Genomic DNA, 60,948 nt, shown 5'->3' on the forward strand with positions numbered 1-60,948 from the left:
GAAAATGTTTTGCAGGTTATAAGCCCCATAAGGTGCTGTAAACCTCTGGGTAACCATAAGCATCATTACCATTGTTGATATTAAAAACCAGTTACCCCCCATTATACCATCAGTGTAGATAACAATGACACATTTCCACTCTTCACAGGTGAGTTTTCAGTTGACATTTCCTTTTTCTTTTTAATTTTTTGAAGTGTTTTATTATTTATTTTTTGAGAGAGAAGGAGACACAGCGTGAGCAGGGGAGGGGCAGAGAGAGAGGGAGACACAGAATCCAAAGCAGGCTCCGGGCTCTGAGCTGTCAGCACAGAACCCGACGCAGGGCTTGAATTCACAAACTGCGAGATAATGACCTGAGCCGAAGTCGGATGCTTAACTGACTGAGCCACCCAGGCGCCCTGACATTTCCTTTTGAAGCCTGTACAATTCCTGTACATTTTCCTTACAAGCTCCAAGCTCTTTTTCTCATTATACAAATATATACTTGTTACAGATAATTTTCAAAATACCAAAGGACATAAGGAAAAAATTGTCACCCATAGTCCCCAAACCCAAAGATAATAACCATTAATCTTTTGACAGATTTCCTTCCAGTTTTTCCCCCTTGCATATTTTAACAAAGTTAAATCATATTGAATGGAATATTCTATTTTTTGATTTTTATTTTCATTTAAAATATATTTTCCCAGGGGCGCCTGGGTGGCTCAGTCGGTTAAGTGTCCGACTTCAGCTCAGGTCACGATCTCACAGTCTGTGAGTTCGAGCCCCGCGTCGGGCTCTGGGCTGACGGCTCAGAGCCTGGAGCCTGCTTCCGATTCTGTGTCTCCCTCTCTCTCTGCCCCTCTCCCGTTCATGCTCTGTCCCTCTCTGTCTCAAAAATAAATAAACTTTAATTTAAAAAATAAAATAAAAATAAAATAAAATAAAATAAAATAAAATAAAATAAAATAAAATATATTTTCCCATATCACTAAAATCTGTTTTTAAAATGTCTTGGGGTATCTGGGTGGCTCAGTCGGTTAAGTGTCTGACTTTGGCTCTGGTCCTGATCCTTGTGGTTCTTGAGTTCGTGCCCCGTGTCAGGCTCTATGCTGACAGCTCAGAGCCGGGAGCCTGCTTTGGATTCTGTGTCTCCCTCTCTCTCTGCCCCTCCCCTGCTTGTTCTCTCTCTCTCTCTCTCTCAAGGATAAATTCTAAAAAACATTTAAAAAATTGAAGAAAATTTTAATGTATAAATAAATAAAATGTGTTAATGGTTGTATAACATCTTATCCTATGAACATACCATGGTCTCCTCAAGCATTCCTTCTTATTAGCTACTAGGTTGTTTCCTTCGGAAAAATATACAGAATGCAACAACAAATTATAAATAAAGCTTTTCTGCATCTCCATCTATAAACAACATTTTAGGATAGATTGTTAGGGATCCTGAGAATATAAATTTTCAAGGCTTTGATACATTTGGTGAGTTGCTTTCAAGAAGATTTTATCAATTCGCCTCTGCCCGTCAGGGATGCGGTAAGATGACGATGAACTCGGTGCCTTAAAAACAACAGAAATATATTCTCTCACAGCACAGGAGGCAAGAAGTCCCAAATCAGGGTGTCGGCAGGGCCGTGTTTCCTCCGACGTCTCCAGGGCAGAAACGCATCCTTGAGTCTTCCAGCTTCTGCTGGTTGCTGGCAATCCTTGGGGTTCCTTGGTTTTTGGAAGCATAAGTGCAATCTCAGCCCCCACTTCGCACAGCCTTCCTCTGTGTTCCCAACCCTCTCTGAAAAGGACAACAGTCTTTGGATTTGGGGCCTGCTCTAATTCATTGGCACCTCCTCTTAACTTGCCTGCATCTGCAAAAACCCCATTTCCAAACCAGATCACATTCTTGGAGGATGGGACCTCAACATATCTTCTGGGAGGACACAGTTCAACCCATAACCCACATCACGTGGTCCCCAGCAATATATCGCTTCATATTTTAATTGTTTTATGTCTACCCTGCAGACAGAGATAGAGTTCTAAACATATTTTCACCAATGTTGAGTATGGTGGAGTGATTACTTTTCAGGGATTTTTTAGGTTAGAGTCTTTAAATTTTTTTTTTAACGTTTTTATTTATTTTGAGACAGAGACAGAGCATGAACGGGGGAGGGGCAGAGAGAGAGGGAGACACAGAATCAGAAGCAGGCTCCGGGCTCTAAACCGTCAGCCCAGAGCCCAATGCGGGGCTCAAATTCACAGACCGCGAGATCGTGACCTGAGCCGAAGTCGGCCGCTTAACCGACTGAGCCACCCAGGCGCCCCAGATTAGAGTGTTTTTTCCATAAGCATTTGGGGATACTTAGGTTAATTTGGGGAGCAGCACTGATCTTCTTTTGCCGTCTACCTGTATGCCATCTCTGCTGTGGGCCCAGGCCGTCACAGAACCTCAGGGAGGGAGCTTCTACGAGGAGCCATCCTGAAGACGGAGAGGCTCATGAGCTCAGGAGTGAGGCGAACCTGAGTTCAAATCCCAGCTCTGCCACTTGGTCCTGTGTCACCTTGACCATACACTTTGTCCCTCTAGGCCTCCGTAAGGCCTAGAGGAAGGGTCGAGCAGTTCCCCAGTACATGGTTACGACTCAGTACATGTTAGCTGTGGTTATTCGCGTTGTCGCTATTGGTCCTATTGTCAACTTGCCGCTGAGACTTCTCACTTCTTGTGTCATGGGTTCCGCCCCCGACCTGGGCATGCCACGTCTGCACGCTGTTCCTGGAGTGCAGGTACTTCCTGTCTTCCTGTCCTGACTGTGACTCTCTGGTACCCAGTCATTCATTGTCTGGGTTCCCAACGCACCTTGCATGCCTGGCTTCTCACCCAAGTGTCTTTTGGTCCCTTGCAGGGCCTTGCTCTTCCTCACCAGACCTTCCCCTCGAGTTGTCGGCTGTCCTGCACCACGGAAACAAGTCGAGGAGGTTTGGTTTCCCCTTGTGCCCAGTCATATCTCATTACACCAAACCTGACCGGAACATCCTGAACTGGCTTTGCATACGAGCCCTCCGGAGGCCCAGACATCAGATACTGCACAGCGTTTCCCTTTAGCCAACCCTTCTCTTCCAACCACTGTGGTATCCTGTGATTTTCCAAAACTCGACGACCTTTCTGGACAACACCAGGCCCAGCTTTTTTTCTCTTAGCCTGTCTGATCTCTTCTCTGTTCAAGTCGTGCTTTCAAGAATTGACTTGGCTGGGGGCGCCTGGGTGGCTCAGTCGGTTGGGTGTCCGACTTCGGCTCAGGTCATGATCTCACGGTCCATGAGTTCGAGCCCCGCGTCGGGCTCTGTGCTGACGGCTCAGAGCCTGGAGCCTGTTTCAGATTCTGTGTCTCCCTCTCTCTCTGACTTTCCCCCGTTCATGCTCTGTCTCTGTCTCAAAAATGAATACATGTTAAAAAAAAAATTAAAAAAAGAAAAAAAAGAATTAACTTGGCTGGAATCATCCACCTTCCCGGCCTTGAAAGGAGTCCTCAGTACCATATACAATAATTCCTAGATTAAAAAACCAAATGACATTTCCCCCAAATTCAGCAGTTTTCAGCTCCTCGACTACTTTGTACTCAATAGATCAATCATGGGGAATGGAATGGGAAGAGAGGGAACAGTCAGTGCTTGGGTGGTCTGGGGCCATGCGATAATGCACACATTCTCTCCCACTTCTGATCAAGAAGCAAATTACTTTTTCTGCTTAACAAGGTGAGGGAATCACAAAACCCATCTATACATATTTTATCCTGTGTATTTATGTTACTTTGGGGTGCCTGCTTACAGTAGCTATAGTCAAATCCATTAAAGATGACTTTTATTTCTTCTTAAATGTCAGACCCATCTGCTTGACCTCCCTTCATGCATATTCATGATGTCATTAACAGCTAGACCATGCCCCTCAAGATAGCAAGCATAGAACAATGGGTCCTCCATGACCCGGAAGTGCATGGTAAAATATCACACTTTACATGATGTTCCACACAAGCAAGACTTAGTCCTATGAGTCAGAAATAACTTCTTTGCCCTACAACACTATATGTTCTCCTCAGTGTTGCCAAACACCTTCAAGCTGGCAGATCCCAGCACCTTCCTTCTTGTCCTCTCCAGAACAAATCTCTCAATTCAACAAAACAGGCAGCGGTTCAATAAATGGTCAGATATGCCAAGACTTTGGTTCTGATCGAGGCAGATCTCTAGAGGTAAAATAAAAGGTGCCACCTTGGGTCTGATCCAGTTTCTCTAGTTGTGTAACTCATTCCTGTGATTTGTTATCAATGTTGTGTTCTATGCCTGTATGTACACATACATACACACGCATGCCTACTAAAAGCCCTTAGTATGACATTCCCATCCCCAAATACACAAACTGGCAGTGGTGCTGCTCAAGGACTTGACCTTCTCTTACTTGATCAGGAAGAATAGTGGCACAGGGATAGGGGTGGGAGAGCTTTCCTCCTGGGTCCTTGAAATCACTCAATCTTTTCAATCATAAGAGGACCTTCTCACGGTAGCAACCAACATTTAAGGGTTTGCATACAAGATGGCCCTGAGCTCAAGTTCGGTTTCAGAAGACAACTCCAGGGGTGCCTGGGTGTCTCAGTCGGTTAAGTGTCCGACTTGGGCTCAGGTCATGATCTCGCGGTTTGTGAGTTTGAGCCCCGCATCAGGCTCTGTGCTCAGAGCCTGGAGCCTGCTTCAGATTCTGTGTCTCCCTCTCTCTCTGCCCCTCCCCCGCTCTCAAAAATAAACATTAAAAATATATTTTAAAAAATAAGACAACTGTAGGTTGGAATTCTAGAAAACTGGGAACTTGACCATTGTTTCTATAGTTGCTTAGTTCTTAAAGGATAGCATCTCGTGGGAAATCAGATGCCGTGGGATATTCACATGACTGAAAACATGATAAGCTGATGAAGGAATGTGAGGCAGTTGGGAACCAAATCACGATCGCCCTAAATCTGACCGAGGTTAACAGCTAAGATTCGATCATTTAAAGAATATCTCTTTTTATGGCCCGAAAGGAAATCAGTTTGTGCTAAAATGTAAGCAGTCAAGAAAAGTCTTATTCACAGAACTTAACAGAACTATTTGAACAAGGTGGATGAAGCTGAGCACTTCACTCTTCACAGGATGTAGAACCTCAGAGCGGATCGACATGGCAAAACCCACCTACGCTTTGGCTTCAGGGGTCTAAGACTGGGTATGAGATCTCTGACTCAGGGCTTCAGTCACACATCAAAGGGCATTTTGTTCTCTCCCAACATGCTGATGGCCTCCTAAGTCAGTCACCTTTCACACCCCTTTCTTGGGACAGTCTGGCCCTTAATCCCAGGACTCTCAAAAGCTGGGGTGTTGCGGGGGCAACGTCATTCACTGTCAAGTGGGAAACATTATTTTCTCAAATTCCTGGGCCTCTCAGCAAGGGTGATAACATGAAACACGAGTTTCCCTCTGCTCTGGAATAAATAAAAGCCCATTAGTCTGCAATTCTTAATTAGATTTTTTTTTTCTACATCTTATCTCCCTACCAGGAATGGAGACTATTTTAATTGCCCCTTTCCTTGAAACCAGCATCCATTCCTTCATTCTCAAGAGTGTTCCTTATGTCAGAGGATGGTTGTAAGGGTGTATCTTCATATTGTTCAATAACTAGTGTGCATTGACTTAGCTACCCTGCGTGTAGGACTTTGAAAAATGTGTGGCCAGTCCTAACGGTCAGCCCTTATTTATTCATCTGTTCTTTCAGCCAACATTTCTACAGCTCTCTCTCACTGTTCTATGGCTTACAGATTCAGAGCTACAAATATACCATGGATATCTTCAAAGAGTTCAGACTCATACAGAAAGAGTGGGGGCAGAAAAGTTTAAAATAAGTCAGGAAGATTAGCTACAAGCTAGGCAATATAATTTCAGGAGCTGTAGAAACTTTATGAGAGCCTCGATGAAAGGCCTGAAGTGCCTAAATGTCCGTAAAAATATTTTATGCTACAAAAATAGAGAAAATTCCCTAAAGGTGTTCGGAAGGGGAAAAAAGGACAAGTTGACCAAATAAATACAAAAATCAGATTCTGCAGTGCCATTTAGAAAATAATGGTGCATTATTCTCAATTTTGAGAGGCAAAGCCTATAACCCAAGAATTCTATACTCAATTAGTAAATAAAAACATTGATATGACACTCAGTTACATTTGAATTTCAGATAAACAGTGTATATGTTTTTAGGATAAGTATGCTCTGTGTAATATTTGGTACTACTTTTCCTAAAAAATATATTCATTGTTTATCTGAAATTCAAATGTAACTGAGATCCTGTATTTTATCTGTCAACTGCAATATAAAAAACATTTGTATTTCAGACATGAAAGACCTATAAGATTTTACCACACCCCATGGTTTTCTAGAACAATCTTACCTAAGATAGTCACAAAGTAAGAAATTTAAAAATTTGAAAATGAAAGTCATGATTTAGGGGGCTAAGGATGAGCAGTGAGCAAACTGCATTTAAGAAATTAATGTAAATATGGTTAAAATTTCTAAACGTTGATTCTAAATTTCTCCTAGGAACCACATATTATTCAAACATAATCATTTAAAAGTAATAGAAATACTCACAAATTTGGAGTCTATAATCTTGCATTTTGGATGCAGCCAGTGGCTGGGGACAAATTTTCTGCATCTTCAAGAGCACATTTCACACAGCATCACAAGGTTAGAAAGATGAATGAGAACATACCTCCTTATTATGTAGAACGTTATTGCATGTACCATGCTATTTCATTCACCCCGAGCCCTGGGAGAGCTGAGAGAATTAATAAGGCAGACAAGCACACATGTCTCACCTACACAGTTGGAAAATGAGGCTGTGAGGGGCATGCGTAACTCAGTCAGTTACGTGTCTGACTCTTAATTTCGCTTTAGGTCGTGATCTCACAGTCTGTGGGATCAAGCCCTGTGTCAGGCTCTGTGATGACAGCACAGAGCTTGCTTCAGATTCTCTCTCTCTCCCTCTCTCTCTGCCCCTCCCCTGCTTGCACTCTCCCTCTCTCTCTGTCACTCTCAAAATAAATAAACAACAACAAAAAAGAAAACGAGGCCCAGAGAGCTTTAGTGGATCACCCCATGTTTAGTTACTACTGAGTAAGCAGCAAGCTCTTACCTCCAAGTTCAGAGGGTTATTCCAAGCTGAAATGAGATGCTCTGTTGGAGTTAGTCAAATCTCAAATCCAGCTTATTGTTAACCAAGAGGTATGAGAAGCCAATCCCACTTGATAAATATTTGTTGATTAATAAACATTGTTCTGGTCCATTCAGGTGTTTATTGAGTTAGTTCCATATATCCAGCCATATTCTCTGAGGTATGTAGACATAGTATGAAATATGACCTCTGTCTGCTAGGCTTAAAATCTACTTAGAGAAAAAAACCAACACATGTGTGGCAACCTCAAAACTTCAGGGAAGAACTGTATTTCTGAGCCAAAGCATTACAAAACAGTACTAACAGAATGATTCTAAATTTTAAAAAGATATATATATATATATATATATATATATATTTAATTTTTTTTAACATTTATTTTTGAGAGAGACAGAGACAGAGCATGAGTAGAGGAGGGGCAGAGAGAGAAGGAGACACAGAATCCAAAGCAGGCTCCAGGCTCTGAGCTGTCAGCACAGAGCCCCAAGTGGGGCTGGAACCCACAGACCACAGGATCATGACCTGAGCCTAAGTCAGATGCTTAACTGACTGAGCTACCCAGGCACCCCTAATTTATATATTTTTAGTTATGTTTAGAAATAAAACCCTGGAAGTAGAATACTATGAAGTTTTGTTTTATTTTTTGTGATTTTCTGCATTTTCCAAGGTTTTTACAGTGAATAGAAAATGCACATCAATAAAAGGTAAACCATAGGAGACTCTTAAATGCAGAGAACGAACTGAGGGTTGCTGGAGGGGAGGACTAGATGGGGGATGGGCATTAAGGAGGGCACCTGTTGGGATGAGCGCTGGGTGTCATAGGTCAGAGATGAATCACTGGGTTCTACTCCTGAAGCCAAGACTACACTGTATGTTAACTAACCTGAGAATTTGAAAAAAAAGAAAAGAAAAGAAAAGAAAAGATGCATGCATCTTGTTCTGTCTTTAAAGAAGCATTTTATAAAAGAACAGAACTTCGGAATATGGCATTCTAAAAAAAAAGTTTTAAGTAATTCTGGAACTGCATTCGCTGATATGTGGCTGTTGAACCCCTGAAATTCGGCTCATCCCAATTTCCATGGAGTGGAAGTATTTCACTCTGTATTTTGAAGACTTGACATAAGAAAAAAAAGTAAGATGTCTCAACAATTTTTATATTGATCCCATGTTGAAATGATTGTATTTTGGATTTACCGGATTAAATAACATTAATCTCACTTGTTTCTTTTTACTTTTTGAATGTGATCACTGGAAAAAAATTTTTAAGGCTTAAAATGTGTTTGAATAAGTTGATGCTGTATTATTGCTATGTTTCTCAGAGAACCTCCACAGATATCAGAGACAAACCCAACAAGGTAGACCAATAAAAAAAATGTATAGCATAACTACCTAACATAGTCAAGGCTAAGAGCTAGTGTCCAACCTTCATTACACAGCAACCCTGTCCCCAAGATTGTACGAGGCCTATCAAGAAAAGCTGTGAATAAACCATGTTGCCATGGTCCCGCCCTCCCCTACTCAGGTCCTCAACAATCACATGAAACTTCAGGAATACCCCACACAGAATCGATTAAACAATACACCACATGGAACTGATTTGTTAAATATCACCCTTCCCCTGAGCCACCCAGGCCTGGGTTTGTATTTTTGAAATCTTTCTCTACTTGGGGGTATCTGGGTGGCTCATTCGATTGAGCGTCTGACTCTTGATTTTGGCTCAGAGCATGATATCAGGGTTTGTGAGTTCGAGCCCCGAACTGGGCTCTGTGCTGACAGCATGGAACCCGCTAACAATTCTCTCTCTCCCTCTCTTTCTTCCCCACCCTCAAAATGAGTAAATAAACTTAAAATAAAATAAAATCTTTGTCTACATGGTATATTGTTTTACACAATGGTGTTTTGGCTTTTAAAAACTACAAAGCAGAATCTAATTTCCATAGTTTCTGAAAGAGACTCTACCTACAAGTTCCAGAGAGTTCAGAGCTGGGCAATGGATGGGTGTTTAAGAGAGGTCCCAGGACATGGTGGAACATACACTGAATCTGGAAGGATGGTGAGTATTTGACAAAGAAATGGGGGAACAAGAGTCTCAGCCCCACTAGTGTCCTGGGCAGGGGACATGGACAGAGCACTAGAGCAGGTGGCTGAGAACACAAATGTGCCTGTCTTACTGCCACTCACACAGAGAGACATTTAACTTCTTTGTGTCCTGGTTTCCTCGTCTATAAAGCAAAGGTGCTGTCGGAAGGAGGAAATGTAATACTTTCTGTAAAGTGCTCAGCACGCACAAAAAAGCACTCCACAGACTAGCATTACTATTTTTATTGCGAATGGAAACGAAAGCTGTTTCAATTAGAGAGGACCAAACTTTTATAGAAAGTTTCGAGGGGCGCCTGGGTGGCTCTGTCGGTCGAGCATCTGACTCTTGATTTCGACTCAGTTTGCAATTCTAGGGTCATGGGATCGAGCCCCACATCGGGCTCTGTGCTGAGCGTGGAGCCTGCTTAGGGGTCTCTCTCTTTCTCCCTCTCCCCCGCTCACACTTGTTCTCTCGCTCTCTCTCTAAAAAAAAAAAACAAAAAAAACAAAGCAAAAGCTTTCGAAAACCATGCAAGAACTAGACCCCGAGAAGTCAGTGCCAGGATGACACGAATCAGGTGAGAGGTGGTGTTTCCCCTTTCCTAAAGCTGCTGTAACAAATGACCGCAAACTGGGTGGCTTAAAACAAGAGTAACTTACTATCTCAAAGTTCTTGGGACTAGAGGTCTGAAATCAAGGTGCCAGGAGGACCACACACCATCCAGAGGCTTTAGGGGAAGATCCGTTCCTTGTCTCTCCACTTCCGGTGGCTTGGCTTGCTCTGGCTTGGGGCTACCTCAGACCAAATGTCGAGGCCAGCATCTTCAAATCTCTCCGTTGCCTTCTGATAGTCTCCTCCTGCGACGTCTGTCGAATCTCCTTCTGTCTCCCTTTGATAGGGGTAGATGTGATCGCTCTTAGCGCCCACCCAGATAATCCAACCAAATCTCCCGATCACAAAGGATTACGTCCTTTGCCAGTCACAGGTCTGCCTCTTAAAGTAAGCTATCTCCCTCTGGGGGATACTTTTCACCCCACCACAGGTAGTAAGGACCCAGATAGAGCAGTCCTAGAGCTCCCAACCACTGGGGTATTAACCCATGGTGTGCTGGGTCCCAGTGAGTGGCCAAGGGCTGGCACGGGCTGGGGGAAGTCACCAGTAGCTATTTGCCAGGTGGGATGGCTTTACCCACACAACCTAGTAGAATATTAAACCTGATGGTGAGATAGAAATGGAGAGAGAGGCAGCTATGGGGGACTTTTTACAGGCAAAATTGCTGGGCCTCTTTATGAAACATGAAGTTCAACAGACACTGTGTAAAGAGAGATATTGATGAGGGACAGAAGCAGAAACAATGTTCACCTTTAGCCCAGATGGTTGACCGATAGACTGCCTAGTTCCAATACGGATCAACCACATGCTGGTTTCGACATTCTTAAAGGGTCTCATGACTGCCTGTGTATCTCACTGATAGTTAATATCGAACTGAATGATAAACAACAGAGAAATCTCCTGAAAGTGGTTTTATGGGTAGAAATGTGAAGAAGACATTTATGACTTAATACTCCCTGCACGTCCCCTCCCCCTTGCATATAACCGCAAGCTTCATACAGCAAAAATGCAGCCACTTCTGCCAAAGGTCCTGTCCCTGTGCTACTTAAGTAAACTTACTAAGTTGCACCGCACAAGTCTCAAAAATTCTTTCTTGACCTTTGGGCTCCACGACCCCACAACAATATTCCTGTCAACGAGAAGAATAAGGGCTTGTTTTCCAAGCCATCCAACATTGAGGCTTCCAGGACGTGTTCCAGCATGTTCTAGGGGTCCCAGTTCCTGATATCTCTGGACCAGTGGAGGACCCTGCCTGACAGGCGTTAATGAATTCACTTCTCAGTCTGCAGACCTGGTGAGGATCCTGGTGTGAAGCTGCCAGCAGCTGAAGTGTGTCAAAATAGACTGTTTACCAAGCTCCCGCAAACATGCAAACATCCCTAAATCCAGAGGACAGCTCTGAACCGGGAGAAAACAGGTTCTTTCCAGAAAGTTAGTGCCCTTGCCAGAAACTACTAATAGAGGGTTGCTTTTCAGTACCTCACGAGCTGATTAGGAGGTCGATGGGTCCTAATTAGAATGTGAGGTTTATTCATCTGTAAACTTGCAAAAGGAATGCTCTGGAGGGAATCTGAATCAGAAAGAATTGTTTCCCGTTGGCTTGGCTTAACAAAAAACAAGACAATTTGCCTGTTTCTCCTGGCAGGCAGGTAGACCGGAAGAGAGATTCTTTCCTGATGATCCTTTTCAAATACTTATTAGACATCAGTACAGGCTTCAGTGATGTAGCAAATCAGCTTCTAGGATTTTCAATGAGACAATTATATGAATGCTCACTAAAGGTGCATAATTTGACCAAAGGGCCAGGATATTGAGAACTAAGGTCGGCAAAGCAACTTAGACTCCATTCTTTGCATGGAATGAGAAGTCATGATGGGACCGCATGCCTGGTCAGAAAAATCTCGCGTGAACATCACTGAATAAGCATGACATAGGTGCAATTTGCAGTCGGTCCAAAGGTGGAGTTCGTTTGCTTTAAACATGAGGTAGTAATAACAGGTTGTGGTAAGGCCAGGCCTCGTTCCATCCACCCCTGCCCCTAGTTGGTCAATGCGAATTTATTTACTTTTGCTGTTATGCAAATATGGGGAGGGGGTTCAAAATGTAATAGACTGACCGTCAAAGAGCAACCAACTCCTGTTCTGTACAGACACCCACTAAATGTCATGCAGATTCAGAAAAACAACCCTTGGCTTCTGGGAGTTAACAAGTTAACAATCAAGTTTTCATTGCCTAGGCAAAAATTATTTCCATTTCATTACATTCATTTGTTACAGATGCTTACATTTGATTTCTCAAGAGAATAGGAATAAGGCTGCAGAAAACGCTTCGACCTATATTTTCCGAATCCCTATCACTAGCTAATCCCAGACGTCCCCCTTCACAGCTGAACACTTCATCGGTTGTGGTTTTTCTTAAGAAATGTGTAATAAATCCCAAGAATCAGGACTATTTAATACTTAGCCAGACACTTTAATGAAATGCCATCAATTGTATCACCAATCCATCTCCCTGCATGTAGACACCCCAGAACTGCCTTCACCTCCGAACACCCCCAAAATCTGCTCCTGGCAAAGGTTGTCCTGACTGAATGGAAATCAGTCATTGGACAAAAGAGGTGCCAGCAAGAAGGCTCCTGGCCCTAATTTTACTTTTCACACCCCAAAAGAGGAAGGTGGGACTGAGTCTGAGTCTTGACCAGAGCAAGAAATGAGAATGAGGCCATGTAGCAGCCATGAGGAAGACCCCCCCCCCCCCCCAAATCTCCCACTGCCTGGAGTGCAGTTGCCCAAGGGCCCCAGGGCTGTGCTATGCAATCACTCACCACACTTCCCTGCAGGTCCCCCTCCCCTGGCTGCTTCTGTGGTCACTAGGCACAGCCGGGGTACTAAGCTGTCCCACTATTTCTGTGGGAAATGCAGGACTCTTCAGGTTCATCACCCAACCTTCCTTGGAAGTGCATTGCCGTGTGGGTCACTTCCTCCCAACCTCAGTTCTTCCTTCCCTGGGATCAGACTGCCATCAGGGTCTGATGGCTTTTCAAGCCTCTCCCGGCTTCCTCCCCCTTTCTTTCACAGGCATTTCCCCTAATAAATGTCTTGCACGTTTAACAGATCCTGGGAACTGCTTCTCAGGGGTCACGGACTAAGGTAATCGGGGATCTTCCAGGAGGAGCAGAAAGCAGCTGGGAGAGGAGGGAACAGGGAACATGGTATTGGTGTAAAGACCAAACTCACTTCCTGAAATATGGGCCACAGTCTGTTGCCTTAACAAAGCTCATTCAGTGCTCACAGGGATGTTTTTGTAAGCTCCCTACTTGGCCAGGCTGGACTACATTTCCCAGGATTCCTTTCCTCCTATGTTTCAGGTTAGGACGGGCTCCAAGGGACGTTCTCTCGCGAGAGTTGGAAGGAGGAAAAGCGGCGGCAACCATCTTGTAGCGTGAAAGCACATTCTGCTGAGCGACCGACTCGTGCTCTGGTGAGGCTGCTACGGGGCCCTGTCTTCGCCCTGGACCTGCTTCCTCCAGTTTCTCTGCGCCCTGGGGCTGGTGTATACTTGTGCAACAGTGTGACACAGGGCCTCAGCTTCTGCAGGGTCCCTTCATCAATCACTAAGGTCGAGGGGAAGGAAAAGGGCATGGGTTTCAGTGTGCCCACGTGGTGTTCCGGCTCCTGCTTGCGGGGTTCTAGCCCGCTTTCGTTAGCTTCCCTTCCTGACTGTCTTAGCGATTTCGGGCGCCAACGTTGGTCAGGACGGCCGTGTGGACAGTGCCTAACCAGCTCCCCTAATTGTGCAAGTCCGTTCCTAACAATTCGTATGTATTTTTCGATCGTAGATACGTGTATATACATGGGTGTATGTACTTGATCGTTAAACTCTGAGCGATGCACTCATTGTGTGCCCTCTGGCCAGTTTCCTTCAGGGCAGTGGTACTCGTTAGGGCCTGGAATAGGCACTGGGGCTTCAAAGAAAACAATGCCAACCCTCTGCGCTGCTGCTTAGACAGACCTGGCCGTCAGCAACGTCAAGGAAGGCGGAACTGTGTTAGGAAGACAAGTGCACCACAGCCCACCTGGCAGAGGGGCAACGTTCGTGATTTGGTTTTTGTGTTTTGAACGAAATGAGATCCAGCTTTTTGCCCTCCCCTCCCTGGCTGGGAGGACATCCCAAAGCCGTTTGGGGGACGCTGACCACCACCACCGTTACCACTCCTGCCTCCCCATTGTATAGATCGCGAATCCCGGAGCTTATAGCAATGGAGTGGGACCCGGCCCTTAGTTCAGGGTGTTTGCTCTCACTTCCCTTCCTCTTGTTTCCCAGGGCTGAGCCTGATCCTCCGTCATCTGTCAAGCGTAGCTGCCACCAAGAAGCCTCTCAACAGTCCAGGCTGCTTCAGCCTGGGTCACAAGGCTCCAAAGCCAAGAAGTCCAGTGATAAGTTCCAGACAGCCGTATACCACATCATCCGAGGTCGTGACACCTTGAGGCACGCGTGGGGCAGGTACTGTCTCCTCCACTCACAGAACCTTCCATCCTCCAAGTCTCAGAACCCAGTTCTCCTTGGGTCCATCTATGCCTCTGCCCACTCTTTACCTCCTATAACTTTCTGTTATCCAAAATGACAGCCTATATGTCCCCCCACCCCTGCCACCCTGGATTTAGAGAAACCCCCAGGCGGGGGGTGGGGGGGTGTTATCTTTTACTTCCCTCATGATAAATCTGTAAATATATTTCTTTTTAATCTATGAGATTAAGAATCAATACTTTTTATGCTAAGTGAAATAAATCTGACAGAGAAAGACAAATGCCGTATGATCTCATTTATATAGGGACTCTAAAAACAAACAAACAAAAAGAAACCCAGACTCTTAAATACAGAGAATAAAGTGAGGATTAGCAGAAAGAGGCAGGTTAGGGAGGGTGGGGTGGAGAATGGGTGAAAGGAGTGAAATAAGCAAAAGGGATTTAGCGGTACGCAAAAATTTAGGATAGGGGTGACTGGGTGGTTCAGTTGGTTAAGCATCCAACTCTTGATTTCGGCTCAGGTCATGACCTCACAGTCATGAGATCGAGCCCCACATCGGCCTCCATGCTGAGCATGGAGCCTGCTTGGGATTCATTCTCTCTCTCTCTCTCTCAAAATAAATAAATAAACATTAAAAATTTAGGATAACTTTGGTTGGAAGGATAGAAGTAGAAACTAGAGGGATCACAAGGTGAGCTTTTGGGATGCAGACAATGTTACCTCTTGATGTGGGTGATAATTATACAGATGAGTTCACTTAAAATTGATTGAGCTGTATATGATTTATGTGCTTATCACCATGTGTTATACTTCAGTCTTTGAAAGTTTAAAAAAACCCAAATGCTAAAAAGGCATACAGTAAAGGGGCACCTGGGTGGCTCAGTCGGTTAAGCAGCCGACTTCGGCTCAGGTCATGATCTCACGGTCCGTGAGTTCGAGCCCCGCGTCGGGCTGTGTGCTGACCGCTCAGAGCCTGGAGCCTGTTTCCGATTCTGTGTCTCCCTCTCTCTGACCCTCCCCTGTTCATGCTCTGTCTCTCCCTGTCTCAAAAATAAATAAAATGTTAAAAAAAAATTAAAAAAAAAAAAAAAAAAGGCATACAGTAAAAGAAAAAGAAAAATCCCTTTCCCACACTTGGTGTTCTATGGCCCATTTCCCCTCCCCAGGTGAATAACGTGTTTAGGAGCTACAGCACCGTGTAAGCATTGGTAGTATTTAGTGCTATTCCACTTCTCCTCCTTCCAGGCACATGGTCTCATTGCATTTCCCGGCCCTTCTGGAAACATAAGGAACTTAAACTGGTTGATTGGGGTTGTGTAACTAGTTGTAGCCAGTAAGTTGTAAGCAGAAATGAGGCGTGTGACTTCTGGGCCAGAGTGTTTGACTGCTGCAATGAGATCCTGTAGACTTCTCTTTTCCTCCTACCACAGTGACGTGCATGTTTTAGTTAGTGTTCTCCATCTGCTTTGGTCTCCGAGGGATTATGACAAGGAGCCCACTCACAACGGACACAGGCGAGAGGCATGAGCAAGAAATAAATGTTTGATGTTTTAAGCCACTGAGATTTAGGGATTGTTTGATACTGTACTGATTCAGAGTGATACCTCCTGGGAGGTGTGTGTGTGTGTGTGTGTGTGTGTGTGTGTGTGTGTGTGGTCTGTATTTCTCTGAAAAGTACACCAAGACAAGAAAGTTGAAGTAGACACAGAAATATGAGGGGAAATATGCATGTAGGTAATATATCTGTATCTGTTCAGGTATTTTCCACTTTATGGAAACCCAAACTGAAAATTGCTTGCACAGTAAGACTACTGCTAATATAAAAGAGGTATGGTGCTTCTAGGATTGCTTAGTTCAGCTGCTCAACTGTGTCCTCAAAGACCCACATTCTTTTCCCTCTGCCATTCTTGGTGTGCTGACGAACTCCTGTGTCGGCTACAGCAGATTCATGTAATTCGTTCCCTCCCTCTCCCTCTCTCTCCCGCACATACTCCTACCCACATACACACACACATCCAGAGACAAATAAGAGACTATCCAACAAAATGCTGAGAGTGACAAAAGAAGCAGATCGAGCTTATTGAGGAGAGTATCGTTTTAGCAATTCCGTGATGGTGAGCGGAAGTCTCTTTTAATGGTTGGTGTATCTGTTATTGGAGATTTTAACGCAAGGACACCAAAGTGTTCTTTTGGTGGACAACCCCCAGATCAAGGAAGACCTGTGACAACCAAGGAATGACATTTGCTATTTCCCGGTACCTTGATGTTGCCCAGTGCTAAGCTCTGTAGTTTCGAGCAAGTTACTGACATCTCTCAAGCTCACTCTTCTTCTCCTGCCCATAAAGGGATTCACAGTTGCACCTCCATCACTGCTCTGCCGTGAGGCTTAAGTGAATTAATACATATACAGTACTTAAACAGTTTCTGGCACGTAGTAAATGCTGTGGAGCCAGGAGCCATTATCATTATAATAGGGCTTTGGGGAGAATTAAATAAGTTAATGCATGTAAAGGACTTGAAATCATGTCTGACATGTAGTAAGTACTCAATAAATCTTTGCGGCTGCTACTACAGCTATTATTATCATAGCTTTAAATAAGAAGATTGTAGAAGTTAAGGAGGGTAAAATAGAGCTAATCCTTTAAAAATGAATTTGTCAGTACGAAGTATCATTGTCATGGTATTGGGTTTTTTGACTGTACAAGGTAATTTTAATAAATCAAGATCATTTTCCTTGGTAAAGGTGAAAATTCAATTTTGTTTCTTAGAAGCAATGTCTACCATATTGTTTCCATAAGAAATAAGAGCTGGAGAAGTTGCTATTCAGAGATCAGGATCAAGAGAGAGATTCTTCAGGATGTTGGAAGAATGTGAACACCAGTATCATTTCTGCTTGTGACATTGATTTGAGTCTTGGTGGGAACTTTTGGCTCCATTCATGCTGACTAGGTCAGCACATGTAAGTACAGTATGCGCTTTCTCAGATGAGTGGCTTTTATATATGCGTGTGTGTGTGTATATACACACACTTTGTAAGACAGTGTCTAAAGAATGCATCAATAGAAGCAGATGCACATTTCCTGTTTTTGAATATGATTCTGAGTGGGCATTAATAAACGCTAACTGGCAATGCTTAAGGGTGTAAAACTAATAATGGAGTTGGATCTGATTAGGAAAATGAAATCAGAGCTCGCAGTGTTCTTGTGTCCCACCCTGAGATAGGTAAAAAAAAAAAAAAAGGGGGGGGGTAGGGTGGGGGTCGTCTACCATCCAAGAATCATTCATTAACCAAATAATGTAACTTAAAATAGGACATGGCATCTAAGGAGTAAACTAGTACAACAAACAAATATACACAAAAACATTTTCTGAGCACTCTGATGTGTTAGCCACTCTCTAGTTTCCCCGGGCTGCTAAGGTTGAGAGTCAATGTCTCATGGAGCATCGTGGTGGAAAGCGGCAGTGAACTGGTAACAACTATGAAATGGTCCCTTAGAGGTAGGGAGGGCTGTGACTTTGCTTTTATTTTGTTGTTGTTATTTTGTTTTAATTTTTTACTTTGAAATAACTTGAGATTAAAAGTCTTTAAAAATTGGAGCACCTGGGTGGCTCAGTCAGTTGAGTGACTGACTTTTGTTCCCCGCTCGGGTCACGATCTCACAGTTCATGAGTTCCAGCCCCATGTTGGGCTGTTTGCTGACAGTGTAGAACCTGCTTGAGAGAGAGCCTCTCTCTTTCTCTCCCTCTCTCTCTCTCTCCCCCCCTCCCTTTTTCTCTGCTTCTCTCTCTTTCTCAAAATAAATACACATTTTAAAAAGTCTTTCAAAAATAGTATAGAAAGTTCACATGCTGCCATTGATCCAGAACTTTCTTTAATGTGAACAAATTATGAGACTGTAGCATAAAATTCTCCATCAAAACCAGGAGATTAACATTAGTACAATGCTATTCACTAAACCACAAACCTTATTCCAATTTCACATACTTTTACATAACAAGAAAAATTGCAAGGGCAAGAACTTGAAGAGCAGATCTAAAGATGAAGGCTGCATGTATTTGAAATTGTCAGTTTAATGCACTGTTTTCTCTTTCCTTGAAAAATTGTCTTTAATATATCTATTATATTGTCCAATTTAAAAAAAAAAAAACTTTAACTGCCAGTATTCTTCTCTTTTCTCTTCAGTAGGCTCTTTCCCAGGGAAATAGGGTTGTTAAATTTAGCAAAACTTAATGCAGGGTACATAGTTGAATTTGAATTTCAGATATGCAGTGAATATGGTTTTTTTGTTTGTTTGTTTGTTTTAGTATGACTGTGTCCCATGCAATAGCTGGGACATACTTATGTTTAAAAATTATTCTTATTTCTTGGAAGTTCAAATTTACTTAGGCTTCCTGTATTTTATCTGGCAATCCTACAGGAAAAGAACATAAACATGGAGAGTGGAGCTTAGTGTACTGCACCTGGGAAGGGTGATGATGGCAGGATGTCTTCAAGGTAAGGAGATGCAAAAATTATTTCTCCAACATTCTTGACCATGTTCTACTAAAGGGACAATTTCTCTATCAGAGGACAGAAAACAGGGGCATGGAAAGGAAACTCATTAAACTATGTCTTAAACTAGTTCGAGTTATTTCAGGAAACTGTTTACTGCAGCTGTTACCTGGGCCTGACCCACCTCACCCAGACCTAGTATGTGGGTAAAATAGGGGTGAGTGGGTGGGGCACGTGGACAATAAGCATGGAAGGGCCTGAAAACGCAAAGGGAGAAGCAAAAGCCCTCAGTACTAAAAGCAACATAAAGAGACTGGCCTTTTCCCCATATTGCCCTTAAAAGAAATAAAACTGTGGGCCTATTTCAGGTGGTAATAAAACTGAAAATATGCCAACCAGGCCAGTGTCAATTTCCTATAACTGCCTCTAGGACCAAGCTAGAATCTAAAACAGACTACTCAAGATCTATTTCCAATGAGCTTGCCTCATGCCTAGCTCCAACATAAAATTTCTAGAATCCAAAGCAGTAATTAAAGAAACACCATAAAAAGCATCCTGAGGCTTTCACCAATGGAAATCCCATAATCTGACAAGTCTCCTTGCCTGGGAAATGTTGGCTGCTGCCTTAGTTAAACTCTTTCACTAGCAATGTGCAGAGTCTCTAGCTCGGTGTCAGGGGCCTTTTCCCCTCCTGCTCCAGTCCCCTGCCCAGCCCTTGTACTGCACCATCTCTACCCTGGATGGGAGCAGCTGGCCAAGCTCAGAAATTGATCAGAGTGCCCTGAGAGGTCCTGTTAGTACCACGTGGAAGCTGCTGTTGTCACCTGAGAACTGCCCATCATGGGAGCACCATCCCCTTCAGCGTATTTTTAATTTCCAACAAGGACTTTCCTCAGTGTGCTGCTGTTTTTCATTTCTCTGTATAAATCCTCTCTGTTTTTCCAACTGCTTCTGCTAGTTCCCTTGGAAGGCCTAACTTTTAAGTGATCTGATCCCACCATATGTGTTGACATATGTCGATGATGCAGGCAGGTCGAGTCTAAGGACCCTGAGGGGGTCTCGCAGGACCAGCCAAGAAGGTCCTTGGCTACACGCAGGATAGAAATCAATCACAAACCAGTAGGAAGTGAGAGCAGAGCTTATCGAAGCTATAGAGACATCACAGATACAGACAGTGTCTGGGAGACAGAACAGAAAGAAGAGACAGTCTCATCTTTGTTTGGGGTCTCGGGTTTTTATTGAGGATTGTGGTCTGGCCTGTGCGTCCTCTTGGGCATCCAGGAACCAGTTAGAACAAGGACAGAGGTCCAGGTGTCCTCCATAAGTCACTTATTCCTTAGAGCCCAGGGGTCTTGGCATCCAGCTGTCTAGCACCGGTGGTCTGGAATATGCGCACGATGGCCTCATCCCATCATTCTTCCCAGTCTTTCCTTCAGTGTTCTCTCTCTTGTGCTGGAAGACTCCGAGGAAATCATCAACTTCTCGTCCCTTACAAGAAGGACGTACTCTCTCTGCACTCTGAGCCATGTGGAAAGTGGGGGTGCAGAGCCCAGCAAGAATAGAGGCAGGAAAAGGAGCAAAAAGCAGATTCTTCTGGAGTCTTTCAATCTTCTTGTCTCACCGACCTCTACCTTTGAGAAGAGTCCTTGAAAAGCATTCCTACTGCAGAGAGGTTCCCAAGGCATTGTGGGTGGTTGAAGGAACATAGGATCTTGAGGCAGAAAACCTGGACCCAAGCACTAGCTTTCTCCCTTACTCCCCACATGACTCTGGATGACTTACGTAACTAACCTCCTCAGATTTCCTATGTATCAAGATGGGTATGGTTCTTCTGGCTTCTCTCACAGCCTTGTTATACAGAAGAACTAGAAGGAAATGAGAGTGGTTTGTAAACTATAAACCTGCTGTGCTAATAATGGCAAACATTTCTCAGTATTCATCATGTGCTAGGCATTGAGTTTTAGGTGCTTATCTCGTTTAATTTTCACAGTAATCTCACACACTAAATACTGTTATGCCCATTTTACAGATGATTATACTGAGGCACAGAGAGGTTAAATATCTTGCCAAAGCATCATAGATAAATGGTGGCCTTGGAATTTGAACCCAAGCCATCTGGCAGCCATGCCTACTATGCTGAGAGACTTCCTGGTGTAATTAATGGGTTAAAGTCAATATTAGAAATTGAGGATAAAGGTACTCTCTTTCCCCGGCATCACTGGTGCCATCACCTTGGGCTCTCCTGTTACCCTTTGCTTCTGTACCTCTAATTGTAGGTCCCATGGTGAGGCTGACTTGGAGGAATCAGAACCACTCCCTGCCTAATAGGTTTTGTCTGTGTCTACCTGTCACATTTTAGGGGACATACCTGGCTAACAGCATATCCCAAATTGCACCCTAGTGGGATCTGCCATGGTAGTCCCGCTTTCCTAAGACTGACAACAGAACAGAAACAACTGAAAACATCTATGGCTCTGAACCTTCAGACATGCCACTGGTAGCTCAGTTCCGTGGGGGATTTCTCAAATGTCCAAACAGTAGAGACACGTTCTTGAGGAAAAGCATTCTCGTGGATTCTGAAGATCACTTCCTCAGAACCCTGGTTTGAAAAATGCCAGTGTGGCCTAGAGAAAACAACGCTGAACCCGCACTTAGGAAATCCAGGTTCCCATCCTGCCACCGCCGTGACCCAGCCAGGGCATTACTGTTGCCTCAACCATAAAATAAGGTAGGCCCAATCAGTGCTTCAGGGGCCACAAGCCCAGTGGGGTCAGGCAGCCACCTACAGGAGTGTCCAGACCTGGTGAAAGGCAGTAGTGAGTCACAACCACCTCAGTTCACTATGGCCTTGGGAGATTGCAGGCACCGTCTGTCCTCACCTTCTGAGTTTTTAAGAGGAGCCTGACATCCGTGACTTTATATACAAATTTATTGACTCTGGTGTTGGAAATGAGTACAGCAATGTTTAAAACATTGAAGAGCCAAACGAAAAACACCTCCGTGAGCCAGAGAGAGCCCTGGCTGGAAAACTGGGTCGAGATTCTAAACAAGATCAAGATTTTCAAGCTGCTTCCACTGAAGAGTTCCATAGAACTTTCCTAAAGGTTCTCTGGAGGTCGGGGGAGGCCAGTTCTTCCCCAATTTCGACCAGAACAGCTCAAACTGCTTTTTTTTTTTTTTTTAATTTTTTTTTAACGTTTTTATTTTATTTTTGAGACAGAGAGAGACAGAGCATGAACGGGGGAGGGGCAGAGAGAGAGGAAGACACAGAATCGGAAGCAGGCTCCAGGCTCTGAGCCATCAGCCCAGAGCCTGACGCGGGGTTCGAACTCACGGACCGTGAGATCGTGACCTGAGCTGAAGTCGGACGCTTAACTGACTGAGCCACCCAGGCGCCCCTCAAACTGCTTTTTTAAATAAATGTTTATTTATTTTTGAGAAAGAGAGCGTGCGCACGCGCGTGAGCAGGGAAGGGGCAGAGAGAGAGGGAGACACAGAGTCTGAAACAGGCTCCAGGCTCTGAGCTGTCAGTACAGAACCTGATGCGGGGCTCAAAGTCATAGACCACGAGATCTTGACCTGAGCCAAAGTCAGACGTTCAACCTACTGAGTCACAGGCGCCCCCCATCTGCTTTTCTAGTGATATTCCACAGGTTTAAGAATACTTCCACTGCTAACAACTAAAATAGTTAATATTTAATGGCACTTATCTGCCACTTGGTAAGTATAGATAGAAAAGTCTTGAGGCTGTGCTTTTTAAAACTCTTCAGTGGGTGCAGACGGCTGGAACAAGGAGATGTCATACCTCTTAGAGGCAGTAGCTCACTGGGTATGTGTCTGGACGCCCTGTTTTGGTGGGCTCAGCGTTACTATGCACCACTATATTTCATTACAACTGAAGCACGAAATACCAGTGTTAGACCGAAAAGCCTGGCTCTCGAAAAATACCGAGTTCAGCCAGCCAGCCTGTTTCAGTTCCAGTCAGGTTCTTTGAGCTTATTTAGCAGCAAATGGCGGTAGTGTTAACTGTCCTGAAAATGGCTCTCTACAAGGCGATTAGTCTTGAAGGCAATCTCCCCCTGCTTATAAAGCCCTTACTAGACCTTTAACTGCCCATGTGTTTATTCTGTGGAGAAAGAAGCCGGCACGTTCGGGAGAGCATGAGGCAGAGAAGCCAGAAGTGACATAGCGATCTTAGTGTCCGGGAGCCTCCCCTGCAAACATGGGAGGGAGGTTTCACCACGTGCATGCAGTGGAAAGAACGGAGGGTTGACAATAATGGCAGACCCAACAGATAAAAAGTGCTGTGTGGATGCAAGGAACCAGCGTGTGCCTGCGTGTGTGTATGTGAGTGTGTTAGTTACAGACTTAGCTACCTTTATTCTCTCAGTGATGATCCAAGTGGCTCTACAGTTATTCTACCGCATTATCAAACCCCTAAACTGAGGGTGGGGGATTATTTAGGATAGGTTCACTAAGTGAACCAAAGTGAATGGAGGAAAACGGAGGAAAGAAATACAAAGATAGGAGCAGAAGAGTCTCTTGAGCATTGCAATGTGATTAGCTTAGTAAGTTTCTCGAAGGGAAATCTGGAGGGTCCATCACAGAGGATCTAAAACTGAGATAAAACCATCTCATGGTACTCCATTTATAAAGGGCGTTATGTGGAGAATGGGAACAGGAAGCAAAGGACTGTGAGATAATTTCCCAAACCTGCACATGCCTCTAACCCTCATACCCACAAATCTGCAAACCTCACTCAGTGAGATTTCCAGGATTCACTGCACTTCCCATAATACTGCCTTCTTCTCTTGACAGGGAAGATGTGTGGGCTCCATAAATCTTTCGTTTGATCCAGTTTGTGCCATATGCGGCATAAGGTGGACCCTATTTCAGCCCTGGGCCAGGTCTCCATGCCTTAGCATCTTTCTGTCCGTTTGGCTAAGTAAAGTCTAAAACCTAGGGTGGCACCGATGTCACCAAGTTCCCTGGAGGTCTGGCTAGATCATGTTCTCTCTTTTTTTTTCCCTCCCCAGAAGAGTTCATATGGATTTGGGAATGGAGACATCACAATAGTGTTCCGTACGAAATTCTCTCCCACGCCGTAGCGCACTTTCCATTCTCAAAGGCTTTGAGACTCTGTTGTGCCTCTAAATGAGATCAGTGGCTTGGCCTTTCTTTGCTTTTGATGCAAACCCGTAATTCTGGGTGGGCTGCAAAGCAGGAGGTATGCTTCTCTTTTCTGTTTGGGATGACAAACAGGCATCTCTGTCTGTTTGGGATGACACGAAGGCAGCACCACTAGTGTGTCATGAACCGGAGCTCAAATGTGAGAAACACCAGTGGCAGTGCTAAGTCAACCCTCCTCTCTCCTGAGTTTCTAGATATGTGTATTTTAAGTGTAAACCTAAGCACGGAAGTTGCTGAGAAAAGCACTGTTACTGAGATGTTTGTTGACAGGCCCCGTATATCAGATGTTCTTCTGCCATTTCATGCAAATTTATGTTTTGACAGGTGCCAATTCATTTAGTTGGCAGGACTTACTCTATTGTTTTTCTCTTCAGTCCTCTTTGAATTTCCTCTACAAGGTACAGATACCAAGCTGATGTACTAGGTAGATTTGTTGGCCAGAAGTGATCATCAAAAGACAAAATTGACAAGTTCTAAAACAGATCCTGGCTGTCCTTGCACAAGCTAGTCTGTGGTATTTTCTTTTGTAAGGTGGCTTAAATTTAGCTTAATTGTTTAGTTAATTCTTTGTCTTTCCTCTGGTAAATTATTGATTTCTCAGCCTTGAAATGGAGATTCAGATAAATACTTGGCAAAGCAGATCTGATGAGCACATTTGTTTTACCAGAAGGGAAACTTCCATCCTCTCTAATGGCTCTGTGGGCCTCACTCGAGTGTTATTTAAGTAGCCTCTTTGGAGAATCCCAACACTCACTCTCTCCTTGGCTGTAATACCCTGAGGAGAATTCTGTTTCCTTCTTCATGTCAGTATAAGGAGATGAGTTTCGTAGAAGACGACAGTCATTGGGACAAGTCTTGGCCTCCTCACTTGATTTAAAACAAAGATAATGGCTATGTTTCATCAGTAATATCTCCAGAGACTAAAATTTTCTGAGTTTCCTTTCTAAGGGAGAATGTAGAGAACCCAGCACCTCCCTCCCCTACTTTTAAAAACTTTCCCTTTGTAAGAAGGTGCTGCCCTTTGCATTCTCCAACTTAATTAACTTCTGTGTGTGAAGCTGGACCCCGAAAGCCTAAGCTACATATGCCCTTCTTGGCTCTCATAATCTTAGGGATATTGGGACAAGGTCATTCCTGTGGAACTTTATGGACTTCACATCTCTCAGAACTTGTGCCTTTTATACATTTTACCCTATCGGTCGATCTCAACCTTTGCTCAAGTTCTTTTGACAGGGTTATGTGAAGCCTGCCTGCATTCTGTCCTTCCAAAAAGCTAGCAGAACTGATAAATGAATTCCGTAAAGCCACAGGATACAAAACCAATGTATATAAATCTATTGCATTTCTGTGTACTAATAATGAAGTAGCAGAACATTAAATTGAGAAAACAATCCCATTTACAATTACACCAAAAAGAATAAAATACCTAGGAAGAAACGTAACCAAGAAAATGAAAGACTTGTACTCTGGAAACTATAAAACATTGATGAAAGAAAAGGAACATGACACAAACAAATGGAAATACATTCCATGCTCATGGATTGGAAGAAGCAATATTGTTAAAATGTCCATACTACCAAAATCAGTCTAAAGATTTAATGCAATCCCTATCAAAATACCAACATTTTCCACAGAACTAGAACAAAGGTAGTCCTAAAATTTGTATGGAACCACAAAAGATCCCAAATAGCCAAAGCAATCTTGGGAAAGAAGAACAAAGCTGGAGGTATCACAATATCAGATTTCAAAATATATTACAAAGCTATAGTAATCAACACAGTATGGTACATTTTTTAATCCTAGCTTCACTCTTGCAATCTGTGTGACTTCAGATGGGCTAATCACCGTCTCTAAGCTTTTATTTTCTCACCTGTTAAGGAGGAGTGTAGAGGTAATAATGCATGTATGTGAGAGTATTGTGAGGGATATGTAAAGTGTCTAGCATATAAACATGTAAGGAAAGACTTAATAGAAACTGTTCTTAATCATAGCAAGCTAGGCCACAATGAAATGGTTGATAAAATAGAAACGTCCTGTCTCTGACAATGTCACAAGATATCCCTACCTCCCATCACCCACTGTACCTCTAAGAGCTCTCACCCATTGGAAAAGGTAAAAATGAATTGGGACATCACAACATGGCACTGAAGTGGCCTCCTGGCAGAGTCTGAGAGTTTTCTAATTTATTACTCAGCTTCCTGGATTTTTTAGTTGCTTTCCTTTTATCATTTAGTTGCTCCAAGTTTTGTTCTGCCAGTTTATTTCCAGTGAATTACTCCCAACCGGGGACACGTGGCAGACCCACTCCTATAAGGAGATAACTGATCAGCAATGGATGTTGGGGCTGGACTACAATTACACCAAGCTTAAAGTGCCTCCTTATTTTTAGATTCCTAAAAGGGACTCTGAAGAATACCCACTTACAATGAAGAAGACTCTTTGTTGTAATTAATTGGTTCATTACTGTGTTCCCAAAAGATGTAGTGACAAGTATCAGGGACATTAAACCCCATTGTTTTAACTGGCCCAGCAGACTTGGCCTATTTTGTCAACTTATCCTTCTGATAATTCCTTCTTTCACAGTTTTCAAATTAAGACCCCAGCTTGACAAGCAATTGTTTGTCAAGCACTCTGCCTTTTCTCTTGTGTGACTTACAGTTCATATGCCTATATGGCTTAATACTAACACTAGGTTTTGGACTAAAAACCTGACATGTTAATCTTTGCCACATCCCTAGCCATTAGTTACTATTATTATCCCCACTTAACAAATGAGGAATCTGTACTTAGCCCCAAGTACATGCAACTTAAGAGACACAGTTGGGTTTTAATCCAGCTCTAACACTACAGCCCAGGGTTACCAACTTGTAGGGCTTCCTGACCTTTTTTGAGGCCACCTGTCTGGTAGACTCATGAAATTTATGGACCCCTTCTCAGAATAATGTTTTTAAATTTAAAAAAATAAAAGGAAGAGACAGATTTAAAAGAAAGACATTTAAATTTAGTTATCAAAATAAAAAATTTATCATACAATTATTTTATTAATACTCTAAACATTATCTAGAGGTAAATCTAATAACTACTTAAATTTTGCAATGATAGTAGGTGTAAACAATATTTTGAGATAGCTGCAACAACCATAATGTGTTACAAAAGTTATCACTGATTTCTATGGGTGACAGGTACTCCAAAAACTACTGGGGATTGTTTCCTATACCCATAACTGAAGGAAATGCTAAATTTTTCCACAGAGGTTAGTGAAAATAAAGATGTCATTTTTTGTCACCGTAGTTTGTGGGCCCCCTGAAATCTCTCCATAGATCCCACAGGAGTCTGTGGATTCCAAGTTAGGATCTCTTAGCAACAGACTGACTTTTAAAAATAATTTAAAACTTTTGTTTCTGCATTATCTTCCATTCATTCTATATATACTTATTGAGCACCTAGTAAGTGCTAGGCACTGTGCTAAGGACTGGGTATAAAAGCTTTGAGTAAGACTTTGTGCCTACCCTTATTCCCTACTAAGATAAATGTGTAAAGTGATAATACACATCACAATATGGTACCAAGATGTAAACAAATTATTGTGGATGTGCTTGTTTGTGATTTCTAAGTATAAACTATAGTCTGTTCATTCCCTCTGGCTAAGCAGTCTGAAATAGACTTCTAAAATTATATTATTTTTCTCTCTCATTTTTCGTAAGTGCCTTCCACTATGCATCCATGCCAAATTTGGGGATTTTCCAACTAGTTGCTCTATTAGTCAGGGTCTGATTATCTAAAAACAGAAGATATTTAATGTAGGGAATTGGTCACACAGATGTGAAAAGTTGGAAAGACAATAGGGAATAGTGAGGCAACTGAGAGATTAGAGAAGGAAAGCTTTAACCCTGGGTTGGCTGGAGGAATAAAGGAAGGAGGTCATTTTACCAGAGCCCAGAAACTAGAATAGCCCACTAGAAGTTTGGAAACATGGTGGAACAACATTCAGCAGGAATTAGAGCCACAGAAAATGCACAGCCATGGCAGAGAGAGAAGAAACACCTTGGCTTTTTCCTTCCTCCTATCCTCCAGCCTCCCACGGTTGCCTCCCAGTGGACAAATCCAACTGGAACAGCTGATATGAAAGCCTGAGCAGTGCAGGCTATGAGTCAGGCTCTTGCTGTATAGATAAAAGCTGGGAAAAAGCAAGGAATGTTCCAAAGGCAAACATGCCCAAGACCAGCATAGTTGCATTTGTTCTTTACATGCCATCCTCCTTCCTGTCCCTTCTCCTAAATATATGACTCAGATCTACATTCAGTGGCTTCCACAAATATTAACAAACACCAGACTGTGGCTTTTCTTCTTTGGATCTGTAAGAGAATTTCTCAAGCTTGTCAGTGCCTATGAATCTTCATTTTCTCCAGAACCTACCTTTTTGTACATCTAAAATAACCCACTATAGGGCAGGGTTCTCATATGTTCTATATGCAAAGGATGTATTCTCAACAGGGGTGATATCACTCCCAAGAGAGCAAAAATTGGTTCTTGGAAGGCGGTAAAGGAATGGGTGAAAAACCTTAGATTTTACAATGGTTTGGGATCCTCTAAAGTTCAACTCTACCTGACAATACCTTATTCCTTAGCATTTAATTTCTCTTATGAGGGAGAAATTTCATTTTGAACATTAAATAATTGATTTTTCATCTTAGAAGGCAATAATGAAAAGCAGGGAAGGATAGCAAAACATTGCCCCAAAAGGTGAAGAGTACTTTCTTCTTAACTTTCATCTCCTGGTCCCACTCTTATACCAATAGAATATTTTCACTTCCCTCTGAATCTTTCTTCATGGACTATTCTTTCTGTCCTGTTAAGAAACTCTACAACCAGAGTTGTAAACAGTAAAAATCAATTTGGGCTGATTTAACCACAACAATTTTTTTTAATTAGTGGGGTATTGGGATCTTAAGAAACATTCCAAGTTACAACAAAATAATTTAAACTAGAAAGAATGAATTTGATAAAGAAAAAAAGCAGGAATTTATGAAAATAAAAATAAACCACAACAACAAAAGTCCAGGTAAATCCAAAAGCTAGTTCTTTGAAAGGAATGATGAAATAAACACTTATAAACTATAGGTAAAGAAGAAATAATTTATAAGTGAGTACTACATGTAACTCTATGGCAAACATTTTAAAATCTAGAAGAAATAATTTTATAGGAAAATTAGGAAACTCAAGAAGAAGAAAGCTTCAATAAACCAGTTACCATAATAGATATTAGAAAGTAATTAGAGTCTACCACTGGACAAAATACCAGAACCAGATGGCTTCACAGCTGAGCCTTATCTAACCTCTAAAGAGGAAATTATTCTAATGTTATTTAAAACATTCCAGTCACTGGAAAAAAGATGAAACTCCCTCCAATTTAGTTTATAAAGATAGCATAATTTTAATACCAAATCCAGAAAATCAAAAAAATAAAAATAAAATTTCGGATCAATCTCATGCATGTATAGAAATTTATAAATTCTGGATAAAACTTGAACAAAATCCAGCAAAATGTCAAAGGGATAATACATTATAAAAGAGTGGAGCTAATTTTTAAAAAACTGAAAATAATAAAGCAGAACTTGCATAAAGTGCAAATGGATAAAGAAATTGTGGTTTATATACACAATGGAATACTACTTGGCAATGAGAAAGAATGAAATATGGTGTTTTGTAGCAACATGGATGGAACTGGAGAGTGTTATGCTAAGTGAAATAAGTCATACAGAGAAATATAGATGCCATATGTTTTCACTCTTATGTGGATCCTGAGAAACTTAAGAGTGTGGGGGAGGGGAAGGGAAAAAAAAAAGAGAGGGAGAGAGCCAAACCATAAGAGGCTCTTAAAAACTGAAAATAAACTGAGGGTTGATGGGGGATGAGAAGGAGGGGAGAGTGGGTGATGGGCACTGAGGAGGGCACCTGTTGGGATGAGCACTGGGTGTTGTATGGAAACCAATTTGACAATAAATTTCATATTTTAAAAAAAGGAATACTGTTACTATAATTTATTAAATGAGAAAACTAGAGGGAAACAAGCAGATGTTAAAGGTCTTCTGATGAAATTTATTGCTTAGCCTTTAGAAAGAATCAAAATTAGATTGCCCTCCCTGATGGAGGATGGCTACAGGGAGCCTGGCACCTCTGCCTACAGGCTTAAAAGAAGCCAAAATGTGAGACAAAAACTATTAATCTGCCAGTCTCCTTTTGAAAGGGGAGCACTCATGAACAGCTCTGATGGAACATTGGAGCAAAGGCTAACAATTTTTCACTCACTCATTCATGGATCATTTACTAAAACCTAATATGTGCTAAGTGAAAAGCTAGATACTAAGGAAACAAAGATTAATAAGACCACAAAAAAGTAAGATTGAATTAGAAGGAAATAACTGACATATAATAAAGATTAGTTAACAAATAATAGTTAACAAATAATAAAACAATACTATCACAAATGATAAGACCGTAACAATTTCTGTTAAGGTCAGAAACTAGACTGTTATGTCACCATTGCCATTTTTATTTAACATTGACTTGGAAATTATAACAATTGAAATAAGAATAAAAAATGAGATAAAGAAGAGGTAGAAGTAGAAAACCTAAGAAACCTTGTTACCAAAAAAAAAAAAAAAAAAAAATTACAAGATCCAGGCAAAGTGGCTGGGTAAAAGATATACAAAACAAAACAGAACAACTTTATCCTGTAAATAAGCCTAAAAATGAATATGAAAAGAAATTATTCCATTCACAATCATGATAAAAATTACAAAATGCTTAAGAATAAATATAATTTAAAATGCAGAGTATAGGAAATTATGAATGTCTTAATGAAGGATATGAACTAAGATACGCATAAATGGAAAGTTTGGATACACACCAATCATGAGTTTGGATGGAAAAAAAATTTAATACAAAAATCTCTATCCTGCTAAACTAACATATAAATTTAATGAAACTAATTATTCCGGTGGAGTTCTTTCATGACAAAAGGAAGGAGAAGGTGAAAAGAGAATTAAATAAATTATTTTAGAGTTTATACCAGTGGATAAATATCTAAGAATAACCAAGAAAAGTATGAAAAATAAGGTTAGTGAAGGGGAGCAGGGGGACATGCTTCAACAGTTAAAAGAATACACTATCATCTGCTTTGACAACATATTATTGGCATATGATAGACAAATCAAAATGCAATAGCACAGACAATCCAATTACATATGAGAATCAATATATTACTAAAGATAGCATTTTCATTTAAGTGGGAAAAGTGAGTTAATAAATGGTGGTGATACAGTTATCTGACTGAAAGAAAATAAAATTGGACTTTCATTTTATACAATATATAGAAATAAATTCTAGATGGCTAAAAGACTTAAATGTAGAATTAGGAAAAAATTACACAAATTTGAGAGACGATGTGTGGATAAGACTGAAAAAAAGACACTCAAGTAAAACAGACGTTTTTCATATGTAAATTTAAATCTATTTTATAGATAAAAAAAACAAAGTCAATAATTATAAGCTTGGAAAAATAGTTGCAATCCAGAGAATATACGGGGGTTAATTTTAATATACAAGAATCTCTTTCAAGTTGAAAGAAAGAAAGAAAAATATTTAGGCAAAGGATACAAAAGGACCATTCATAAGAAGGAAAATTCAAATGGTCAACAACATATAGAAAGATAAATCTCACTAACTGTTGAGAGAAATGCAAATTAAAGTAATAATAAAGTATCATTTTACACCCACCATAATGGCAAATATTTTCAAGTATTATAACACCTGTTGCTGACAAAAATGCTACAAGAAATATGAATTGTTTTAACCTTTTGGGAAAGCAATCTGACAATATCTATTCCATTTAAATACATAACAAACACACCCCTTTTGAATATTTAGAGGGAAGAAAGCAGAAAACCACATTTTTAATAGTAAAACATTGAAGGCATTCTCTCTGAGATAAAAAAAAAAAAAAGAATTCCTAATAACACTTATCTAATTTAGCATTATAATGGTCCTAGCCAGGGTAGTAAGACAGGTAAAATAAGGAAATTTAGAATTATCAGAGAAGACAGGCATTATTTGTAGATAACAAAACTGTAGGTATAGAAAATGTGAAAGAATCCAGAGAAATTATAATAGTTTAGCAAGTTTGCTTGATACCAAGTTAATATATAATCATATTTCTAAATACTAGCCACCAGGGGTGCCTGGGTGGCTTAGTCGGTTAAGTGCCAACTTCATCTCAGGTCATGATCCCGTGGTTTGTGGGTTGGAGCCCCGCATCAGGCCCTGTGCTGAAAGCTCAGAGCCTAGAGCCTGCTTCTGATGCTGTGTCTCCCCCTCCTTCTGCGCCTCCCCTGCTCATGCTCACTTGCTCTCTCTCAAAAATAAAATAAACATCAAAAAAATTTTTAATAAATACTAGCCACCAAATAGTTAGAAAATAAACATTCTTAAAAATTGTATTTATAATAGCAGCAAAAATACCAGACACCAAGGAATAATTTATCAGAAAATATGCAAGACCATTATGGAGAAAACTAAAAATTTTGAGAGAATTTAAAAATTACACAAATGGAGAGACATACTATTTTCATGGATTGGAATCCTTATGCCAATTTTCCCTAGTTCAATAGATTTAGTGTGATCTCAGTCAAAATTCCAGGAAATCTTTTTTTTCATGGAACTTAGCAAGTTGATTCTAAAATTTATATTAAAATACAAGAATAGTATTTGGCCAAAAATTTGTTAAAGCCCTCCTAAAGAACAAGGTTCTTCAAGTCTTGCTCTACTACGTATCATGACTTTTATAAACTTATAAAAACCAAAAGAATATAGTACTGACATGGAGATAGACGAATAGACTAAATGGAATAGGAGAGAGAGCCCAGGAATATACACTGTAACTCAGTGATAAGCTTTTTCCCTTCAAAAGAAGAATTATTACTTGCCTAGAGGAGTGTGGCTTAAAATCCAGGGGTCCTCCACTGTAATTCTCCTAACAGATTTTCCAAAGACTCTGTCCAAAGAATCCATATATAATATCTTTTCTGCCACAAGCACTTTGAGCACCGCTGGATCTTCTGGTAATAGGGCCAAGGAACAAAATTGCCTGTACCAATGCCTTCCCAAGATGGAAGAATTTGCTCTGGGCCCCAGTCAAAGCTACTGCCTTTCCAATCACCCAATACGTGAATCAATATAACACATTTGTGTCAGTTAGTCATTGTACTAGGGACAAGAAATCCAACCACAGTAGTTTAACCTACTGACGGGTTATTTTTGTTCCATGCTAAGTATGGAGGTGAACAGCCCAGGGCTTGTGCAGTAGCTCCCTAATGTCAATAGTGTCGCAGGATCCTTCAGTATTTCTGCTCCACCATCCTTCACTTGTGATTTGTGCTCATGCTTATTGTCTTATGGTCATGCCCACAGGTTGTGTACCACAGCTCCAGATAGGAAGAGGGAGGGAAACAGAAAGGGGAACTACCTTTCTTAGAAATCTGGAGCTTATGCCACAGTAGCCTTACTCTGATACTTGGTGACTTCTAGTTGCAAGGGACTCCCTGAATATTTTTAACTGAACATATTTCTGGTCAAATAGAATTAGGGTTCCATTAAAAAGAAATCCAGAGGTGCCTGGGTGGCTCAGCCAGTTGAGTGTCTGACTCTTGATTTTGGCTCACATTATGATCTCATGGTTTGTGGGATCTAGCCCCATGAAGGGCTCTTCACTGACAGCACAGAACCTGCTTATGATTCTCCCTCTCCCCCTCTCTCTGCCCATCGCCCACTCTTGCACATGATCTCTCTTTTAAAATAAATAAACTTGAAAAAAATCCATATTGGTAGATAATTATTAGTGCCTGCCTCAGCATCCAAATGTAGTACGTATGATTTCCAAAATTTAAAAAGATCTATAAAGCCTTGTTCCTCTACTCTCTTAGTGGTAAGAAAAGCAATGGACAGCTACCTGTCCTTCATTTTGTAGAAGAATATCCCAACATTCCCCGATTCCCCAGGTCTCTCTGTCTCTGTCACACACATGCGCATGTACCTGGAAGGTTACTAATATAACAAACCCCATAATTATATGTGAATTATTCTTTACCTTCAGACACACAGTTTACCAAGGCAACTAGGCTGCATTCTACTCCCTGTTTCCAGGTTTATCAGTATGATGTTGATATCCAGTTCCACATTCTGCAGACTCAATTTGATACAAACCCAGAGAATTGTCATGCCCGTGAGACACTGTGGTGAGAGAGTATTTCTGACCCTGACAAGTGAAAACACTCCTTCTGATGTCTCTTATTTACAGGGATAGAGAAAAGCAAAGGATATTCAGTGGGAATTCAAGATTCAGGGAATTCTGAGTAAACCAGGTTAGACTGCAAAGACTGGTCTTGAGGTCAAAAACTAATGAGAATGACTATTTAGATTCGATTTAAATTATTTTAACTTGGTTTAATTATTAACCAGTAAACAGGAGTGCAAAAGAACAAAATAAAAGTTTGCAAAAAGTTGGATAGCTTCAGTAGTCCTCATGGAGTAAGGATTTTGATCTGCCATTTATACTGTTTTGTTCTTGAAGAGGCATAGAGGAATCTATCAGTATTCAAGGGTCTATCACATCAGTGTAGAAGGAAGTTCTTATGTTCAACAATAAGGTAATTGGATCTTCTCAAGAGTTCAATGCAGCGTGCCTGGCCATGACCTCCATGAGTCGTCTAAATCTTCCCACTGAAATTCTCCAGGCCTGCTCTTCCCCAAATCAATGTTTTATCTTTCTCTGAAGAAACCAGCTGAGGACGTGAATTCAGCTCTTCTTTTTTTTTTTTTACATCTTCGTTTTCGTTCCAAGTTTTTATTTAAATTCCAGCTAGTTAATATACAGTGCAGTGTTAGTTTCAGATGTAGAATTTAGTAATCCATCACCTACATACAACACCCAGCGCTTATCACAAGTGCCTTCCCTAATACCCATCACCTGTTTAAGCCATCCTCCCACCCACCTCCCCATCAGTTTGTTCTCTAGAGTGAATTCAACTCTTTAGTTCAGTAATTTTCAGGTTCAAACTGTACATTTGATATTTGGCCTTCTGCATACTTAAGCAGCAAGTGATAAGAAATTCTTTTAACAAAGGCACGGAAGCCTCTGGTTTTCAGCGTGTGCTTTGAAGTGAGAATTTGGGAATTTGAGCATGTCTTTCTTTTTATTTAAGCTATCAGTTATCATTAGAAGAAGGCATCTCATCCCATAGTCCTTGAATTCCCTGTGACTTTCATATTATTCAATAGTGTTGATCTCTTGGACTCCTGAAGCTTTGCCTTCAATGGCAATTCAGTCTAGATACACACAGATGATGATCTGATTAACTGCTTCACCAGATCATGACAAGAACCCTTAACAACACCAGCTGGATTTTCATTGCCTTCAGCTTCCACCGAGCCAGATGACACTTTCATGTTTGCACATGCATCCCACATTTCTCTAAGGCTCTATGGCTTGCAGCCTCTCCCTTCCCATTTCTGGATGATCCACAGTTCTTAGTTGCAAAGACGAGACACCAACTCTGTCAGGTTGAAGGAGAAAATGAATTTATTAAAGGGCATTGAGGGCTCACGGAATTTCTGTCTAGGAAGGCTACTGAGTTAAGTTTGTGGTGAGGCACCTGGGAAGAGCACTCCTGAGAAGGGACACAAGGACTTGCAGAGGCAAGAGGCTAATGGGACCCTAGGCCCCGCTGGCCCTCCCGGCACCACTGCCCTAGAAGCTTGATCATTCTGCCGTCTCTGACCCTGAGAGAGACTAGGGAGTTTGTTACGGCTTCCCCACATTCATGACTTCATCTCTCTCAAGTGGATGCCATTACTCATACCTGACTAGAAGTGGAGACTGAGAAAGCAAGTATCTGGCATTTCGGTTGCTATAGTGGAAGGTATGCTCTTTTGTGGACACCAGCTGGGAAAATCCAAATGCGGGAAAAGAGTTTCAGATACTGAACAACCAAAAAGAAGGACAAACGTTTACTTTACCTTCTAATAAACCAGAAGAGGGAGGAATATTCAAGCCTCTTTCCCTTTACCACGAGAGACAAGATCATGTCCAGCAAGAAGACAAATACAGCACACATCCCGGAGGTCATTGAAACACTTCTGTACCTGTGTCTATTTCCAGGGTCTCAATTTTAAAGTCCCTGCTTAGTGTCTGTAGCTGATTCACCTCCTCTCTCCACTAGGGATTTGTCATCACACAAGAGCTTACGTGGCTGCCTCTTCCCTTCATCCAATGCTGACCTATTAACTGTTAGCTTTCACACTGGTTTTTACCACAGCCTTTGTCTTTCTCTGTATTCACAAGGACATAAAGATTCACATTCTATGAGGAAAGAACATAACAAGTAAGAGCAATTGATGATGAGAAAAATGCCAGTGCTCAGATCCTTGACAGAAATATTGAACATTTAAAGTATCTGAAAACAAAAAACAAAAAACTAACCGAACAAACAAAACCCAAAACCCCAGGGAACTCTCCTTGCACTTGGAATAAGTCCAGACTCCTAACCATGCTGGGCCTCTGGGGCCCTCCAAGATTGGGCCCAGACTTTCACACTGACCTCATCTTCCACTACATGTCTATACTGGCTCTGATCCAGCCCCCTCAGCCTTCTTTCTGTTCCTTGAACAGGCCAAGCTCCCTCTCACCCAAGTGTTCGCATTTGATGTGCCCTATTCTTCACAGTCTTCTCCATGGCTGGCTTCTCAGAGAGGGCATTCCGAGCGCTCTGTAAAATAGGCCCTCTGCTTCCAGTTATCCCACCTGATCACTCACGTTTCCACTAGGTGGTGTGTTTACCATCCCGCTCCCCACCCAATAGCACGTGCTCCCAGAGCAAGGACCTGCCAATGATGTTCGTCGCGATCCTCAGCAGGCTGCATAGTGGCCACACGTAGTAAGCTGTTAAGAAAGGTTTAATATATGAATGAAAGCCTAGAGAAAGGAATGGCAAAGTCCAAAGTGATAGCAAGTGCAGCTGTGGGCATGTCAGGGGATCGGGATACTTAATGACACAGGTCTCCAAGGCATGCTAGCATGTCCTAGATTTTCATATTTTCTGCAGATCTTTCTCCCCCTTTATAAGTTTTGTCAGAAGGTAGAAGGGGAAAATGGAACTATCTTTGGTCCGGCCCGGAAGGATCGCACGGGCAGTATGGCATTAGAAGGTGGGAGACCCAGGTTTGGTCATCATTTAAAAAGACAGTCCTTTCCAATGGGAGGAAAGCACTTGTCTGCTCTGTAATCTCACCAAAAGGGCAGCTAACTTGGGAAGGTCTCAGTCTGGCCTTTTCTATGTAGTCAGAGACGGCAGTACCTGCCCTCTTCTCTGGTCGCGTGAAAACAACAATGTTCTCGGTCTCATTACATTTCAGGGCTAACAGCAGATAGCAGTCCTAGCTCCCAATCAGCTGCTTCTCAGTGATGCTTCTCATCAGTGTAGCGATAGCACTGGCAACTTTCACTCTATCTCAGTACCCAAAAGCTATTTATACACTGGCATAGGAAAACATATTATTTGCAGAAATGCCTCCGGATCCTCTGTCATTTATACAGAGACAGAAGATGTTTTCAAAGAACCATATTTCTGTAGTATTTTTGCGACAAAGACTGTGCAGCACGCTGAACTGCCAGGTTGTGTGGGTGTAAAAACAGCCCCCATTAACTAATCTTCAGTTCTACTTTGGCTGTTTAAATATCTATTCAGGTTTTCCAGTCTGTCCATATTTAGATTTGGGGTTTTGTTCAAGATCAGTTTGCAAGCTTTAAGAGGATACTAAGGTGCCTAGGAGTCCCTTTCTCCATCCTCTCTTCCTCTCTTCTGGGTTTTATTGGAACCACACCAGTATCACTGCACTTTGGAACTCTTGCTTCAGAGAATGTGGAAGTGTGCAACTGGTTTCGTTCCCATAGGCTCCTGTGTTAGTTCAGATCCTTCTAGAGGCAGATGCCAGTACAGGATTAGACGTGCAAGACATTTATCCAGGGAAATGCCAGTGAGGGGCAAAGGGGAAGGAGCTGAAGGCAGTAAAGAGAACTAGGAACGTCAAGAGGGAAGTAGTAAGTGGGGCTGGATAGGCCATTTCAGACTGTAGCTCAGTTCTAAGAATTTCTCGGCCAAGTCGATGGAAAGAGTCTTTTGGCCAGAGTCACCGTCAGAGGAGTCCCCCATCTTGCCTGCATAAGCAGCCCTGTCCTATTCCATCATTGGCTAGGATCAGCCCATGGGGAGCTTGGCCTCATCCAAGTGCTATAGGAAATTACCATCTATCACTATGCTCCCCACAGCAAGAGATCTGAGTGGTGCATTTTCATGGCCACCAAAGCCCCCCTCCCCACCCCTCAGTGTTCTTAAAGTAAAGGCAATGGCTTTTCAATTATTTTCTTTAAAGTTCCAGGGTCCTAAAGTGGGCCATCAGTCCACACAGGGAGGGAGAACAAGAGGTCAAGAACCTCTGCAGAGACCCCTCCACCTTCTTCTCCCAGAAAGGCTTTTTTCACAGTTTGATACATCGAGGGTTCTACATCAGATATCTTTTGGGGGAGAAATGTTTCAACTGTGTTCTGAATCGTTTCAGAATAAAGTAATACCACTGGTGGAGAGATTCTTTTTATAACCCAAACCCTTGATGTGTGGGTGCCCAGAGGGGAAAAATATATTTTATGCATGATGTTTATTTCCCCCTACACAATTGTGGCTTTCTGAATGCTGTTCCATGTGCCTGGATTGCCTTTCTCCCTCTATTTACCTAGAAAATCGTCATCCTTCAGACCCTTATCCACTGTCATCACCTCTCTGAGGCTTTCACCGACTTCCTTAGGCACAGAAAGCAGTTCCTGCCACCGTTCTCCCCTGGCGCTTTCTATCTTGATTACAGCACTTGTCACATTTTTATAATAATTTATGTGTACGTGCGTGTGCTCCAAGTTGTAAGATTTTTATATTTTATTCTTTCCCTCTTTCTCTAAATAGAAAAACATCGGCATTATTCTACAAACGTTAGTAAATTCTCTTGTTTTACAACCACGACCGATACCTCTAGCTGGTTAAGAAAAAGCCATGTACTTTCTAAGTAATTTTGAATTTCCCCTATATGCTTTTAGAAGGAATAAAACCCTGACTAAAGTAAAGCCACAAAACAAAACAAAAGCGGGCATAGTTATGTAATTATGCTCTAAACTGATTACCAATATGGGATCATTTGCATGACAACTTTGTGAGCATGATGAGAAGCAAATACAACAAGAACATTTCACCTATCATTCATGAGTCCATTCATTCCACAGACACTTATTGAGAATCTGTGTGTACCAGGCAATGTTCCAGGTGCTGCCACGATGAAAATAAAACGGTGAAGTGGTAAGGAGTGATAGGCTACTCTAGGTCGGGCGATCAGGAAAGGAACTTTCCATAGTGTGTTAGGACCCGAAGGACATGGGGACTGTAGCAAACCTGGCCGAGAACAGCTAGCAGAAAGGCCCCGAGATGGAAACACACCAAAACCAGGGTGATGAGCCTTCGGTGGGCAAGGCAAGGAGTGGTAGAAATTGTCAGAGAGACAGGCAGGAATCAGTTATGTAGGGCTATGGACAACAGCATAAAGATTTTAGGTTTTTTTTTTTTTCTATGGGGAACAGGAAGTCATTGGAGGATTATAAGCAGACAAATGGTGTGATCTGATTGATCTTTCTCAAGGATCATCGTGGATGCTGTGTATAAAATGGATTGTAGTGGGCTAAGAGTAGAAATAATGCTCGCAAGGAGACACTGGAGTCCAGACAAGGGCTAAGAGGGATTTGGATTAGAGTATAGCAGTACAGTGCAATGTTAAAATATGCAAATAAATACTATCTATGGACGCAAGTGCTCAGAGAAACACACATCATAGTTAAAGCAGAAAAAAAAAATTACTTCTGTGACCTCAGACCTCTGTAATGTCATCCCAATTATGCTCTTGCAAGAAACAATTAAACACAACTTGTAAACCCACTTCTACCCCTGCTCTCTGCTCTCTGTTCTCTAATTATTAAGGGAAATGATTAAACTGAGTTGAGAGGGTAGGAATTTCCATTTGAGGGTCTGGGAGGATACAGGTTATAGAAACACGGAGTCTAATCTGTAAGACTGCTTTTCTTTTTTATTATCCAAGTCTGCACTCATGAATTCAAGGAGATGTATAGTTGTGTCCCCTGAGCAAATGGACTAGTTACAATATTCTGAATTAATAAGGGGAAGGGGGCTTGGTGTTTAATTAGTTGACCATCTGTTCTATTAAATCATCTCTTACCTTCATGAGGCACAGGTCCTTAATTGAGCTCCCTTTCTCCCAAATCCATTCACCATATTGTTTCCAGAGTGCTGGAGCTAACAGACAACTCTAATTATGTTGGCGCCCGCCCCCCCGCCCCCGCCCCGCTATATAAAACCTTCAAAAACTCTCCACCACCCGAAGAATGAAGGTTCAGCTCCTTCCATGCATACGGGGCCATCTCTATCTCTTGCTACCTCAGCTCTGACCTCGCCCTCACTGCACCTTTTGCTTGCCTGAAACTGAGGAAGGGAGCCCTGCCATTCACACTTTGTACCTTTGCTTGTGGTGTTCCCTGTATCCAGACAGCCAACCTTTTCTTACATACGTGTCCACTGAGCCTCCACTCAGGCTTCACTCTTGCAACAAAGCCTCCAGCATCCTTCCAGGTTGTATTAAATGCTCCTTTGTGTTCTGAAAGCAATGGTTCTTAAAGTGTGGCCCATGGAACCCGAGGGGAGAAGGGGCTTCCTAAATTATTATGGGGGGGGGGCTCCACAAATTAATTTCATAATAATACTAGGATGTTATTTGCTTTTCCACTGTGTTGACATTGGTGATAACAGTGCAAAAGCAGTGGTGAGCAAAACTGCCAGCATCATAACACAAATCAAAGCTGTGGCACCAAATTACACTGGTAGTCACTCTCCACACACTACTTGTGAAAGAAAGAAAGAAAGAAAGAAAGAAAGAAAGAAAGAAAGAAAGAAACCAGTTGCCTTTAACAACGTCCTTAATGAAGCAGTAAAAATGAGCTCACTTTATTAAATCTCAATCCCTGAATATACAACTCTTTAATATTCTACATGATGACATGAGAAATACAAATAAAGCACGTGGGCTGCACGCGAAACCACAGTGGTTGTCACAAGAGGCACCTGTGTTTGAGTTGCAGGCTGAGCTCACCGGGTTTGTTTTTGGCTTGTTTCATACAACACCATTTTTGTCTGAAGGAGCGACTGACAGACAACTAGGATGATTCAGACTTGGGCATTTGGCAGACATTTTTTGAAAAAGGAACCAAGCGAGCCTGTCACTTCAAGGAAAACAACTGTAAGTACTTGTTGCCAAAGATAAAATTTGAGCTTTCCAGCAAAAATGAGTATTTTTGGAAAGCATGTATCTGCCACTGTGAACTTGACAGCTTCCCAGTACTTAGAGACATTTCTGAGATTGGTGGAGATATTAATGAATATGTTTTTAAAATATATTGTATAATAAAATGTGTAAACATTTGGAAGATCTGCATGACTCAGTGAACCGATATTTTCCAAGGGACCAAGACATGATGTTACAAAGTCATGTCTGGTTAAATCCATTCACACTGAGAAAGAGCCAATGTATTGTAATGTAGCAAAGTATAAAATGTTTATTGCTATCACCCCAAATGGATTTATAGAATCAATGCAATCCCAATCAGAATCCCAACAGGCTTTATTATTTTTTTTAACTTGGCAAGCTAATTCTAAAATGTATATGGAAATGCAAAGAAACTAGAGAAGCCAAAGCAATTTGGAAAAGAAGTTGGAAGAAATTTCTAACTGATTTCAAGACTTACTATTAATCTACAGTAATCAAGATAATGTGATACTGGTACAGAGATAGACATATAGATTAATACAATAGAGACTCTAGAAACAATTCTATATATATGTGATGAATATATTTTTAGTAAATATGCCAAAACAATTCAATGGTAAAGATAATCCTTTCAGCAAATGATTCTAGAACAATTGGATAGTCATCACCAAAGAGGGGTATAGTCATTAAAAAAGAAGGACCTCAATCTTTACCTCATAAAATATACAAAAAACTAAACTGTATCCTTGTCTTAAATGTAGGAGTCAAAACTACAAAAATTTCTAAAAGAATACATAGAAGAATTTAGTGACCCAGGGTTTGGCAAAGATTTCTTTAAAAAAGCACAAAGTATAAAAAGAAAAAAAATCAATAAATTAATCAAAATTTAGAACTTTTGCTCTCAAAATGCCAAGAATATGGAAAGTAAGCCATGGCTTATGAGAAAATATTTGCAAAACATATATTTCACAAGGCTGATGTCTAGAATTGATAAATAGCTCTTACAACAATAAGAAGACAAGTTACATAATAAAAAGTGGGCAAATGATTTGTAGGCACATCACCAAAAAAGATCTATGAAAGGGAAATAATACATGACAAGATGCTCAACATAACTGATCATTATGGAAATTAAAATAAAAGCCACAATGAGCTATCACTACATATCTGGTAGAATGGCCAAAATTGAAAAAGCCAACAATGCCACTCATTGAAGTCTCATAAATGCTGATGGGAATGTTAAACGGTACAGCCACTGTGGAAAACAGTTTGACGGTTTTATAAAAGCTTAACGTACACTGTATGGCCCAGCCATTCCACTCATAGGTATTTTCTCAAGAGAAATGAAAATACATGTCCACACAAAGACTTGAACTTAAATATTTATAGCAGACTTATTTATAATAGCCAAAACCTTGGTATGGTGGAGGGTGGGGATGGGGGGACAAATGTCCACCAGCAGGAGGAAAGGATAAATAGTGTCACATCCAAACAATTAAATACTCTCAGCAATAAAAAAGAACAAACTCCTGATACATTATAAGACGGGGATACACTTCAACATAATTATGTGAATGAAAGAAGCAAGTCAAAAAAGACTACATACTTTATAATTCCATTTAGATACAATTTTAGACCTTCAAGATCAAATGATGTAGCCACTAACCACATATGACTATTGAACACTTGAAATGTGATTAGTTCAAATTGAGTGATGCTCTAAGTATGAAATAAGATTTTGAGTAAGATTTTGAAGACTTACTATGAAAAAAAAGAGAATATAAAATATGTCTGGCTTAGTCCACTGGGGCTGCTTAATAAAAATACTGACCATTGTGTGGGTGGCTTATAAATAATAGGAATTTTTTTCTCACAGTTCTGAAGACTGGTATGTCCAGGATCGAGGTGCTGGCAGTTTTTTTTTGTCTAGCAAAGGTCTTCATCCTGGCTCATAGATGATCATCTTCTTGCTATGGCCCACGTGGTACAAGGGGCAAGGAAGCTCTCTGGGGTCTTTCTTATAAGGGCACTAATCCTGAGGCACCTGGGGGGCTTAGTCAGTTGAGCATCTGACTCTTGATTTTGGTTCAGGTCATGATCTCACGGTTCATGAGTTTGAGCCCCATATCAGGTTCTGTGCTGACAGTGTGAAGCCTGCTTGGGATTCTCTCTCTCCTCCTCTCTCTCTCTCTGCTTCTCCCCTGCTCATTCTCTCACTCTCTCTCAAACTAAATGAACTTAAAAAAAAGGGCATTAATGTGGGCTCCACCCTCATGACCCAATCACCTCCCAAAAGCCTCACCTGACATATTGGGGATTAGGTTTCAATGTGAGACTTTTTTGGAGGAAACAAAAACATTTAGCCTATGGCAATAATGTTATTAATAATTTTATATTATTATATGCCAAAATGATAATATTTTGATATGTTAAGTGAAATAAACTACTGGAAAAATTATAATTACATATGTGGCTCACATTTGTAACTCCTGTTTTATTTCTGTTGGGCAATCTCTTACAGAAGAATGCAAAGTAATCTATAGGAACAGAAAACACTGCTTGGGAACAGTTTCGGGCACATAGGAAGGAGGAATGAACTGCAAGGAGGCACAAGGACACTTTTGAGAGTAATAGAAATGTTTATCATCTTGACTTTAGTGATACATACACGAATGTATCCATGTGAAAACTCATTAAATTGTACATTTCAAATATGTGTGATTTATTGTATGTCAGTTATATCTCAACAAATCTGTAAAAAAATATAAGTTTTTTGGTGTTTTCAGATTGAACATTGCAAACAACTTTTAAGAAACTATCATTTTCAAGAGAATGATCTTTTCTCAAGTTTTTGTGTAATAGTAAAGAAGAATATCCAGAACTATTTGAAAAATAGTAAAATATTATTCCTTCTTCAAACCATATATCTATACATAAAATGTGGGGGGAGTGAGTAAAACTTGGGGGCTTTTAAAATGGGTTCAAACATAAGCCACAATCATCTGAATATAGACTGCTATAGACATACAGTGTTAGCATAAACCTAATGGTAACCACAAATCAAATAAAAACCTAAACTTATACCTAAAGGAGCTAGAACAAAAAAAAAAAAAGTTTAAAGCCATGGAAGGGAGGAAATAATAAAGATTAGAGCAGAAATAAATGAAATAGAGGCTAAAATGACAATACAAAAGATCAATGAAACCAGGAACTGCTTCTTTGAACAGATCAATAAAATGGATAAACCAGCCAGATTCATCAAGAAAAAAAAAGGACCCAAATAAATAAAATCAGAAATAAAAAAAGAGAAATAATAATCAATACTATAGAAATACAAAGGATTATAGAAGACTATTGTGGAAAATGAGATGCTGGGTGCCTCGGTGGCTCAGTCAAACTCTTGATTTTGGCTCAGGTCATGATCTCATGATCTCATGGGATCAAGCCCCACATCGGGCTCTTGTGCTGACAGAGCCTGCTTGGGATTCTCTCTCTCTCTCTCTCTCTCTCTCTCTCTCTCTCTCTCTCTCTCTCTCTCTCTGCCCTTCCCCTGCTTGTGCTCTAAATAAATAAATATTTATTTATTTATAAATATGTCAACAAATTGGACAAGAAGTGGAGAGAAGAAGTGGAGAGATTGGTAGAAGCATATAACTTTCCAAAACGGAATCAGGAAGAAATAGAACATTTGAACAGGCCAATTACTAGCGATGAAATTGAATCAGTAATAAAAAAAACAAACAAAAGGCTTGGGTCAGATGGCTTCACAGATAAATTCTACCAAACATTTAAAAAAGGGTTAAGACCAATTCTTCTCAAACTATTCCAAAAACCAGAAGAGGAAGGATAGCTTCCAAATTCATTCTACAAGGCCAACAGTACTCTGATACCAAAGCAGACAAAGACATTACAAAAACAGAAATCCATAGGCCAATATCTCTGGTGAACATAGATGCAAAAATCTTCAACAAAATATTAGCAAACAGTGTATAACAATAATCAGAAAATAATGCACCATGATCAAATGAGAAATTCTAGGGATACAAGGTTCAATATTCACAAATCAATCAACAAGATATATCATTTTAACAAGAGAAAGGAAAAAAAAAACGTGATCATCACAATAGATGTAGACAAAGCATTTGACAAAGTGCAATATCCATTCACGATAAAAACTCTCAAAAGTGTAGATTTAGAGGGAATATACCTCAACATAATAAAGACCATATATGAAAAACCCACAGCTAATATTATATTCAATGGTGAAAAACTGGGAGCTTTTCCTCTAAGATCAGGAATATCCACTCTCACCACTTTTATTAAATGTACAACTGAAAGTCCTGGCCATAGCAGTCAGAAAAAAAAGAAAAGAAAAGAAAAGAAAAGAAAAGAAAAGAAAAGAAAAGAAAAGAAAAGAAAAGAAAAGAAAAGAAAGAAGGAAGGAAGGAGGGAGGGAGGGAGGGAGGGAAGGCAGGCAAGGTATCCAAATTGGTAAGGAAAAATGAAAACATTCACTATTTGCATATGACCTGATACTATATACAGAAAACCCTAAAGATTTTACCAAAAAAGTTGTATAACTGATAAATGAATTTAGTAAAGCCACAGGACACAAATTAATATACAGAAATCTGTTGCATTTCTTTTTCTTTATTTTTTAATTTACATCCAAGTTAGTTAGCATATAGTGCAACAATGATTTCAGGAGTGGATTCCAGTGATTCATGCCCTATGTATGAAGCCCAGTGCTCATCCCAACAAGTGTCTTCCATAATGCCCCTTACTCATATAGTCCAACCCCCTGCCCACAACCCCTCCAGCAACCCTCTGTTCTCTGTTTTTAAGAGTCTCTTATGTTTTGTCCCCTTCCTTGTTTTTATATTATTTTTGCTTCCCTTCCCTTATGTTCATCTGTTTTGTATCTTAAATTCCTCATATGAGTGAAGTCATATGATATTTGTCTTTCTCTGATGGACTAATTTTGTTTAGCGTAATACCCTCTAGTTCCATCCACATTGTTGCAAATGGCAAGATTTCATTCTTGTTGATTGCCGAGTAATACTCCAGTGTGTGTGTGTGTGTGTGTGTGTGTGTGTGTGTACCACATCTTCTTTATCCATTCATCAGTCAATGGACATTTGGGCTCTTTCCATACTTTGGCTATTGTTGATAGTGCTGCTATAAACATGGGGGTGCATGTGCCCCTTCCAAACAGCACACCTGTATCCCTTGGATAAATACCTAGTAGTGCAATTGCTGGGTCGTAGGGTAGTTCTATTTTTAATTTTTTGAAGAATCTCCACACTGTTTTCCAGAGTGGCTGCACCAGTTTGCATTCCCACCAGCAGTGCAAAAGAGCTCCACTTTCTCTGCATCCTCACCAACATCTGTTGTTGCCTGAGTTGTTAATGTTAGCCATTCTGACAGGTGTGAGGTGGTATCTCATTGTGGGTTTGATTTGTATTTCCCTGATGATGAGTGATGTTGAACTTTTTTTCATGTGTCGGTTGGCTATCTGGATGTCTTCTTTGGAAAAGTGTCTCTTCATGTCTTTTGCCCATTTCTTCACTGGATTATTTGTTTTCTGAGTGTTGAGCTTGATAAGTTCTTTATAGATTTTGGATACTAACCCTTTGTCTGATGTCATTTGCAAATATCTTCTCCCATTCCGTTGGGTGCCTTTTAGTTTTGCTGATTGTTTCCTTTGCTGTGCAGAAGCTTTTTATCTTGATGAGGTCCCAATAGTTCATTTTTGCTTTTGTTTCTCTTGCCTCTGGAGACGTGTTGAGTAAGAAGTTGCTACAGCCGAGGTCAAAGAGTTTTTTGCCTGCTTCCTCCTCGAGGATTTTGATGGCTTCCTGTCTTACATTGAGGTCTTTCATGCATTTTGAGTTTATTTTTTGTGTCTGGTGTAAGAAAGTGGTCCAGGTTCATTTTTCTGCATGTTGCTGTCCAGTCTTCCTAGCACCACTTGCTGAAGAGACTGTCTTTATTCCATTGGATATTCTTTCCTGCTTTGTCAGAGATTAGTTGGCCATATATTTGTGGGTCCATTTCTGGGTTCTCTGTTCTGTGCCATTGATCTGAGTGGCTGTTTTTGTGCCAATACCATACTGTTTTGATGATTACAGCTTTGTAATACAGGTTGAAGTCCAGGATTGTCATGCCTCCAGCTTTGACTTTCTTTTTCAGGATTGCTTTGGCTATTCAGGGTCTTTGTGATTCCATATAAATTTTAGGATTCTTTGTTCCAGCTCTTTGAAGAATGCTGGTGATTTTGTGGTAGGGATTGTGTTGAATATGTATATTGCTTTGGGTAGTATCGACATTTTAACAATATTTGTTCTTCCAACCCAGGAGCATGGAGTATTTTCTATTTTGTGTGTGTGTGTCTTCTTCAATTTCTTTCATAAGCTTGCTATAGTTTTCAATGTATAGATTTTTACCTCTTTGGTTAGGTTTATTCCTAGGTATTTTATGGGTTTCGGTGCAATTGTAAATGGGATCAATTCCTTGATTTCCTTGATTTCTGTTGCTTTATTATTGGTGTTTAGGAATGCAACCAATTTATGTGCATTGATTTTATATCCTGCGACTTTGCTGAATTCATAGATCAGTTCTAGCAGTTTTTTGGTTGGTGGAATCTTTTGGGTTTTCCATATAGAATATCATGTCATCTGTGAAAAGTGAAAGTTTGACTTCCTCCTTGCCAATTTGGATGTCTTTTATTCCTTTGTGTTGTCTGATTGCTGAGGCTAGGACTTCCAATACTATGTTGAATAACAGTGGTGAGAGTGGACATGCCTGTCATGTTCCTGATCTTAAGGGGAAAGCTCTCAGTTTTTCCCCATTGAGGATGATGTTAGGGGTGGGTCTTTCATATATGGCTTTTATGATCTTGAGGCATGATCCTTTTATCCCTACTTTCTTAAGGGTTTTTTTTTTTTTTTATCAAGAAATGATGCTGTATTTTTCCAAATGCTTTCTCTGCATCTGTTCAGAGGATCATGTGGTTTTTGTCCTTTCTTTTATTGATATGATGTATCACATTGTTTGTTTTGCGGATATTGAACCAGCCCTACATCCCAGGTATAAATCCCACTTGGTTGTGGTGAATAATTCTTTTTACGCATTATTGGATCCAGTTGGCTAGTATCTTGTTGAGGATTTTTGCATCCATTTTCATCAGGGAAATTGGTCTGTAGCTTTCCTTTTTAGTGGGGTCTTTGTCTGGTTTTGGAATCAAGGTAATGCTGGCTTCATAGAATCAGTTTGGAAGTTTTTCTTCCATTTCTATTTTTTGGAACAGCTTCAAAAGAATAGGTGTTAACTCTTCTTTAAATGTTTGGTAGAATTCCCCTGGAAAGCCATCTGGCCCTGGACTCTTGTTTTTGTTGTTGTTTTGTTTTGTTTTGTTTAGATTTTTGATCACTAATTTGATTTCTTTACTGGTTATGGGTCTGTTCAAATTTTCTATTTCTTCTTGTTTCAGTTTAGTAATTTATATGTTTCTAGTAATTTGTCCATTTCTTCCAGATTGCCCAAATTATTGGCATATAATTGCTCATAATATTCTCTTATTATTGTTTGTATTTCAGAAGTGTTGGTTGTGATCTCTCCTCTTTCATTCTTGATTTTATTTGGGTCCTTTCCTTTTTCTTTTTGATCAAACTGGCTAGGGGTTTATCAATTTTGTTAATTCTTTCAAAGAACCAGCTCCTGGTTTCTTTATCTATTCTACTGGGTTTTTGTTTCGATAGCATTGATTTCTGCTCTAATCATTATTATTTCCCGTCTTCTTCCGGTTTTGGGTTTTATTTGCTATTCTTTTTCCAGCTCTTTAAGGTGTAAGGTTAGGTTGTGTATCTGAGACCTTTCTTCCTTCTTTAGGAAGGCCTGGATTGCTATATACTTCCCTCTTATGACCGCCTTTGCTGTGTCCCAGAGGTTTGGGGCTGTGGTGTTATCATTTCACTGGCTTCCATGTACTTTTTAATTTCTTCTTTAACGTCTTAGTTAGCCCATTTATTCTTTAGTAGGATGTTCTTTAGTCTCCAAGTATTTGTTATCTTTCCAAATTTTTTCTGTGGTTGATTTCAAATTCCATAGCGTCATGGCCTGAAAATATGCATGGTATGATCTTGATCTTTTTGTACTTGTTGAGGACTGATTTGTGTCCCAGTATGTGATCTATTCTGGAGAATGTTCCATGTGCACTCAAGAAGAATGTGTGTTCTGATGCTTTAGGATGAAATGTTCTGAATATATCTTTAAGTCCATCCAGTTCAGTGTGTCATTCAAAGCCATTATTTCCTTGTTGATTTTCTGCTTAGATGATCTGTCCATTGTTGTAAGTGGAGTGTTGAAGTCCCATACTATTATGGTGTTATTATCAATGAGTTTCTGTATGTTTGTGATTAACTGATTTATATATTTGGGTGCTTTCACATTTGGAGCATAAATGTTTACAATTGTTAGATCTTCTTGGTGTATAGACTGCTTAATTTTGATATGATGCCCTTCTTCATCTCTTGTTACAGTATTTATCTTAAAATCTAGATTGTCTGATATAAGTATGGCTACTCCAGCTTTCTTTTGGTGGCCGTTAGCATGATAGATGGTTCTCCATCCCTGTACTTCCAATCTGAAGGTGTCTTTAGGTCTAAAATGGGTCTCTTGTAAACAGTATATAGATGGATCTTGTTTTCGAAGATGGCAGAACAGCATGGAAGTTCTTTGTGTGTCTCGCGTCCATGAAATACAACCAGATCAACACTAAACCATCCTGCACACCTAGAAAACTGATCTGAGGATTAACACAACAATCTGCACAACCTGAACCACAGAACTCAGCCAGTACGGGGTGCGGAGAGGTGAACTTGGGGAGCAAGAAGCCGCAGAGGGCTGGGAGCTGTTTTTGCATGCAGAGAGAGGACTGAGACAGGAGAAGAATACGGGAAAAGCACCCCCCTGAAAAGCAGCTGGAGAGAAAGTGGAAAAGTGGAAACAACCGCAGGGACTGAACTAGATGGATCTTGTTTTCTTATCCATTCTGTTACTCTGTGTCTTTTGATTGGAGATTTAGTCCGTTGACATTTAGAGTGAGTACTGACAGATATGAATTTATTGCCATTATGTTTCCTATAGAGTTGGAGTTTCTTTTTTTTTAATTTTTAATTTTTATTTTTTATTCTTTTAAATTTACATCCAAATTAGTTAGCATATAGTGAAACAATGATTTCAGGAGTAGATTCCTTAATGCCCCTTACCCATTAGAACTGGAGTCTCTGGTAGTGTTCTCTGGTTCCTTCTAGTCTTTGTTGCTTTTGGTCTTTTTGTTGTTGTTGTTTTGTTTTGTTTTTTTTCTCCCCTCAGAAAGTGCCCCTTAAAATTTCTTGCAGGGCTTGTTTAGTGGTCAGGAACTCCTTTATTTTTGTTTGTGTGGGAGGCTTATCCCCCAGATCCTTTGGAATGCCTCTCATGGAGCCTATTTGTCAAATAAACTACTAATTAAATAAAAACAGCAAAGAAGTGCATGCTGTTAGATTCAGAGTTTAAAGTTTAGCAGGGTGAGGGGCACCTGGGTGGCTCAGTCAATTGAGCCTCCGACTTCAGCTCAGGTCATGATCTCATGGTTCTTGAGTTCGAGCCCTGCATCGGGCTCTGTGCTGACAGCTCAGAACCTGGAGCCTGCTTCGGATTCTGTGTCTCCCTGTCTCTGCCCCTTCCCCACTCATGCTCTGTCTCTCTCTGTCTCTTAAAGATGAATAGCGTTAAAAAAATTTTTTTAAGTTTAGCAGGGTGAAATTCTGTCTGAAGAATTGACAGAAGCAGGGGTTATCTTTTCAGAAGGAATTTTGAGATGTTCGCTCTTGGGGTCTAAATTTAATGGTAGCTTAAAATGATGATCATCATGGGCCATGATGTGTGATATAAGTGATTGATTCTGAAATGATCTCTTACCAGTACTTGGGAAGAGAGGCCATGAACTCTGTTATTTGACATGAGCTTTACCTGAAGGAATAAGGAATAAGAAACTCATAGGGTTTGCACGTAGTGGATTTGATTAATTTCAAAATTAAAAACCCCAAAGGATTAAGAATACAAGATAGAGTCTTTCCCTTTTTTTTTTTTAATTTTTTAACATTTATTTATTTTTGAAACAGAGAGAGACAAAGCATGAACGGGGGAGGGTCAGGGAGAGGGAGACACAGAATCTGAAACAGGCTCCAGGCTCTGAGCTGTCAGCACAGAGCCTGACGCGGGGCTCGAACTCATGGACCACGAGATCATGACCTGAGCCTAAGTCGGCCGCTTAACCGACTGAGCCACCCAGGCGCCCCTCTTTCCCTTTTTTATACTCGATAAGAATGTTAGACTGCACTACAAATATGAATGCATCAATACCAGAACTTAATAAAGTCATCATTTACTTAAAAAAATTTTTTTTAACATGTATTTATTTTTGAGAGAGAGAGAGAGAAACAGAGTGTCAGCAGAGGAGGGGCAGAGAGAGAGGGAGACAGAGAATACGAAGCAGGCTCCTGGTTCTGAGCTGTCAGCACAGAGCCCCACGCAGGGCTCGAACTCACGAACCATGAGATCATGACCTGAGCCAAAGTCGGAGGCTCAGTTAAGTCGGAGGCTTAACTGACTGAGCCACCCAGGTACCCCATAAAGTCTTCATTTACTTAATGTGAGGGAGCCATACCCAACAAAAAAAGTCAGACACAGCCCCCTGAAAGCCAAATAGAGCCCCGTTTGTGCAGGGTTCTCCCCAGGGGGAGGCATGGTGCAGGGGTTTCCAGACCTCAGCCTTCAAGTCTGACCTTACATCTTTATTTTAGGCTATGGATTTCCTGCTTTACCCTATCCCCACCACGAAATTTCTAACAGAGAGAGAGAGATCAATGCCCAAATTTGGAAATTTAGAGCTTACTTAAGCAATATAAATTCATCAATTAATGTTCTGTAAACATACTCCTTTCTCAGTAAAATTACTTCAGAATAGCAATGCTGTAGTCAATGGCTATCACCAGAAAATGTCAGAGGGTTTGAAACACTTGGCTTCTCCTCCCTCTGTAATCAGCCAACTTCATTATGCTTTCTACTTAATAATTATAGATCTTATTACCAGAGATGGGTTTAATAACATAAAAATAATAGGCATTACAAATTGCATGCGCTCCCAAAGGACTAGAGATTTGTGTCATTTCATACACCAATATGAAAACGGGCCTTTTGTTTAAGCCATGCCCTGGGGTTCCCTAAATACAGTGAAATGATAAGATTTAACAATAATGTGAGCTACAGAAATCCTTTCTGAGAAAAATGCCATTTTATCCCTGCTTGGAGGAACTGAAAATGATACATCATACCTGTGCCATTAGATTTCTTTCTCTCTGCACACGAGCCAATTCATGTATAATGAATATAAAAATATGCTACCACTTTGGAATTTTTTAAATATCTTTTGTTTTTTACTATAGTGGTAATAGTACTCATTGTAGAAAATTTGGAAAATAACGAAGAGTATAGAGAAAGAAACAAAAATCACTTACAATCCCACAGTCTGAAAATTACCACTTGTTAGGATTTTGGTTTATTTATTCCAATATTTTTCTAGATACATATTTTACGTGGTCGAGATAATGTACTACTTCATACTGCTGTTTTATTTAATATAACCTTGTGAGCATTTTTTCTTTTCATAAAGATCTTGGCAAACATGCTTTTTATGCATTTATCCTCCATGATATGAGCACACAAGTTACTCCAATAGTCCCCTGTTGATGAGCATTTAGATACCTTACTTTTTCAGCATTATCCGAAACACTTGATAAATATGCATGCATATTTGTTCCATGAACTGGGACCCAAGCCTTTGAGGAAGGGAAGAGGGAGTTCTTTGTTGACTGAGGCCATGTCTCTGAGAGTTTTGAAGGAAACAGTCCTAGTAGAATTATAAGGTCAAAGAATATAAACATGTTGAGAGTTCTTAATATATACTAACACACTGCTTGCTTTCCAGAAAATTGTCCCAATTTACACTCCACTGTGCATACAAGAATTCCCATTTCACTGTATCTTTGGCAGCATTGAGTATTAATATTTTCATACATTTTTTAAAGTTTACTTATTTGTTTTGAGAGAGAGAGAGAGAGAGTGAGCAAGCAAGTACAAGCAGGAGAGGGGCAGAGAGAGAGGGAGTGACAGGGAATCCCAAGCAGGCTTCACACTGTCAGGGCAGAGCCCAGTGCAGGGCTCAAACTCACAAACTGTGAGATCGTGACCTGAGCCAAGATCAATAGTTGGACCTTTAACCGAGTGAGCCACCCAGGCACCCCGAATACTAGTATTTTTTTAAGGTGGAATGGTATATCAATGGATTATTAGTGAATTTGAACATTTTAGTTCCGAGGTATTTTAACTCAATGCAAGAAGCATAAAAATAAATTTTTGTAGAATACTTCCTGCTAAATTGATATAGTGAACACTCCTCTCAGCCAATTCTGAATACTTACAAGAAAAATACTTTGATTATCATTCTAAATGTGAAGGTTCTCTTCCTCTGGTTAAATAAAGGCAGCTTTACTTAACATTAATTCATGGCTTAAAGCAAAATCTTTGGTTAAGGACAGTTGGGCGTTTTCCTTGGTTCTTTTTTTCATTTTTATTTTAAGTAGGCTCCACACCCAACATGGGGCTTGAACTCCCGACCCTGAGATCAAGCATCACATGCTCCGCTGAATGAACCAGCCAGGCACCCCAAAGTTGGGCTTTTTTCAAGCCAGAAAGACTTCAATATATTAGGGAATATGGAAGTTAATATTAGTTGGAAATTAAAAAAGAAAAAAGTTCAGAATTTTGCCAAAAAAAATGTATTTTTCCAGTGGTAGGAATAATTTTAATGTCAAGGGAAATACTTCTGAGAGTATGCAGTCAAGAAAAATACTTGCTTTTTGCACATCCGTGGCAAATAATTGCCTGTTCCAATCAGAAGACTCTCCTCATTGATCTCTCTACGTGTCTCCTGTGCTTTGAAGCTAGAACTTAGCATTAACAGGGAATTGACTTTTCTTTTTAACTCTTCTAGTTACAAACACCCACAAATCTACTCCTTAAAGGGCTGAGGTTCATTTTTCAGAAGTATCTCGACCTCCAAAATTATGTAAAGTGTCAAGCAATTTCTCGAGCACTTAAATATGCACGAACAAAGAGTTTTAGGTAAGAACACAACAGCCAGCAGAAGGCAAGACAGTTTCTGACCCAAGTTTACACGGTGGGATGCAGAAACCCTTGCACAGTCTTCTTCTATTCCCCCTCTGCCTCCCCATAGACTTGATCGATAATAAAGTTTCCCAAGGACATGCTGGTTACACTCTGTTCCTTAGGTACGTTATATCTGAACCACACAACAGATGCTGCCAACTAGGAATAATTACTCCCATACTATAGATGAAGAAAGTAAAGCTCAGAGAGGCTAAAGTTGGGAACCTACGCCTCTCTCGTCCCAGAATCTAGGCTTGCTTTCACTTTATTTTTAGCAATATATAACATACGTGTGAAGAGGGCATAGAAACACATCACACCAAAAAATAAAATAACCACCATTGCACTCACTGTCAATGTACCTTTAGCTCAGCAGCCCCCACCCCTGAATTTCACGCTACTAATTTGCTTTCTTTCCTTTATAATTTGTCTTTATATGTCTGTAGGGCTAAACACTGTATTTTCAAGTTCTGCCTGTTTTATATTTAATCTGTACAGAAGTGATGAATCATGTCTTTCTTTTGTTATTGTTCATTTATTTTTTTTTAATGCCTATTTATCTTTGAGAGAGGGAGAGTGCAAGCAGGAGAGGGGCAGAGAAAGAGGGAAACACAGAATCCGAAAGCAGGCTCCAGGCTCTGAGCTGTCAGCACAGAACCCGATGTGGGGCTCAAACCCACAAAACCTGAGATCATGGCCTGAGCTGAAGCTGGATGCTTAACTAACTGGACACCCTGGTGCCCCCAATGTCTATCTTTCTAAGAAAAATTCCCTTGTCATGAATTAATCACAGACCTCTTGCTATGTCTCTAGTCCTAGGCTGTTAAAACCAAAGAGGCCTAGATTCATAGTTTTAAGGTAGGCTTGCCAGATTTAGCAAATAAAAGTGTAAATAACATTTCAGCATGTAGATCCTGTACAACTCTGGGGACACACTTACACTTAAAAAGCATTTGCTCGTTATCTGAAATTCAAATGTAACTGGGCATCTTGTATTCTGTCTTGCAACTGTTTTAAAGAGACTTATTATATCAATCTTGATAACTGAATGCCGAGTGCTAACGACACTGGAGGTTAATCAGCATCTTTCTAGTGACCCCCACAACACAGTGGTGGAAATTACGTGGATTCTAAACTTAGAAATGCAGGTCCTAATTTCCATTCCATTGGTTTTTGGTTATGTGGTCTTGGACAAGTCCCTTAAACTTCCTGAGCTCTGGTTTGTTCAGGAACAGGAGAGACTTCCTCAAAAAAAAAAAAAAAAAAAAAAAAGCTAGATCAAATGCTAACATCCAGACTCAGAAACCAAGAAATAATAGCATAAGCACATTCCTTAGAGATATGCAGGGACCCCTAGAAATCCTGAAAACACTAACAGTTAAAAAATCCAAATGTTCGCCTCTGAGATGCAGAACCATGAATGGAGTGTGGGCAGGAGTAGAGCAGGAAATGCTCCTTCTGAAGATAAGTGCTCTAGTGGCATTTCATGTTTTTAACATCAATTTGCTTCGAAAAATTTTCAGTCGTTAAAATAGAAATTGAATGGGGGTTAAAAAGAAAAAAACAACCCTGTGAGAATGAGTTTTAAAATGATAATAAATTGGGGTAGTCATAATGCCTCCCTCGAAGAGTTAAGGATGAAACAGGAACATGTGTATAAGAATTCTAAGAAAATACCAAAGTTGATCTCATGCCCATCATTTCAGATAAGGGAAAGGAATGGTAATACCCTGCCGTCTTTGAAGAAATTGACAGCAGAATTTCCCCCCAGCATTGTTTTATAGGTCACTCAACCTTGACAGGCCAGCGTCTGTTTAGTCTTTTCTAGTTCAACGCTCACAAGAGTACAACGCTCCCGAAGGGCTTTGTAAATATTTTCCACTGTCAATGATGAATTCAAGTTTTAATTCCAAAAAAGGAGAACTCCTCCCGGGCTCCTGGTGGAGGGCAATGTCTTGAAGAAGGCGAGGTGCCCCCTCCCAGCTTATCTGTGAAGTAGGTAGATTCCCACCACTCCAGTGAGGAGCCAACTGCCCCGAGCCCTGGAGTTGACCGCAGCTTCTGCGAGCAGCAGCGCCTTCTGGGGACGCGCCGGGGAGATGCAGCGAGGGGCTGGTGCCGCAGCTCCGGAAAGCGCATCCTCAGGCTGCGCTCTGCCCTCTAGTGGCAGCAGGTGCTAGTTACTCTTCGAAAGTACTCACTCCCCTCCAGCGCGTCTTCTCCCTCCTACAGAGCAGAGAATTTTGAGTCCGGAACACCCAACGCCTGAGAGAACTAACTAGGGAGAGAGACAAATGAGAAACAGTGCAGAGGGCACGTGTTGTTGAGATGTGGATGAGAGACTGGGTTTCCACTTCCTTGAGTGTCTGTCCTTTGAGCTAGCGTGGTTCCCTGGAAATTAGAAAAATAAGGCTAATGCACACAGCAACAATGCATTTAAGTCACAGGACTTGCATTCTGAGATTTTTATTCTGCCAAAATTTGGGGGCTTTATGAAATGATGATGACAGTAAATGGTGATTTTTTTTTTCCTTTAAGGTCTCCCAAATGCTTTGCGAATGTTTACCCATTTGTTATATCTCCACTTCTAGGAACCACTGTTCCAACCCACCATGGCAACCTTTCACATCATAACCACAGAATTATTTTCAGTTGGAGTGGACGTCTACAGTTGTCATATCCTGGGAAAATAAGGTATTCTCTCCATGTTACTGATTTGAGACCTAGGCAGGATAAGCCATCTGTCTGCCATAACTCAAGGCTTTGCGTATAACAGGTTTTCAGAAGGAGTAGGCCTTCAGAGTCTCTTTAGTGAGCATTAGACTGAACACGGGGAAGTTTGGGACAGTTGTTATCGCTCCTGATGGCTTTCCTCCTGGCTGGCATATGACTCAGACTAGGGTTGGAGAGGAATTACTGGGTGGGGTGGGGAGGAAGGCTTCGCAGGATGCTGCCTTAAAACTAGCTGTGAGGTCAAACACATGTGGTTCCCAGAATAACCAGTGCTCTGAGTACGGGGAAGATAACCCCGTACGCTAGATAACCCCGCGCTGCTAACACGAAATCCAAGCAGTGTGGCAAAGTGACCTTCAAAACGTTCTGTAAATTTCACCTTCCACAAACTCTGTTTTACCGTTCCAGAAAAACTATTCCCATGTAATGATGTTAGTGAGGACATAGAGAGATCGGAACCCTCCTGCATTGTTGATTGGAACACAAAACAATGCAGTTTCTATGGAAATCAGTGTATCACTTCCTCAAAAAGTTAAACATGGTATTACTATATAAATCATCAATTGTATTCCTAAGGATATACCTCCAAAGAACTGAAAAACAATGCTCTATTCATAATAACCAAAAGAAACAAACCAAATGTCTTTCAACCGATACATGGATAAACCAACTGTGGTATATCCATGTAATGGAATATTACTCAGCCCAGAACAGGAATGAAGTACTGACACGTGCTACCATGTGGATGAACCTCAAAAATGCTATGCTAAGGAAAGAATCCAGACACCAAACGTCATATATCCTATGATTCCATTTATATGAAATGGCCAGAATAAGATCTGCCTGTGGATTGTTCTGTTCTGTGGATTCACAGAAACAGAAAGCACATTAGTGGTCACTAGGGGCTGGGGACAGCAGAAAACAGGGAGAGGACTGCTTAGCAGGTACACAATGTCACTTTAAGGTGATGATCATGTTTTAGAATCAGATGTGATGGCTTTACAACATTGTCAATGGACTAAATGCCATTGAACTGTATACTTTTAAATGCTAAACTTTATCTTATGGTACTTACCTCAATAAAAGTGAAACAAATTATAATGGTTTAAGAATCTATTTAATGACTAGTTACTCTAGTTATAAAGAGATAATGAGAAGATAATGAGAGAAATCTAAGTAATTTTCATGAGTTCCGCCTGAATTTAAATAATCAAATTTAAAGGGTTCTCTTTTTTTTCAACTGGTTGTATATTTAAATACACTACACTACTACTAAATACAAATCACTACCAAACTTTAATAATTTTATGATCATGGTGCAGCTGGGTGGCTCAGTCAGTTAAGCATCCAACAGTCTCACAGTCTGAGAGTTCGAGCCCTGCACTGGGTTCTCTGCTGTCAGCACAGAGCCCGCTTCAGATCCTCGGTCTCTCTTTCTTTCTGTGCCTCTCACACTCATTCTCTCTCTCTCAAAATAAATAAATAAACTTTTAAAAAAATTTACGATCACCCCTGAAGTTCACTTTCATGACCTTTGATTATTATTGTGCAAGTAACATCAGGATGAATGTGAATGAAAGGATTTCTGGACTCCATGCGCTGTAGTCAAATTGCCATAGTTTATAAAGCTTACCTACTCCACCACAGTAGAGAGAAAGAAGTTAGAATTGGTTAAAAATCGGTTAAAAAAATTGGTTAAAAAAAAATCATTAAGACCTTTGGAAATGGGTGTGTCATTGAATGCCTTATTTCACTGATTTGAAGCTGCACATTTTTTTCCATATTTTAATATTGCTGAAACTGAGATGCCTCTTACACCCACCGAGGCCAGGTGGCTGTCATGATGTAGCTGTCATTGCTACATTGTAGCCTAGTGCTAACTAGGCATCAGAACATTCTTTTTGATTTTTCAGATTTTATTTATTTTTTATTCAAGTATAATCAACATACAGTATTATGTTAGTTTCGGGTGTACAATACAATGATACAACAGCTCTATACATTACTCAGGGCTCTTCACAATAATTGTGCCCTTAATCCCGGTCACCTGTTTCACCCATCCTCCCATCAAACTCCTCTCTGGAGACTATCAGTTTGTTCTCTGTATTTAAAAGTCTGGCTTGTTTGTCTCTTTTTCCTTTGTCTGTTTTGTTTCTTAAATTCCACATATGAAGGAAATCGTATGGTATTTGTCTTTCTCTAGCTGGCTAATTTCACTTAGCATAATACCCTCTAGGTCCATTCATGTTGCTGCAAATGGCAACATCTCATTCCTTTTTATGGCTGAGTGACTAATATTCCATTGCATATATATCACCTCTTCTCTATCCATCCATTTATCGATGGACACTTGGGCTGCTTCCATATTGTGGCTATTGTAAATAAAGTGCAAAAAAAATATCATTTGCAAATATCTGCTCCCATTCAGTAGGTTGCCTTGATATTTTGTTGATGGTTTCCTTCACTGTGCAAAAGCTTTTTATTTTTGTGTAGTCCCCCTAAGTTTATTTTTGCTTTTCTCTTGCCAGTGGAGACATTGCTACAAAAATGCTTCCATGACTGATGCCTATGTTTTCTTTTTTTTTTTTTTTTAAGATGATACAGTTTCTTTTTTTTTTTAATGTTTACTGATTTTTGAGAGAGAGAGAGACAGAACACAAGTAGGGGAGGGGCAGAGAGAGAGGGAGACATAGAATCCGAACCAGGCTCTAGGCTCTGAGCTGTCAGAACAGAACCTGATGCGGGGCTCAAACCCACAAGCTGTGAGATCATGACCTGATCTGAAGTCGGACATTTAACCAACTGAGCCACCCAGGCGCCCCACCTGTTTTCTTCTAAGACTTTTATGGTTTCAGGTCTCATATTTACATCTTTAATCCATTTTAGTTTCTTTTTGTGTATAGTGTAATAAAGTGGTTTCATTCTTTTGTGTATAGCTGTCCAGTATTCCCAGCACCATTTGTTGGAGAGACTGTTTTCCCTGTTGTATATCTTGCCTCCTTTATCGAAGATTATTTGACCTGACAGGTGTGGTTCGTTTCTGGGCTCTCTATTCTTTTCTGTTGATCTAAGTATCTACTTTTGTGCCAATACCATTCAGTTTTGATTACTATAGCTTTTTAGTATATCTTGAAATGAGGGATTGTGATTCTTTCCCCAGCTTTGTTCTTCTTTCCCCCAGATTGCTGTGGCCATTTGGAATCTTTTGTGGTTGCATTCATATTTTAGGACTATTTGTTCTAATTCTGTGAAAAATATTGTTGGCAATTTGATAGGGATTAAATTAAATCTGTAGATTGCTTTTGGTAGTATGGACATTTTAACAATATTGCTTCTTCTGATCCATGA

General features: G+C 40.7%; 1 long non-coding RNA gene across 1 annotated transcript; it reads left to right on the forward strand.

Annotated features, from left to right (window-relative positions):
* Positions 1 to 13,334: 13,334 nt before the first annotated feature.
* Positions 13,335 to 57,734, forward strand: LOC125166295 (uncharacterized). The gene is made up of 6 exons (XR_007152422.1): positions 13,335 to 13,385; positions 14,229 to 14,408; positions 17,201 to 17,391; positions 18,851 to 18,927; positions 41,469 to 41,568; positions 57,459 to 57,734. It is a non-coding gene; the product is annotated as an uncharacterized LOC125166295 (long non-coding RNA).
* Positions 57,735 to 60,948: the final 3,214 nt, after the last annotated feature.

The sequence above is a fragment of the Prionailurus viverrinus genome, chromosome B2, assembly GCF_022837055.1.
Source record: "Prionailurus viverrinus isolate Anna chromosome B2, UM_Priviv_1.0, whole genome shotgun sequence".
Lineage (NCBI taxonomy): Eukaryota > Metazoa > Chordata > Mammalia > Carnivora > Felidae > Prionailurus > Prionailurus viverrinus.